We start from the raw sequence: 71426 nt of genomic DNA, 5'->3' as shown, positions 1-71426 counted from the left end.
CAATGAGCGGGAAAATTGGACTTTTCGGTGTGATGGGCCGAAGTTGCAGGCCCATACAGACAGAAATATACACGCACTGCAGGCTGCAGCCCGCGCCCCCGCTGCTATCTGATAATCTGATAACCTTTCTTCCACCACGACCTTTCCATCGGCGCCGCCGCGGCGCTCCCCAAATGTCTCTGCGCTGCCACCACCACCACCACCACCACCTCAAGGTCCGCGCCCTCCTCTGCGGCGGAAGCGGCGTTGGCGGCGACAGCTTCCCCAAGCCGACGCCCCTCCGACGCCCCTTGTCCGGGCCTCCGCCTCTCACGCATTTTCTCAAGCACCTCTTGGGCGGTCCGGCCAAACTCTCAGGCACCGCCGCTGGCGCCGCCGGTGAGCCCTGCTCCCTCACGCTTCACTTCCTCCGCAACTCCTGCGGCCTGTCGGAAGATGCGGCGGCGGCCGCCGCCGCGCGCGTCCGCCTGCGCTCCACCAAGAAGGCCCACGCCGTCCTCGCCCTCTTCCGCGGCATGGGCTTCCAGGGCGCTCACATCGCTCGCGTCGTCTCCACCTTCCCGAACTTGCTCACCTACCGTGCCAACGTCACCCTCGCTCCCAAGCTCGAGTTCTTCCGCCGCGAGCTCGGCCTCACCGACGCCCAGATCCGCCGCGCCGTCCTCGCAAGCCCCTACCGCGTCCTCTCCTACAGCCTCGAGGGCTGCCTCCGACGGAACCACCTCCTCCTCAGAGAACTCCTCGGCAGCGACAAGAACGTGACCGCCGCCGTCCTGCAGTCCACGGAGCTCATCCACGGGGACATTCGTGGCATCCTCCTCCCCAAGGTCAAGGCCCTCCGCGACCACGGCGCCACGGACGATGTCATCGTCAAGCTGGTCATGACGCACCCCAAGGCGCTCATGCACAGGCTGTCCCCCTTCGAGGAGAGCCTGGTCGCCATGGAGGAGCTCGGCATCAGGCCTTGCTCTCGAATGTTCCCCTATTCCTTCGGGCTGTTCGCCAGGTTGCACCCCAGGAGATGGAAGCGTCGGATGGACAACTACTTGAGCCTGGGATGGACAAAGGAGCAGGTGACGGAGGCGTTCGTCAGGCACCCCTACTGCATGTCCGTGTCCAACGACAAGGTGAGGCGTATCTGGCAGTTCGTCACCAAGAGGCTCGGGTGGAGCCTGGAGTACGTGGTAGCCAGCCCGGTGCTTCTCTCCCTCAGCTACGAGAAGCGGATCGTGCCGAGGTGCATGGTGCTCAACTTGCTGGCATCGAGGGGCTTGTTCCATGGGAAAATCAAGATGGCCCATATGTGTATGGGGAAGATGAAGTTCGTGGACAGGTATGTCACACGTTACCAGGAGGAAATCCCTGAGGTACTGGAAGCTTATTCTGCCGGGAGAGCAAGTGCTGCGGCTGTGTAAATGGAGCTGGAGAGGATTGTTCTTCTCTTTACCCTGCAACAAAGGCACTGTCTTCCCCCTGACTTTAATTTTTTGTTTAATTCCATTGATGGCTTTCTTTTCTTTCTGAAATCACATGAAATGTGCCTGAAAGGAAAGTGCTGTAGTAGTTTAGAAACATGAATGATTGAAACCTCTTTGGAGAGCATCCTGGTTTCGTTAACTAGTCCATAACGCTATTCCTATCTAACATGCGAAATGCATTACTCATGGCAAAACTAGTCCATAACGCTATTCTGCGAAATGCATTACTCATGGCAAACAAGAATGTGAACTTGTATGGTTAAACTATTCGTGGGCATACATGGTTTAGGTTCATGAGAAGATGCCATGCAACTTAGGTGTAGCTTGTTATAGCTGAATACTCTGTCTTGAACACATGCTATAGTATTGTTATTCTAGGATGAAAAAAAATCCCCATCCTTACTACTGATCTTTGTGGTGTCAAATAGTTATTGCCATGACAGGGTGATGTTAGCTCCATGAGTATCCTATCTCTTGGTTTATAATGGAATGTTCTTTTGGTGTGCAGTTGTTTCGAATGAAAAATGACTGTACTATCAAAGTCTTTATTTGTGTAACATAACTTGGACCTGTTCAAAAATAAATCTATGGTATGGGGATAGCTGACGCAAGTGTTCTGTCTTTATTAATTTCTGCCAGACCATTTGATTTGTTCCCAAAACTGCTTTGATAACTGACGCAAGTGTTTCAAGGGCATATAAGCAGGACGATACAGATCAATATGTGATGCTGCATTTGTTACATCATTATTTCAGCTCCTTTTTTTTTTCCAAAAGGTTATGAATCTTAAAGAAAAGGTTAAAATGTATGCTCTCCGCCCCCGCAAGTAGTTTTTCTTTACCGTTATCAATAGTTCAATCTGGTTACCCTTTGTTTATATACTGATTTGCACAGATCTAATGCCAATTACTTGCTTTAAGATTTACATTTTTTTTCCAAAAGAGGTGGGACGAAAGCAAGGTTCAGGAAGGGATAACTATAGGAGCAGGTGTAGAAAAACTCAAGTGCATACCACAAATGGTATTTCCCAATATAATGTGGTTGGATTGTTATTATTTGTTACAGATGGTTGGATTGTTATCCATGTGGAGCGGATGTATTGCAAGAATAACTTCGTGTGGTTATGTAGTAAGAAAGGACATTGTGTGAAGAATCAAATACGGCAATATTGGTTGTACCTTATGAAACTGCAAGTACGGTGTTTGAAATCAGCCACCCTCTTCTTTTTGCTTTTGTTTATGCTTATAACCCAAAATTTGAATCTTTAACATTAAATTTAGAGTTGATTTTGCAGATTTTTTTAATCAAAATTTATTTTTTAGCTTTTACTTTTAGATCGTGAAAAACATGAATGTAAATTTTTTATTCATAGATTATTTCTTGTTTGCAAATGTTTTTTCAAAGAAAAAACAAACAATGAGGACCAGTATTATTATGGTAGTTACATGGTTGCAATGCCCACAGTAGTCCGTATACTACTTGGAAAGTTCTAACTACGTAAGATTCCACTGCTTATTATATGGGTTAATTTGATCCGTGTTATCACAACTATGTGTATTTAGATAAATATCATTATAATTCGTCTATTTGTAACTGTGTCACTCAAATTTTACAAAATTAGAATCATGCCATTGTCGCTACGTTTTCCATTTTTTTCCCATCTACACGTGGGACCCACCTATCATATTGGTCTTCTTTCTCTAATCTCACTATCCCCACCTGTCTTTCTTTACCGGTGTCCATCTCCACCGCCGTCGCGGTCGCGAAGCAGCGCGTGCGTCGGGTGTGAGAGAGCGCTATAGCTCGATGGGTGGCCGCGGTCGACGCAGCCTCGGTGAGTAGCCGCAGAGGTCCTTGGCATTGAAGGTAACTGCGGTCCTCGGCCTGGACAAGCAGTTGCCACCGGCGGTGGTCCTCGGCATCTCGGTTACAGAGGCCCTCGACATCTCAACGAGCAGCTAGGTATGGTCGGCCTCGGCGAGTGTGAGCGCGAGCGCGAGCAACTGCAGCGGCGGCGGTCCACAGCATTTTTAGTGAATAACGACGGCGGTCTTCGATCGCCATTTTTAGTGAACAGCTACGGCGGGCCTCTTTTGTATCCGATCTTGATTTGTTCATTCTGTGCATGTATTTGATTTGTTCATTATGTGCAAGCATGTTCCTTTTGCTTTATCTGTATTGGATCTATCCTCCCGAACAGTCAATGAATTAGCCTCCTTACCGTCGATGGTGCTGGTGAAGGTCACAGTCTACGTATGGGTGGAGGGTTGGAACAAGACTGACATGCACCACAGCAGCAGCTGCACGAGGGCACGGCTGGCCATGGCGCTGCGGCGGAGAGACAGGTAGGGAAAGTGAAATTGGAGGAAGAAACAGTAGCACGAGAGCACGGCTGGCCATGGCACAGCGGCGGAGAGAGACAGGTGGAGAAAGTGAAATCGGAAGAAGAAGATGAATCTGATAGATGGGTCCCAAGTGTAGATGGGGAAGAAGACAAAAAACGTGACGGCAATGGCATGATTCTAATTTTATATAATTTGAGTGGCACGGTTACGAATAAACGAATTGTAATGGTATTTTTATGAATAACAATAGTTGCAATGGCACGGATCAAATTAATCCTTATTATATTGTCTATTTACGTTGGTGTAAAATTAATCATGCTCTCTGGACTTGCAGCATGTCTCTTGGATCTACGTAAGAAAATTAAATATAAATCCGTTGCCTGATCTTGAAGAGATGTACAAAGCACAGCCCAATTTCGGGCATTGGTTTTTCAGTAGAGTTAATCTTGCCCATGAAGAGGAAAGAGACGAGATGTCTGTTTATATATTCGTAATATTTAAAGGTTGGGGAGATGATGCATTATATATTCGTAATATTTATGCAAAACATTGTAGCTGTAAATAACTTGATGTGTTTATTGCACTGAAAGTTACCTCCTTCCACTGTAAGCGATAAGGGATAATATTTGTTTTTGCACTTGCTGGAACAACAAATCTTAAATTATTTGGTATAGTTTATATTGCCAATTATTCTAGGAGGCTAAGTACCAGCCCACTAGAGGCCTGAAGTAGACTGGCTTAGGAAGCGGCCCAGTGGACCTCTAACCGTGAGGGATTTTGCCTAATCCAACCTTCACCGTAGAGGACTTTCGACCAGCGGAAACAAGTTGACTCAGTAGCCTGATATGCAAGGACTCTATGAGGGCCTTATAGCCTGTTTGGAGAGGTTTAGATTCTGAGAAGCTACTGTTTAATAGCTAGGTTCTGAGAATCTAGAAAAACTTTTAAACTCAGCTTCTCTGGCATCTGGATTCTAAGTTTATTTTTCAGAATCTTTAACTACAGATTCTCAGAAGATGTAGACTGTTTGTGGCAGCTTCTGGCAAAAGCAGTTTTTAGGAAAAGCTGCAGTTGGAAGAAGCTCCCCTAAACAGGCACAAACCGTGTAGGGTTTTGGGTGAAGAGGAAGAAATAACCCATCAGGTGCCATCAAACATATTGCAAGTGCGTTTGGCCTATCTAAACATAGACTTGTATAAATTTTCTGTTGTACCCAAAAACATCCTTTGTCAAGGGGAGATTCTTCTAATGAAGTATGTAACCTTAGCACCTTCACTTGTTTTGACTTCCACTAGATCCCAAGGGACTTGTAATAGAGCATATAACTACTGTAATACTTTCAAAGTTGGAAATGCCACATATTCTAATTGTCCATTTAACCAACAATAATGCTAATAACTTTTGTTTGTCACTTGCTGGAAAAACCAATCCTATAAAATAACTGTACATTTTATACTGGCAAAGCTATACCGTTACAGTAGTTGGCAGGGCAGAAATGGCCGAGATTGAGAACTGAAATGCAAAAAATAGCGAGCAGCAGGCAGTAGCTAGGCAACAGACCTGAGAAACTGCCCAAAATAAATTTCCACTAGCTTATGTATGTACAATTTAATCCAAGCAACAACACTATAACAGTGACCACATGTTCACAGTAACCACACTAATCTTCTTATCTGCAGTGAGATGGTAAATCAAGCACACGTGACATACTCTGTCCGTCTCAAAATAACTCAGCCCGTCCTCTCCTAATACAACGAATCTGGACAGAGAGGTATGCACAAGTTATATCGCTGCTGCTACTTCCCACCGGTGGGCTTGTGATCCCTCGGCGGCAGCTTGAGCAGCGCCTTCATGTGGTCGTACGCCACCAGCGAGACGGCCACCGACGGCGCCCTCTTCACGTACGTGATCCCGAGGCCGGAGTACAGCCGCCGCGCGCCCTGCGCCTGTACGATGGCGCGGAAGGTCTGCAGCGTCCCGCCGCCGCCGCCGCGAAGCTGTATCTGCCGCCGCACCACGTCCAGCGGGTACGTCGCCGTGCTCGCGACCAGCCCCGCCGCGATGCCGCACGCCACCTTCGCCGCCTCCCGCCGCCCCGGCTCCTCGTGGGGGAGCCGCGCCGTCAGCGCCTCGTACGCGCACAGGTTGAGCCCCGACGCCGGGAGCACGCGCGCCAGCGACGGGCACACGCCGCGGTACAGCCCGCGCACGCTGCCGCCTTCCGCGTAGGCGCTCCGGAGCACGCCGGACATGCCACCGGCCGCCCCTTGGCAGGCGAGCCTGGTGCGCGCGAGGTCGAGCGGGTAGGTGACGAGCATCGCGGTGCCGCCGGCGGCCGACCCGGCGAGGAGGTCGACCACCGGCCCTCCGCCGAGCGACGGGCCGGCGGCGCCGAGGAGGAATCGCCTGTACCGCTCGTACAACATGAAGTAGAGCGCCTTGTTCTGGAACCCGCGCAGCGCGTTGGTGCCATTGCCGCGGTAGAGCCCCGCCAGGCCCTCGCGGCGGCCGATGTCGCGCAGCATCTGCACGGCGCCGGCGTCCCCTGGCGCCACGCCGACCTGCCTCATGAGCATCACCCGGTCGAGAGGGGCCACGGCCGTCTTGGCCACCACGCCCGCGACGCCGCCGGCGACCATCTCCCTGGCGAACGCCGGCGTCGAGCAGAGCGCCGCCGCGGCCGTCTTGGACACGGGCTCCGGCGCCGCCATTGCTAATTGGTCTGGAGCTCGAAGCAAAGTGCACGCGCCATGGCATTGCAATATATATAGGCATGGCGCGAAGCGCGACTTCGGAATCGCACATGTTCTCCGTTTCGGAGTAACAACGAGCCATGCAGCACAAGCCCTTCTCTGAATCGGATTCGTCGACCAAAACCGGTAGGACGGACGCTGTGAATTACGGACTCATTTTCTGTTTTTTTTTCTTTTGAGGTGCCCTACAGTGCTCCATCTTACCTCTCTATAGGCAAGAGCTCAAATGCATCTCAGCCATTGATAATTATCTATTTTTTCAAATAAAAATATTTTATTTATCTCAATCAAAAGATCACCGTGAAAGAAGGAAAATAAAATGACACTGCTAATTATTCTTTCCAAAACTTAATGCTAATTAGTCGTGCATGCCAATAATTAGGGATACAAATTTGGCAGTAGCTGATCGCAATTTTTAATAATTTTACATGTAATTAAGTTTAAATGTCAACATTGTCATATTTGAGATCACGCTAAAATATAAACTGGATACAATAAAATTAAATTGAATTTCATAAGCACCTTTGTAGACAGTATTATTTTTTTTACAGCGGTTTACAACTAAATTCTGCGTGTAATATTCTATCTAATTTCACATGTTTGAAGTATTATTGGTGCCTTTGATTTTACCCATGTCAAATTGAAACATGATATTTCAAGTTAACAAATTATAGCTGCGTGTTCAATTTATAAATATTTACTTACCTTATTAACCTGCTTGTCCTTAATGGTACATGCAACATAAATACTTTATTTCTTTCTAATGAAGTATTACCTCTAGCAAGGTAAGAGACTGTATCATCGGTTGGATCAAACACCAATGAACGGTTCAAATATACTTGGAGCACCTTAAAATTTTCCTTTTTTTTCAGTTAGTTTCTCTCTCGCTAATTAGATGCATAAATTTTAAAATTCAATAAAAGAATTTATAATGCGTCTATAAATTTGTTGTTTAAGACTTACACAAAAGGTGACTTAAAGATTTTTGACAAGTTAAATATACATATGAGTTTATAATTTGCACTCCATTATAATCCTTTATCCAATGCAGTCGTGAAAGGAATAAGAAAGAACGACACACTGACCGGTTAAATATAAATTAGAACCAATCTTTCGTCGAGCATATCGCTAAGAAAAAAGAAACAAATAAATAAAGAAACGGTGCTATCGGATTTCTCGCCGTGTCCTCCATGATGTGTCTGTCGAACATATCGCTAAGAAAAAAGAAAAAAATAAATAAAGAAACGGTGCTATCGGATTTCTCGCCATGTCCTCCATCGATGTGTCTGGCTGTCCAGGATAGAGCCTCTCACCACTAGGGTTGGTAGTTTTGTATGTAGGACTGGACCGCAATTTTATCCTACAAGTTCAACCAGGTGAACTTCATGGGTCCACTTTCTTTTCTTCTCTTTTTTTTCTATATCCTTCCTTTTCTCTCTTTTTTCTTCTCTTTTTTTCTCCTTCTCTCCTCTTCTCCCGTTATTCCTCTCTCTTTACTCTTTCGGCCGCGTTCGTTTGGCCCCGTTTGTTTGGGGTTGAGAGGTGTGTTAAGTTATCCGGCACAAAAAAAAGTATTAATAGATTAGTACATGATTAATTAGTTATTAATTATTAAAAATTATAAAATAGATTAATATGATTTTTAGAAACAACTTTTCTATAGAATATTTTTATAAAATATACCGTTTAGCAGTTTGAGAAACGTGTGCGTGAAAAACGAGGAAACTAAGATGCTTAGCCCCCGGCCGAACACGACCTTCCCCTCTTTCTATTCTCTCTTTTTTCTTAGGGAAGGTGACGGCTGACGATGGAAGGAGAGGAGGCGGGGTGACGACGGAGTGCGGCGCCAGCCCGGGGCGTGGCTAGGATGGCTGGGGGTGCATAGGGCGGTGGCGGCACCGGTAGAAGGGGATGGGGGTGCTGGCAGCAGTGGCTGGGCCAGGGAGCAGCAGGGGTCCTGGGGCGCGACGACACTGGTTGGATGGGTATCTTAGAGGAGGTGCCGGTAGGGGAAGGCGATGATGACAGGAGTGGACGCATCCATGGTTTTGAATTCCGGAATGAAATTTCCGAAATTTCAGCTGTTTCGGTGGGTCCCGATAGTCAGCGTCTCCGGTCAAAAATTTCGGATAAAAAAAATTTTCGCGCATTTTTTTGGGTGGAAACCCTAAGGAGCCCCCAAAAAATCCCCAATTCGTCTCCCTCCTACGGTCCTACCAGACGCGCGGCGGCGGTCAGCGAAAATCGAATCCACATCGCAAAAAAATTTGCTCGCCCGCTGCCGGCCTCCGCTCCATCCCCCGGAAGCCACGCGCCGCCGTCGCTCCTCCCCCAGCCGCCGCGCGTGCTGCTGGTTCCTGAACATGGGCGGCACGCTGTCCACCTCCTTTGCCGCCGCTGCCGCGGCAGCTGTGGCGCCCGTCAGTTCGCCTCGCCGGCCGATGCGTGCGGCAAGTTCGACGGTGCAGCTATGTTTGGCGCAAGCCAACATAATGCAAACCTCGGCAGGGCAATGAGCGAGCTCACGGCGGCGGTGCGCCATGCCGGCCTGAAGGACGCCGGCGTCGGGAGGGAGGAGACTAGGGATTTCCTGGGCGTTGGCGTGCAAGCACTGTGCTCATCGTCGATACATGGTAACATCGTTAGATTTAACTGTTTAAGCCTTAATTTGCATGTCATTTCGATCTGTAGCCATGGAGAGATTAGTTAGTGCTAATTTTGGGTTATATACTACTGGAATTTGATGTGTGCATGGGCTACTTGATGTTTTTTTTGCCATATTTCTTTTTTCTGTGAAATTTCGTTTGAACTTTTTTAATTTGAATTTAAATATTGTTTGAACAATTTTTATCCGAAATATTTCTGCCCCGATACAAAACGTCATTCCGATACTTCAAACCCTGGACGCATCACGCATGGCGACGACCCAGTGCAGCATCGGCAGGAGGCGGGGTCGGCGGCGCCGGACCGGGGCACGACACGACTGGGACGACAGAGGGGCGCGGGGCAACGACGGTGCCGGTAGAAGGAGATGGGGCCGGTAGCAGCGGCGGCGGCTGGGTTGAGGAGCCGCAGGTGTGTGTCGGAGAGCAGCGGCGCTAGCTGGAGGGGGAGTGTCCGGGCAGCTGGACAAGGGCGTGCGCCGGGGGATGCTGACGTCCATGGTCACTGCCACTAGCCACCGTCAGCAGTAGCAATTTATAGGAGTGAAGATTAACCCAGTGACATTGATCAATGATCATCGCGATTCTACCGGTCACAGTTCCAACTTTTATCGCTAATAAGTTTTAAATGATTGGACTAGCTTGGAGCAAGAAAAATCTATATTATAGGATACAATACAATATGTGTTTAAATGTTTATTATTTTGTGAGTATTCAATGTTAAAATGTCAATATATATATATATACACACACTCCCTCAGTTCCATTCCATAATATAAGTTGCTTTATGTTTGTTCTGAATCAAACGTGTCCTCGAGTTCATATGAAAATATATAAGTAACGAACTAACACGAAATAAATGTTTGTCTTGTATTATGCTCCGCTATGAAAAATATTGGATATATATGAGTGAAATCTATATGATCTGGTGTATATTGCACTTATCCTCATGGGTGTATTTATAGCATGGGAAATAGAAACTTGTAGCACAAGATAAATATTTTGTCGTATATCTCTAGGATTTTATCTTTATCTCTAGAGTTTCTATTGGACTCTATTATATGTAACCGTATGTATCTATATCTCTAACATACCCCCTCAGTCATAACGAGAGCGAAGCGAACTTTTACAACTAGATTTGAAATCTTGTGTTTCACCATCTTCTCTTCTTTGTTTCTCCATCATCAATTACATCTCTGATGGATAATCCTCTACTTTGGTGACTGCGTCCGCTTACGTATCGTCTCGACCCTCTACCTTGGTGACTGCGTCCCCTTCTGTGTCGTGCCTTGTCTCTCTCCTCTGTTCCGTCCCGCAGTCATAGTGGGAGTGTCATGGATGATAGCGACAATACAGATGCTTTTGACTTGAGTAGTCGAGGATTTCTCTATTCCGTCTGGCAGTCATAGCGGGAGTATTATGAACGATAGTGGTGACACAGATGTTTTTGACTGGAGTAGTTGAGGATGACTTGTTGTAATGTCCGTTGAGGTAGCCGATCATGTGGTAGCTGTGGTCGTCATAGACATGGTAGTTAAGGCAGCTGCATATTGCCAAAGGTGAAAAAATTGGAGACGGAGCTACGATCATAAATAAGGTACCTTGCAGATGTCAGATGATATCATTGAAAGCGTCTTTGCATATGTCAGAGGATGTCTTTGAGTCATCTTGTAGATGTCAGAGAGAACTTGTTAACATAAGGTCACCAATTTTTAATATATATCTCTGACATCGGCAGATCGCACCGGCCTAGTCGTGTCGTGTCCTCTTCGCATGATCACGTCGTGACTCGTGAATCACGACTTCGCCTGTTGGCCAGTTTTCGGTGCGACGGGCGACGGCTTCTTCGCGACGCCGCGTCTTCGCTAAGACACCAGTTCGGCAGTTCGGCAGTACCCAGTCTTCGGCCGCTCGGCATCCCGGGTGCATCCGCTGATCCGCATCTCCTCTAGGCAGATCAGGCTCTAGCGGCAGGGGCAGGCGGGCAACCTGCAGATAGCTAGCCTCCAGTGATCCAGACTAGTCCTCCTCGGCTAGGTAAGTACTAGTACTAACTGCTGAATAGTTTGATAGTTTCATATATTCTGATATTCATCTACCATTTATTCATGAATCAGAACAGAAAAGAAGACTTTGCATCTCTATGTATCGAGAAGAAACTATTGGATGAATTTGATATTGCTATCATTATCAATAATTTCGCATCTGAAAATATGGTATACCCAATGATACCACACTAGCATATATTTGGGAATACACCCACTTCTCCCAAAAAAGATATGATTAAGGAGAGAAGTTATACTTCAATAGGATAATATTCCTAGTCTGATCTAGGTACAAACACATATGCCCAGTCACACTCTGTAATATTTTATTTAAGGGCATTTAACTTTTTGCCACTCCTAAAAATTGACATTAATATATTTGCCACCCGCTGTACATGACATGTAGGTTCTCATGTGTCTATGACATGCGAGCCCAGTTACAAATATGTTAGCATCATTTCTAAGAGTGGTAAAAAGTTAAATATTCCTTTTATTATTTTAGTCATATTTAAAGCAGCAGAATTTTAAGATATAAATACCATAAACTCTTAAAAGGGGAAGAACAAATTACGAACCAGCTAGACAAGACGAAGACTCTAGCAGTGCCCTTGTCAGGATCAGTCCCATACAATCTCGTTGATTATCCTCGACATACATATAGCTTTAGGGCAGGCTGACTGAGTACATGTTCCAAGTTTTGTATAAATCTCGATAATATCATACAAGAGAAAAACCAGATTTAACTTACTAGAGTAGGGCTATTAGACATCATCTGAGAGCTTGAAACCAGTATAAAAGTCTTTGTCTTCTTATTTCTTCGCACTCGTGCATATCTTGGTACCGAAAAAACCCTATAGTCACGTATACCGTAGTTGGATTCCAGTCCAATGAAAAATATAAAAATATATTTAACGATGGATATAATAAAACTAGTTTGTTGTTGCAAGTATTAGTACATCTTTTATAAATTTGGTTAAATTTAAAAGATTTAATTTAGGACAATCCGAAAATAACCTGTAAATATAAAATAGAGGGAGCATCAAATTGGATGGATTTTTTTAAGGCACCCTTCTATAATTATGAGCCGTCAGTTACTTTAGATCCAACGGATCTGATTTTCTTATATTATGATGATAGTAGTGTAGTAGAAATTTTATATAGATAAAATTTAAACTAAAATATATAACATTGCAATAAATTTGCGTATAATATTTTATATTAAAATAGATGAATTGCTAAATATATCTTATCGAAGTTTCAAATAAAATTTTTAATATGTACTTATAAAAATATATGATTAGAATTAAATTTTACTATAGTATTACCCTTCCTCCTTAAGATACCGTAACAGTGTCCAATTGGATAGATGTCCTAATCTTCATGTAAAATTATGGACGAATTTCTTATGTCGTACCTACTTAAAATTTTAGTCGTATGTCCTCCCTCTCCTTCCTCAGGTGCAACGCGTCCCCTCTACGAGAAAAACAACAAAACTGCCTGCCCCTTGGATGCACCGCATCTCCTCTCTGAGAAAACCATAAGAAAGAACAATCACGGTTTTCTACTAATCCTAACACCTGTCTCATTAGGCCATTTCTAATGAACCTATAAAACAGTCAATGGCCTATATGAAAACCCAATATCCTATTGTAAAGCACATGGAATATTTTTTTTCTTTGTTCAGTTTCCTTTCTATAAATGGAAAAGGTGTTTTACTCGTCCAGTTTCTACAACTTGGCACAAATGAAAAAATTGGATCAAATATGTTCCTGCCGCAGTTACAAGGATACAAACAAGTGAAAAACTGTTCCTTACAAAGCCGGTAGCTAATACTCTCTCTGTCCTTAAATGTTTGACGCCGTTGACTTTTTTATACACGTTTGACCAATCGTCTTATTTAAATTCTTTTGTAAAATATGTAAAGTTATATATATGCATAAAAGTATACTTAACAATAAATAGAATGATATAAAAATTATTAGTAATTATGTAATTTTTTTAAATAAAACGAATGATCAAACGTGTATTAAAAAGTCAACAGCATCAAATATTTAGTGAATATGTATCTTTTTCTCAAGAAAGAGTTTCATGCACGTTGACCAAATGGGGTGTCCCGGTGGGCGGGAGAGGTGAAAGTTTCCTTTGCAAGCGACGACTCACGCTAGCGTTGCAACAAGCATCCCTGGTAAGCTAGTGTTGTGATCAACTCTTCTCATCAGAGGGGTGTATTACTCAAGATGCTTCCTCACCTTCTCTCTGCCTACTCCTGCTTCAAAGGGTCGTAGCTTTGTCTCGGCAACACCGAATGAGATCAACCACTCTCATCTTTTCATTTCGTTTATCTTTATAAGCCAAAATTTAATTTTTTAATTTTAAATTTAGATTTGATTTTAGGGTTTTTCACTATAGTTTATTTGCAGTCTTAGGTTTTATATAAAATAAAAAAATTATTTTATGTTTGCAAATATACCGTTTGGTATAAACAAGTCAAACAACCACCCCAGCGTCTTCACGAGTGCTACGGTAGACGAGCAGCTTGTAGACGATGGGAATATAAAAAATACAACTGATTTTATCCAACAATTCTAGACGGCAGTAGGTTTTTCCATCTTCAGCCTCACATAAATAGTCGAAGTATTATACCATTCCTGTAGTTCATTACTACCTCCGTCCCTCCGGCCCTAAATATTTGACACCATTGACTTTTTGATACATGTTTGACCGTTCGTTTTATTTATTTTTTAAAAAAACATATAAAGCTACATATATGCATAAAAGTATATTTAACAATAAATACAATGATATAAAAATAATTAATAATTACGTAAATTTTTTGAATAAAACGAATAGTCAAATTAACTTGTATAAAAAAGTCAATGGCGTCAAACATTTAGAGACGGAGGGAGTATATTCTAAGAGGTTCACATAATTAAATATAACATTAGTTACAACAATTGTTATAACTTTGGCCATAATGAAGTTCATATTAACCTAATTTAGGTACCCAACTCTCATTGCAAATGACTTGTGTTACTCCTAGCCGCACCTGCTCCATGTACTAAACCAATTAAACCCTGTTTAATTCTTTTTCTTCAGCTCTGAATCTAGGCTGCCAAGCTAGTTTGTCAAACACATGACCAGAGTATCTGGTTGGGAGTGAGAGTTGAAATCATTAATTTACATTTTATTTAGTTTTGGGAGAAGAACAATGTGATCTATCAGCCAATACAACCGCTTGGCCCACCATAGGAAAAATAGCAGCGATCCTTTACTTCACAATCGATGTAACTAACATTGTAGCAGTCTGGCTTGTCAAGGACCCGGAGTAGCAGCTCAGTATTAGGTTCATGGCCATGGCCATGGGAGTCAAAGAACTTGATGTTCTTGATGTACGCCGCTCTTCTGTCCCCTTCTTCAGGAAAATGGCCGCTTCCCATTTCAGGCCCTGGATCGTTGTTTGGGTAGCTCACAAACCCATTCCATGCCATTTGAGGTGCCCCGCCATTCAGCTTGGGGCAGAGCTCCTGCGGAAAATGGCCTAAAAATAATGGCTTGTCCAGATCATCCCTGAACAACACCCAGTCTCCCGTGGCTGGATCCTGTAAATTTCGTTCAAATGGTGAGCAAACATTATAGTTAGAATTTTATTAGCAGTCAGTTGTGTCTATTTATAATTTGTTAGTCAAAAATCTCTTTCAAATGGTGAGCAAACATTCCTGTAGTTCATTACATGTTGTAACTAAGAGGATCATCCCATATTTTGCTATCTCTTATTTGAAAGACATCTTCTTGCACTGAAAATTTTAAACTGTGATGATCCTTGTCAGGATTCATGGCTATGTCTGAAACGAGTGTAAATACCACTCTACCAGCCTACCAGGGTAGACGGGTACTGTTGCTTCCCCACAGAGTTCTTCCTGGTCTAATAGTTTTGTAATGGTATGCCATTAGTTCATATTTGAAAAAAAAACTTAAAAAAATACAAAATTTCCATAAAATCAATTGCTTTGTTTCAAAAATAAAAAAGAAGACAAGCTTCTTGCCCATACTGGTTAAGTGGGACGCACCGTATGTAGGCTAATGGAGATGTAATGATCTTCAACACCGTATATTGATGGAGGACTAACAGCTTGGCCTGGGACAAGTTCAGCTCCTGTTGCTGGCACAAACCCTCCGCATTTTAGATTGTAGCACCCAGTGGATTTGTAGTTATCTTTCTGATAATAATGGTAAAAAAAAAGTAAATTGATTAGTACTATCAGATTTCTAACGACAGATTTTCTGAAGATTCTCAACATGATCAACTGAAAACTCCAAATATACAGATAATAGCTAAGGCGGCTCAACTTACTGTCCAATAGGTAAAGAAATGGACATCATTGTCATTATACAAATCAGGATAGACCTGCATAGCCAAAACATGTATGCAAAATGATTATTCTTGCTAGCCATTGAATTTTTGCAGGTATATATGGATGTCATGCTTTGGTTTTTTACGTGAAATCCAGCTTCAAGTGCATTGAAGCCCTCTACTTCATTGCTGGCCACTAATATGGATGCACCAGACTCTTGATACCGTCCATGATAGGGCTGTCTCCATATACTTATTTTAGCTCGAGTTCCAAAGTACCAGCCCTTGTCTGTGTGATACATAGCCACCTGTTGATAGAATAATATATTAATAAACATAATGTGATTCAAGACTCTTTGTTCGTAGGGTATAAGTGGTTCGGCTCGTCAATCCGCTTATAAGCCGGCCTATCTAGGTCTCTATCTTTTTTACAAGAACAAGTACAATTAATCAGAGGATAAGATGAATAAAGGATGATTGTGAGATAAATAACTAGGTCGAGAAGTTAAATGGGAGATATAATTGGTTGAGAGGTGTCAGAGGTAACTATATTTTAAGATAATTTTTAAATGCATAAGGTAAGCATATTTTGTAACACGAATGTTAGTAAAATGGGAAACTATTGCAGCTTTCTAGTCAAACGGCATGTACCTTCTTTGGTTAGTATCTGAATTAAATATTTAGCCGCAAATAACTGTTTGTATTGTGTGAATGAGAGAGAGAGAGAGCAAGGCAGAGAACTTACATGATAAGCATAGCTACCTTCTTGATTAGTTTGTATGTGCCTCCTAGAATAGAAGAGCGGTGTTGGTCTTCGAGTCTTCTCATACATCCAAAAAAGTATCATAAACATTATCATGAAATGTTCTTTGAACATGTAGCATTAATTAATTTAATATGATGAATCCAAAAATTCGTTGAGAATTTTAACGACAGCGTTTGTGCGGTACTACCCCGCCCATGTTGTCATCAACAATTAAGTAAGAGACTTACGCCTGCTAGCTAATAGCATTCTCTGGGTAAATTGGCAAGGGCAGTCCCAATAATACATTAATGGTGGTTTTTATCCTCATTAAATAGCTTTTCATATAAGCAAAATATTGACATGCATGGCAACATAACTAATAAGAAAGAGAGAAAATAATTTAGAAATGGTTTTCTCGTGAAGAAACAACTCTTCTTTTCACTCATTGCACCAAGAAACCATTCACCATTGAAAAGAAATCACTAGTTTCTAGGAGATATATGTCCATTGGTAGAATAATATTGAGTTAGGAGATACAAAGAGAAAACAATTATTACTCAAAGACACTTCTATTGTGAAAAATGGTTTCTATTAATGATTTATTATATATGGCAACCATGTCAGTTTCTTCCATTGGGACTACTCTAATAGTTGTACTAACAATTACACTGAAAATTTTGGAACCTCAGATACGTAGTATCAAATGTATGAAATTTTATAATAGAAAAGCATGGTATCTCATGGTATTTTTTAACAATGATAAAATCGCCCAAATTAGTATAGTCAAACAAATATTTATGTGTTTATATCTTTCACATGCATCACATCTAATATCACTTCCTTCTTGTTCTTTTTTTTTCCAAAATACAGGGAATGATTAAAAAATTATTCATGATGATAATGAAGGATAGGAAAAAGTGCAGAAAATTGTAAAATACAATATTAATTAAGTGACACAAGGTAGTATGGTTACCTTCCCGTTGATTTCTGGTTTGACACGGGCATCTACTGATCCTACCTACAGATTTAGATAACCAGATGCATATGAAAAACATGCTAAGATGGCTACAGCGAGAAAACCCATTGTGTATGTAGAATATTGCTTTTAACTGACTTTGGTGACCTTCATGTCAGCCATCCTGAAACGTACAATATATATAGCGAAGCCCACATTGCTTAGAATTTCCCAACATTTATTGTACAGTATGTCATGGAAGCCTTCCAATTAATTTTTAGCATGTCCATTATATCTCATTTATTGTAATTATAATATGTCAATTATAGTCATATGTATCTTTCACTCCATTAATTGCTCAATGAACTAATGCAGAAAATTTAGCCATTTTTGTTGCTAAACTATAATTGATACACCATTCAATTAACTTCCCTATCAGATAACTTTCGAGGCACCACAAACAGCGGCAAGAGCTGCAGCGATGGCGATGGCGAGGTCGAGTGGCGGAGCAGAAAATGTCTATAGAGGCACGCATTAACTGGCATGAGGTCAGTGTGAGCTTGGGATTGAGCAATCCATGCTCAGATAGTTTAGTCAGAGGAAAAGAGGAAAAAAAAATATGTGACGGTGCCGCACAAAACTTCTGAGGCCAGTCATAATACAGACTCTACATAGTTTCTAACCCTATGTAATTAATACTCTTATATTTATTGTATTTTGTTGATCTAGCAGTATAGTTATTAAAGAGAGAAGGAGAAAAAACAAGAAATCATTTCTTGATAAGAAGCGGAGTCTACGTATCGTTTGCGGACCGAAGAAACCATCACAACCATGTTGGAGAAGGACAGGGCCGTTTCTATGGATCCCGTACACCCGTGCCACCTACTGCCGCCGCAGCTGCGACTCCTTCCACACGCCCAAGTGGCCTTCTCCTGCCCGCGCTTGCTTCTCCCACGCGCTCGACCGAGCGAGCCATCTCTCGGGCGCGCTCTCCGAGGTGACACCACCGCCGTCGCAAAATTTTCGAGTACGCGCCCCTTCCACCTCCCGCCCTCCTAGTAATCTCCCTCCCACCCTCCTAGTAGTCTCCCTCCCTCTGTCACCCATCTCTCATCGAGGTTCAGATTTGTACCAAGGTCCATCCATAGCTCCCTTCGATTTCATCTCCTTCCGCATCCACTATAACCCGTAAAACATCTCCAAACACTACTATAAAAGTGATTTTCAGTACGAGACCCCATGATTTTTTGCAAACGGACCATAACTATTGGCATCTGCAAAAATCGTGGTCATTTTCTCATACGCCTCCTTAGGTGGCCCGTATGGAAAATTTGTTTTTCCTATACAGGCCTTTTAAGAGGGCACTAAAGTGCCCGCATGGAAAAATCGATTTTTTTCATACGGGCTCTTAAGGAGCCATACGTAAAAATAAATTTTGAAAATTTTAAAACTAGTTATTTCACTTGTATGAACTTTAAATTATATGATTCTTTTCCTAAATGTTTCTAAAATCATGCTCTGTTATTGTGTTCTTACTGCTATTATTTTGGCCATTTTTTCAAGTGACTTTGTTTTATCAATTAAAAATTTGAATTTCAAAACTTCAATATTTTGAAGCAGTAAATGATTTCAGCTGAAAAAAGTCATCAACAACAAAATTATATAACCTATCGAGATCTATAACTTCTATCTTTGTCATTTCTTCATCCGACAATGTAATAGTAACAATTTCACAAAATCACAATAGGCCTAGCAAACATGAGGTATATATATCTCTAAGCCCTAACTATTATGTCATCTTCCTCTCCCCGTTAGCACTTGTGAGCCGCCGCCTCCCATCGCTCTCGCCGCACGGCCACGACGGCCGGCCATCGCTCGCTGACCTCGGCCTCCCCACACCGGCCGACCGTCGACGCCGATGCCCGTGACTCGTACGTTGCCATCCATCGCCCTCGCCGCACGCAGCGCACTCGAGGACTTTGGCCTCCCCACGCATGCTGGTTGTCGCCGCCCGTGACTCGATCGTCGTCGCCCGCGACTCGGTCGCCGCCACCCTCGACTTCGCGCCCACGGGCCTCGCCTTGGCCCTCGTCGACCAACCTGGCCTCGCCGTCGTGGCCGCCGCCTCCACCAGTTTGCCGGGCTCTGCGTGGATGCGCGTCCTCGCTGGCATCGCCATCTTCGAACGGGCCCCGATTAGTGTTGGGGACCCGCCGGGGTCAGGGATGGGGTGTGTTTTAGCCCCGGTTGCTGCGACGACGACCGTCCCGCAGTGACGACGACCTCAGGGGCGGCGATGATGACCTCCCCGGCGATAACGATGACGGCGAACGGCAGTAGCGAGCTCGGGCACGATGACGACGACCTCGGGCACGACGAATTTGGCTCGGGCGCGGCAACGATGACCTCCCCACGGCGACGATGACACTAGGCGGCGGATCTGGCACGAAGGACGGCGGCGGTCTCGGGTGGCCGTAGCGTTGTACCGGCGACTAGCGATGGCGACGGCGATGACGGGAGCGGTGCGGCCATGATGGCAGAGGGCGTTGTATCGACGGCTAGCGATGGCGATGACAATGGCGGTCGTCGAATTTTTTTCATGATTTTTCTCTTTGCATGTAGTCGGCTTAAGCAACCGCATGCGAAAAATCAGATTTTCATGCGGTTGCGCTAGCTAGCCCCATCCATCTTTGCAGACGATTTCACGTATGCGGCTAGCCCAACTGCATGCGAAAATCTAAAATTCATGCTAATATGAAGATTTAAACTCAGGATCTAAAATTTATGCTAATATGAAGATTTAAACTCAGGATGTTCGGTACTACTGGGTTCAAATCTTCATAGTAGTAGAATGAATGTTAGATTAAGTTATCTGAGAGTCCAAGAGTGCGTTCGGACGGACTTAGTCGTCCGGCGCGAAAATCGTAGTAATAGATTAGTACATGATTAATTAACTATTAATTATTAAAAAAATATAAAATAGACTTATATGATTTTTTTAAAACAACTTTCTTATATAAAATTTTCTTAAAAAATATACCGTTACCGGTTCGAGAAACATACACGCGCAAAACAAAAGGAACAAGATAACTTATGCCCTCGCCGAACACTGCCTGAGTTCTCTACTAGGCTAAGCCTGAATTTAAATACTAGTGTATCTCGGTGCATCGTGGATGCATGTACCACCACACGCGAAGCATGCAAGTCACCCTTTGTTTTTAAATCATTAGTAGCTCATTGAGTCATTGTGGTTATGTTTACAAAAGCAAACAAGAAAAATGCTCAATTCACCAGATCGCGACTCGGATAATGTCCGAGATGGATTATTGACCACCAACAAACCAAGGGTCAACGGCTCATGACTAACGAGTAGCTTAAAGAAGTATTGCACGTACGCCTGCAAGGTTACTTCCAAACGCCATGTACGCGTGCTGCTTTCGATATAATGCACGTAGATACATACTGCCTAGCGTCCTCCGTCCGTCACAAAATATATCAGTCTCTAGCATGAGGAATATTTTCGGCTATAAAGGTAGTCTCTGTCCATGATAAACTACTTTTTGGTTTTCGTATCCAGCATTTGACTATCCGTTTTATTTAAAATTTTTTAAGCAATTAAAAAAATTAGTCACATGTTTAATATTATTTATAATTTATCGTCTAATAAAAATAAAAATATTAATTCGTAAATTTTTTTTATAAAAGGATTAAAAATATTAATTCGTAAATTTTTTTTAATAAAAGGAGAAAAGGAGAGTCTATAAATTGTTTTGGAACGGAAAAAATAAAAATATTAATTCGTAAATTTTTTTAATAAAAGGAGAAAAGAAGAGTATAAATTGTTTAATTGTTTTGGAACAATTTATAACGGAAAAAATAAAAATATTAATTCGTAAATTTTTTTAATAAAAGGAGAAAAGAAGAGTCTATAAATTGTTTAATTGTTTTGGAACGGAGGAAGTAGTAGCCAAAATTCTACACCCGTATAATCCCTCCGGTTCTTTAGTTTTCTTAGTTGACACCGGACAGTTAAATTTTGAATCTAAATACATTTTTTAACTTTTGAATCTAAATACATTTGACTCCGGTTCTCATTTTACTTTTCAATATTATACAATCGTCTATCGCCGTCCTGTTAGCCACCGTTAATACCGTTCATTTTTATCTTAACGACCGAAATACTCGAATAAAAACTTTCAAAAAATTTTCAAATATTCTGAAATTTTATATTATAAACATTATATTATATATTGTCTAAAATTTGTATGAAAAGTTAGAATCTGATATTTCACATTTTTCTCCAAATTTTAGATGTTTTGATCAGGGTATTTCGGACATTATAATGAAAACAAATAGGGTCATTATAATAAAAATAGATGGTATAACGATGGTTTAATGTAAAAGTCAGCGGCAAAAAGTATATTTTCTCTTTATTTAAAGAAATTGGCTTCTAAATCTACAGTGGGTCGATTTGACATTTTGTCTTACTCTAAATATATTTAAATATATATAATTATAAATCAGGCTTAAAATTCATTAAGTAATAAATCAAATTATAACAAAATAATTAGTAATTATAATAAATGATCGAAATGAAAAAAAACGTAAATCCGAGTCGATGACGAAAAAAACAGAGTACATCCTTTGGGACGGATGCTAACAAACAAATTAAATAAACATTATAGCTAGCTAATACGCCATGATTGACCAAGGACGGCACTTCGATGCAAGCAAAATACAGGCCATGAGGTGCACACCTAGCTACGGAGTACGCGTACCAGGTACGTACGTACGGTCACACATGCATATACAAAGTTACAGATTCTTGTTGACACACTGAAGAGAGCTAAACTACACCATGCTGTCACAGCTACGACACTATTGCACTAGTGCTGCACATACACACACTGAAACATTTATGTATGCATTGCGTTTATTGTTTCCTAAGGCGATGTACGGTAGAGCGTGTGTCGAGAGATCAGACCCTCGCCGTCCCCTTGGGCTCGCCGGTGGCGGCGGCGGCGCCGGCACCGACGCCGTAGTCGTGGTCCCGGTAGCCGCCGCTGCCGCTGCCACCGAAGAGGCCGGCGTGGAGCATGAGCACGTAGAGGAGCTGGGTGAAGGCGAGGATGATGACGAAGGCCTCGAGCACGCGGAGGCGCCAGCCGCGGTGGCCGCCGACGTGGATCTCCTTGCAGGCGAGGCCGAAGGCGAGCGCGGTGATGGCCCAGGCGATGAGCGACGAGGCGGCGTTGGTGGCGAGGCTGTCGCGGCGCCACGCGCGCACGTGGTGGACGCCGGCGAGCTTCGACGCCGCGCCCACCACCCCGGCCAGGACGGCGAACACCAGGAAGTAGAACGTCGCGCCGTTCCCGGCCACGCCTGCACGCACGCACGTATTCAGTCAGTCACACACGCACGCACGCGTTCTAATTATATTGTACTAAGAGTAAGAGAGAAGAGAACGTATGTATTGTATACCGGGATAGTTGGTCTGGCCATTGATGAAGTGGTTGAGGTTCCAGCTGGCGAAGCCGATGACGATCAGGTACATGATGAGGTTGAGCACCAACAGCGGCGCCAGCATGTTCCTCCCGACTCCGGCCATGGCTGCTCTGCTCACCGACGATCGTATGTACGCAAAAGCAGGGCAATAAGCTAGGAAGCAAGCAGCACAGTAGCACGGTACGATCGAGTAGGCACGGAACGATATGATTTTAAAGAGGCGGGTGGGTATAGATGAGCGAGAACCGAAGCGGCGGGGCGGGGCAAGGGGGAGAACGAGGTGCGGACGTGCGAGGAGAGGAAGCTGGGATCGAGCTGATCCCCGCATGCATGCGACGCGTGGCGGCCGCCAGCGCTGGCTGCTAGGCACGTGGCGTGCCGCGCGGGCGCCAGGTTTTTCTGGCCTCTCGGCTCTCGCGGCTTCAGCTCAGCTCGGCGTGTGGATTGATGTGCATGGCCGTGGACGTGGTGGCACCGGCGCACCGCTCGATGTACTCACTGCAAGACGCTTCTAGCGGGTTAGCCTAGCTTGTGCTCGTGTCCGTGGGTGTGTGCGGTCGAAGGTATCAGAATAAATATATTTTAAAAACATAAAAAAGAAGAGAAGAACAGTGAGCTAGCTAACTGTATATGTACTCTATGTGTAGGACATATAGAGTATGATAGGATATGTTGTATATGGACTCCAAAATACAATATGTGTATGACATATGAAATATGGTAGTATATGTTTTGTAGGTAGCTATAGTATCAATTGATTATTAGATTGATTATCCATGAATTTGAGCTATTAATTAACTATACTCTCATCGGTTGGGCTCACTGGATTGATCGATCTGTTGACGTTTGACCTGTCAAAATTACCGTTAAGTAACCTTGGTTGAGTGATTGTTTTTTTTTTCCAAAATAACTTTACTTATTGTTTTGCGAGACATTGTTTAGATACTGATATATTATTCCCTTCGTTACATTATTTTTTTTAGCATTTGTCTTATTTAAAAAAATTATGAAAACATCATTTATTTTGCTTGTGACTTACTTTGTTATAAAAAATAACTTTAAGTATGACTTGTATTTTTTATATTTGTTCTAAATTTTTTAATAAGACGAATGATCAAACGTTGCAACCAAAAAAGTCAAACATTTTATATTATAAAACAGAGGTACTATTTAATTTATTCCATTCTAATGCAATCCATCATATCACTTATTTAGTTACAATATATTTGTTTTGTACTTTTATAAACACTAAATATAGATGATCTTATTTTAGAATAACCAAGAAAGGGTAAAGGTAACTTTATTTTAGAGAGAGGAAATAGTTATGTGTTTTTTCTGGAAACAAGTTCAACATAGATCTAACAGCCAGAAAATCAACGGAAAAACATAATTATATATTTTATGACAGTTAGTGTTTCTGTTGCGCGGTACGGTAAAAGAAAAAATGGAAGCCGATGCGTTTAAAGAAAAGTTTTGTAGCAAGGATAATAATTTCCTGATATGTTTCACAAAAGTTTGGAAAGCTGATCGTATACAATAAGGAGATTGCGAAGATTGGTTTTCGAATCAGGCATAGAGTAGGTTTCTTAATAGTGTTATTTTCCTTTTCCTTATGGACAACATTCTGATCGGTTGCCTGTAAACAAGTCAGACTATAGCTCTACAGCGGGTATAAATATGCTATTCCATGGTCTCGTAAAATTAGTCAATCTCAATATATTTTTGCACATCACCACCTTAGCTATGGTTTTGTCAGAGCGAGCTCTTAGCTGGGATACATCGGTTAAGTATGATCTCTACTACTTGAGTAAGTTCTCAAAATATAATAGTAGTATCGGCTAGATAAGACTTTCTTATTTTAGTCCAATATTTTGGTTAATCTTGGATAATTGCTGGTTAAAAGATTGGTTTCAATCTAAGTTATCCTTTATCTTTTTATCTTTCTAGTTAATCGATGTGTGATTCTATAGGTTGGATTAAGACTTTTTTTAGTTCAGTCCAATATTATCAAAACCTATGTTGTTATTGTCAATCTTACCAGTTTGATAGAAGTCATATTTATTCCTTGGATTATACTGATCAATCACTTTAAATAAATGCTTTAACTTACTCTCAATTTCATCTATTTCATAGGAATTATAGCCAATGAGTTATCTTGTTATCGTATAAACGCTAGTCATCGGCTCACGATAGATTGATGGATAAGTATGAAACTCCAAAGATTATTTCAGTTTTGGTTAAGTATGATATTATGTTGTCTCGGATTAACCCAATCTATCAAGATTATATTCAATTGAACAGTTAATCGCTGGAAATAAATATATATATTTATAATAGGCCATAGACTATGATTATCGGTGCAACTTTATTATTTAATATCGTTTTATTGCCAATAAATTATCTTTATTAGTTGTAATCTTATATTATCTCGGTTTAGTCTGATCGATCAAGATTATTAATAAAGCATATCAGATGTTTAATAGGTTGAAATTAATTATTAACTAGTTGTATTTAGCTAATTTCCTTATTTTATTTATTATCATTCTTGCAACCAAGCCGACCAATCTATTACCGTGTTTCTAGATTAAATTGGCTCATTATCATATCAACCATCGGCCCGATCGAATGCCAATCGGCTTATTGAAGTTAACTTTGGTTTCCACTTATCAATTCCAGGGTTAAATTGAATTTAGGACATGGTGACCTACATGGATGTTAACTAGAACTCTAGGCCTGTACCATAATTTTTGCATCATAATAGTGCGAATTTTGTGTCAACAATACGCTTATCCATAGGAGAGAGAAATTTAAGTTAGAAGCAAAGCCAGTCAATATGAGTGTCGGAGCGTGAACCCCTCAAGTGGAAGATCAATGACCCCCCTTTTGTATTTGGGCCAGGAAGTATGGGAGAAATCGCTAAGCCAAAGCAGATATGCATGTTCAGGCCGCATGAACGCATAATATCCTATGCATGTGAGTGTTCAATCACAACCGATGTCTTTTGGAATACAACTTGGTTGAGTTTAAGCTGAAGTGTTCAATCAGTTTGATTCAGGATTATATCAGATTAATCGCACTCTCGTCGGGCTAGGCCATCCATTTATAATGTTAAGGGGAGTTTGGAACCACTGAAGCCTTTTAAACGTGTCCTGTGTCTTATACAGAAACCATTTATACAGAAACCATAACGAACATACTTTGTTCCTGCTAATATGACAAATGGTGTGACTGGCGAGAGCCCGTGGGCCCTCCAAACGCCACATACCTGAGTTTGGGATGAAAGTGGTGTTTGGGCAGGGACTTATTTTTAAGTCTCTGTCATATCGAATGTTTGAACACTAATTTAAAGTATTAAATATAGACTAATTATAAAACACATTCTATAACCTTGAACTAATTCACGAGACAAATCTATTTAGCCTAATTAATCCATGAATAGCCTATGTGATGCTACAGTAAACATTTACTAATTATGGATTAATTAGGCTTAAAAAATCTGTCTTACAGATTAGCTCTCATTTATAAAATTAGTTTTTTTATTAATCTATGTTTAATACTTTAAATTAGTATCAAACATCCGATATGACATGAACTAAAATATTTTAAGCCGCATCACACCTCCGAAGTAAGTGGTCTTCCAATAACATCTTCGAATCCTTGATCGGTGGTCTCACCAGTTAATAACATAGGGAGGCAGGTAGCCATCAAACAGACTGGTTAATCTGTAAGCTAGTCAGAATCTGTAAGCTATTGCTTATATTTAGTAACTGACCAAGGTATATATGTTATCTCGCCGATATCAGGTGAAGATGAATAACTTAAACATAAAAAGTAAATATACCACCTTGTGAGAAAAAAATCACATCGAGCACAAGCAGTTTCACAGCATGGCAATTATTATTGTTCTCTTAAAAAGAATAACGTTAACTTCTCACAAAAACCACGAGATATAATTGCTGGATGCAGGGCAGCCAACAAAAAAAAAACTAAGTGGTAAGTTTCACACGCCCAAAATTTAGCCCAAAAAATCTAAGAAAATATTCCTTTTAGTCTAACAAAATTGAACAAAAAATCAGTTTGTCAAGTATTGTCGCTAACACTTCAATATCCTCTATCTGTTCTGGCGCTTACAAAAACTCTGCAAGTCTTCTGGATTCTACACAGAATTGCCTACACCTGTGTCCAATTTACATAGAGAGAGTAGTCAGCTTAATAGAATGCATGGAGAAATCATTAAAATAAAAGGTAGTATGGAGATGAACGAATGAAACCAGGAAAAGATTCTATGATGTGCACTCTGGTAAATTTGAACAGTCAAAGATGTAGCCTGACGCTTGTATAGTTTAATACATTAGGGCAAGTAGAATTACAAATGTGGAACTCTGTACAGGAAATATGAAGATTTTTTTAGCCATATGAATTGTCATGGTCTATTCCATTGATTTAGCATAATAATTGCCTTATCAATAGAACATGAAGAAATTAGTCCTTGCACTATATGCTTAATTTTAATATATATCCTCAGAAGAACTAGTGTTCCGTTAATATTATATTTTGGTTTTGCATTCTAGCCTCAGTTTCAGTTATTTCTACGTCTCTACACCTATATTTCTGGGAGGGACTTGTGTACTGAGGGAATAAAGTCAATAAACTCTGTTTTAACTTGAAAAGCAGTATCAGTATACAAATCAAATTAAAAGGTTCTATCATTATCAATTCCAACAACGTACTCCCTCTAGTTCAATATTCTTGCCGGTTTGAACAAGAGTGTGATCAAACTTTTTACTATTAAAAACTTTTAACATATTAGTTTGAAAACACTGGGACAACATGCATAGTAAGCCTTAAAAAATACTTTATTAAAAGTAAACATTTAGTTATTTTTTAAATATTTTAATAGAAAAATATAGGCAAACATAGATTTTGTTGACATGTCGCTACACAAAACAACAGGAATTATCAAATTGAAGAAAGTAATTTCCTAGAGCTATACTCAGAGAATTAATATATGTTTTAGCCATATCTTTTCTCTTCTGCTTATGCTTATAAGCCAAAATTTAAATTTTTAATCTTAAATTTGAAGTTAAATTTGGAAATTTTTTTATCTTAGTTTATTTTTCACCCTTGGCTTTTTAGATCACTAGGAACACGTATATAAAATATTTATTCATAAATTATTTTTTATTTGTAAATATATTGTTTGGTTTCTTCAAGTTTTTTCCCTAAAAAAACCAAACAATCACTCATTTTGTCTATTCATGGGAATGTAGATGCACAAAATAAATCAACAGCAGACAATATTTTATACCACGTGCATTAACTTGAGAGATTCATTCAGTATGTGCAGTTAATGCAATATAATCTAATGAAAACTTACATAGGCATAAGGGCCAGTTTGCATATGCAACATGAGGTTAGGTTACACGTGCAGCAGAAACTACGAAGTACAAAAAAAAAAAAAAACAACAGTGTTCATATGTTGAACATAGGTATTGATAGCAAAAGCTAGAGGTAGAAATGATTCAGCCACGACGTTCAACATGACAACATGCAAAAGATCGTATTTAGGTAACCATACCTTATTGAACTGAAAACATATCCATTTGACCTTTTAGAATCTTGTGGAGGAATTTCATATCTGCGAAACACCAAAACCTATAAATCACTTAGCGGAAATATACCATGAAGCCAAAATAAATTATATGATAACATGATATTAGAAAAGATGTTACCTGAAACATGGAAGACATAAAGTTCTGCCTTCCAAAATCTCGACAAATAATTTTCTATCATGTTTCAGTTGGAGATCCCCAGAAATTTTCTTTTGGATAATGATGGAAAAGATATTGTGCTTTTGGCTAAATTTTGCAAAACTTAGTTGCCAGATGAAACAACTTCAGCAAAGGAGGCAGTCGATGGCCTGAATATGTCATTTTCTCTGACTACCCTGTTGTAGACAAACTTGAAAGAGCGTGACCCATATGTCTTATTAAGCAAGCTTATTGGGATTCTGAGAGTTTGCTTCCGCCGGCTTTTCCCCTTCACATATATCCTAAAGCTACCTTCATCTTCATTCTTCATGTTGCCCCTCGAATGGTCTGTTGCAGTAATACCATGTGCCTTTTCTCCTGGCATATCAGGACTCAGCTCAATTCTAACTGCGTCTTTTAATTGTTTATCTTGATCATCTCCAGGATGTTTGTTGCTTACCAAATTGCCACTTCCTACCATTGTAGCCTCCATTTCCTCCTTCACTGCCATCGCACTGCTGTCCAGCGAAGGTCCTATACTAACAACAGCTGCATCAGATTGAATGTGGGTATCTGCTAAAGATTGGGATATAGGGTCAACAACATGTCGAGTTGGGGTGAAATCGACTGGATGGCTGCTCGACCATGCTGATCCTGGCACAAATTCTGTTGAAGGTGCGTTCATATAGGGTTGCCATCCATAATGATTAGGACGAAAAATATTAGTGTTCATGGGAAATGTGGAGCTTGGAATGACCTGCGGCTGACTGTATGGTGGATAAATAAATGGCACTGGGTGCAAGAGATTAGGTGACCGAGGAGCCGGAGGGTACAAGTGGTGAGGGGAGGTGCACAACGGAGGACCACTTGGAACCATAGTTGAATGTCCAGGGTGCATAGGTACATTCACAGGCCAAGGAGCGACACCTGGGATAGCACCAGGTGGCGGGAGACCCACACTTACAGCAAGAGGGCTAAGGATAGCTGGTGGAGAGGGATTAAATGGCGGTGCAGCAGCAGACAGTTTTTTATTAGGCATCTCTCTCAAATCAATACTATTTAGCAGCAAGTTGGGCTTTGACTTCTCACTTCCAGCACCTCCATGGGCGTCTGCATTTACTGCAGAAGCAGAAACTGTAATAGGTTCAATGCTGGTGGGTAGAGTTTCTTCGAAAATCACCATATCTGGTTTCCTGTTCCGTTCATCTTTTGCAGAATTAGAAGACTCCGTGAACTCAATGGCGACATTTTCATTGCTACAACTTACCGGTTCTTGACTCGTGTGACCATTCGCAGGTTCACTGCCATCTAAGGATTTCTCATCATTAGGTAATCGACCTTTGTCAATATTCCCAGTGTCTAGTTCTCTGTCAGACACTTTCATGTCTCCTGAATGCTGAATTTCTTCTGGAATGTTGCTTACTTCATTGGGATTATTGATATCTACAGATACAGATCCTTGTTCCACTTGGTGAGTATCTACCAAAGAATCCTTCATTTCTTGTGCAATAATTTGACCAAGTGATGGCTGATTCTGGAGTACATCATCTCTTAATTTTTGTATTTGAGCTTTAGCAATGGTACCTGGACGTGCTAATGCAACATCTTTGTATGATGGTGCATTTCCACTACTCGCCACCAAAGTTCCATGTGGCTCATTTTCTTTATGATCTATTGTAGTATTGTGTACTTGTGAGTAAGCCATCTGGGATTCTGCTTTACCACTCATCTGGTCGGCAGAAGCATCTTGTGCCTCTGTGGATGTACTTCCTGGCTTAATCCGATAAGTTACAGCCTTGTATATCTTACGCCCAAACCTGGCACTGGATGTCTGGACTTTCACGTGCTGGTGAGGGTCTGTGTAAGTTGCAGGTACAACAGTCCTCTTCTTTAAGAAGTAGTAACGGTTATTTGAATAGGAATTCCGTGCCTTGTATTGAGACGTATATTGTGAAGCATGATTATCAGGGTCATACATCTTTCTGGTGGTGGGATTGAAATGCTTCATTTGTTTCCCTGAACCTCCAGCTGATTTAGGCCTTTGAACAGGCTGCCAACCATCTTCAGGTTCTACTATTTCCTCCTGAACAACATCTTCCGGTAAATCAGTAATCACCTCAGCTCTCTCTACTGGTTGCTCAGATGACGCTGGGTACTCTACAGATCTAAGGTTTAGCTTAATTTCAGCTTCAGTAACAATGTTAACAGTATCATCTTGTGATGGCTCTATGATTTGCTTTTCTTCGTCTACATTTGCAGCAGCAGAATCTCTTGGAGAAACCTCAGGACTTGGTACATTGGAACCTCCAATCGTATTAGACAGGACCTAAAAGATAAGTATATGATGAATAAGTTTGAAAGTGCCATGTGCCATATTGATCAAATACTAAAGAACACATTTTTGGTGCACAGCAGAACCAGCATCCCAATTCGCAAATATGGCGTGAATATCTTAGTTTTTTGGATGAAGTTTTCTTATTTCAAGATGCATACTAAAAGCATAGAACTAATAAGGTAGCCACTGGGCTCAGTTATACAAAAATATTAATTTGCTATTGGAGCAGGTGGCCAGGGAATTTTTTACCCTGGAGCGTGGGTGGCAGTCTAGTCTATGGATAGATGGCCGTTGATTTCACTGGTTTTCTTAGCTATGCACGCGTCTGTGTTTGCGTGTTTGGCTGTGTGCACTTTTGTGGTGCAGAGGCCAGGAGTATTCTCGGAACAGCTGTATCATTGTAACTGGCCAGGTTTAATAAAGCTTCTAGTATGTAAAAAGACATCTTGCAAATGTGAATGAACTGCACTCCAGTCAAACTTTGTCCTTAACAAGAGTGTATATTATAGTGGTGGTGGTGGGAGGTGGTGAGTCTGCCACCTATTCCACCACCAACTCCCTCCTATTTTTTAAAAGGAAAAATAACTAAGACATATATATCAACCACTTTTAATAATTATACTTTAATAATATTCTAATGATATTTTTAATAAAATCCTGTTACAACGCATCGGCAATATGCTAGTTATCTTCAAAAGAAAGCAATAAAGCAAGAACATTTGGCAACCAACCTTTATGCTTGAGTACCTCCTTTTGATTGATTCAGAATCTCTTCCTTTGTTTTCTTCATTGGGATTTATGTAGTCAAGAAGATCCGATACACTGAGAATGCAAAGTACCACGGTCATACAACACAAAGACGCTATAAAAGGTATACTGTACATAGGTATCTAATTATCTATAAATGCAAAAAAGAAATCCCTAAGAAGTTATGATAATTTAGGTTGAGGAATTAAACTATAGTTGCACCTTAGATGTCCTTTACTAGCAATTGATGCATCAGGTTTCCGAGTTCCATTGCGTGCAGCTTCCTGTTGCTCAATAACTTTTGATTCAAAGTATTCAAGCCAGGCGGCAGCATCCTGCATTCCGAAAAGGCCACAAGATCAAGGATGTTATTGGAATTAACAAACAAGTTCTTTTGTAAAATAAAGAAACTGTTGAAAGCCAGCAAAAGTAGGTAATCTCTCAGTTACTTGAAAGTATATCACATTCAAAATCAACAAACTTTCAGATGTACATATTTGCCCTAGTATGATACAAGTTAACTCTAGGAAAATACTTTTCATGGCAATTTTACTATTAGCATTTTGTGTCCAAATATTTTTTTAATTGACAAAGATTAAAATGTTGCCTGCACACATTTAAGTAACAGGAGAGTAATTTTCTGCCATAGAAATAAACCTGGGTCCGCAAGTCATCTGGCCCAAGTTTTGCACGAAGAATTTGCAAGGTTGTTTGCTCATGCTGAACACTCAAGGAATAAGCTTCCATCAATGAGAGAGCAATGGCTATGGCATGGTAGCTCGCAGCAGTCTAAAATAACAGATAAGTATGTTAGTTGAAATAGATAACCAAGGAATATCATTAAATGATGAAGGCATTAAGTGAAGTGGTCAATAATGACACCTGTAGTACAAATTATAAACTTGAAAATCAATTTACTCTAGGCATCTACATGCTTCCAGATTTTGGACCAGATAATGTAAATTCTTCAATCATGCATGGATCACAATCAATCAAACAAAGGACCCAACTACCAGGTTATTATGGATTGACACTAACTCACTAGGCTATAAAATAAAAAATTTCTCAATATTTCTTCTATAAGTAATTTTTTTGTGCATACAGGTGATATTTCAGAACTATCACCGAGCAATAGCATACTTACACCATTTCTAGAAAGAAAACAACCAAGCACATTACCCATGGAAGATTATTACCTGGATATGGTCAGGCCCAAGTAATCTCTGGTTGCACTTTAAGGCTTTGTGCAAGTATCTAAGTGCTACATGCACGTTACCCAAGCCTTCCTCCATCATGGCTACGTTGATATATGTTGCGGCTGTGTTTGGATGAGATGGCCCGCAGGTAAGATGCAGTAGATATAGCGCACGCTTGACATACCTAATTTACAAAAAAAGGTAAGTGCTTTATAGATGTGTCTCAGTTATTTCCAAACCAGAACTGCATAATTGTACATTCTACAAGAAGTCAACAACTATCAAGCAAACAACAGGAAAAGTTAACTATTTGATTCATATTCTTAGATCCTTTCAGACAAATTTAGGCTTTGAGAAGATCTTATGAGAGAACCCTTCAAGAGTCAAGATACAAGATACATGTTTATGATTAAGGGGAGAAACAGGTATTAACATCCTTAGTCAACAAAACAAATACATGTTTATGATTATGGTTCATCCTCACAAAGGAGCCTATGAAACGTTAACAACTAATTGCATGTGAAACTGACAGTCCTTCCCATTTTCAATTATTTCTAGATTATAAATACCAACATATATCTCTGAAGTTTTGGGCTGGCCAAGAATTTCGACAACTGAATCACAACACCACTGAAGGTATTCATAGTTCAGATATTATATCCATGCTTATAAAATGCACTAATGGTATGTAAATCCATGTTCAAAACCAGATTTGCTTTGAATGAAAGCAGACTTATAGTTATGTTTATTCTTATGGAAACATAGATGATCATCAGAAAAGAAAAACACAAAGTAGGCATACTTTAGAGCCAGTTCTGTATGTTGTAGACGGTAGTAGAAAACAGCAAGATCTCCATAACTCTTCATTGTGTCAGGGTGATCTAGCCCAAGTTCCCTCTCATTGATGTCTAGGGCCTTTTGCTGATAGATAGTAGCCTGCATTTTCTTATGATAAGCATATCCACTTGGTATTTTTCAAAACATCAATTCATCACATTCTAGTTTCTTCTTTCAATATTCAATACTTTTGTCACAGTCAACTCTGCTTGCTTGTTATAACATATTCTTTTGATGTTACTACAATTGTAACCAGTACTATACTGCGTAGAGCATTATTTTTACACGTGCAAGTCGTGTAAGGCATATTATCCTCATAGTATACTGAAACCATGTTGAGTGTACCTAGACCTTTGTGGGAAGGTTTAAACATGAGCATATATATGAAATATAGTGCATGTTCTTTTTTTGTTGTTGAGAGTAATGTTCACTATTCATCATAAAACTAGACTAAAATATGGATATTTATTGGACTTCCCTATGTTAACCAGTTATATGAATTATTTGACACACAACTGAATAACCATATTACCTGATTAAAATCACCAGTGTGATACAATACAACAGCTAGCAGACTATAAGCTCCAGCTGTCATTCGATGATAGGGACCACAAACTGTTATGAGCTTAGCAAGAGCCTGCATTCATGCATCAGAAACAGTGATTAAACAAGAAATGACATCCAAAAATGTTTAAAAAGACAAATGGTTTTGTGAAAGAGGATACCTTGGTCCCATAATTGACAGCATCTTCAAGTTTCCCCTTGTCAAGGGCGGTTTTAGAGGATTCCAGTAGTTGCCTTCCATCAGCAGATGAGCATGCAACTTGCTGCATATTATGCAAAAGCATGTTAGTTGTGCAGCTATATTTGTAAATTATGGTATGTTATGTCTTAACAAAATTTCAATCAATAACAGAAAAATAGTGATATCCTTCTTGTAGTGATCTGACAAACAACTGAACAAACAGTGCAAAAAAACTGTGTAGTGATTTTGTAATGAAGCAGATAAATTTGGGAAAATACAAGAAATGTATCATTTAAACTTACCTTGTGTACAGGTACCAAGCTAATAATGTCTTGTTTTTGAAATGGGAAAGCAGAATCCATAACAAAATCTCGGGGTGCCAATTCAATGCCAACCTAAAGGTAAGAATCTAACAATTAATTCAAGTCAAATACAACGAATTGTAATGATGTATGAGAAAAACCACTTATACCTTATGGCATAGTCCTCTCAGGAGAGCGTATTTCCTAACATCATGGTAATGTTGCTCAGTGAGCTCAAATTCATATCTCTTTTTCAAGAAGGCCACTAGCCATTTCCATACTAGCGGACGCACATCATGGGAACTTGTAGAGGCCTCAGGCTCAGGAACACCAAGCAGCAAATTCAGTGCTGAAGCTATTGCAAGTGCTAACTGTCGCAAGTCTGAAGTAGCAGCGATTGCAGAGCGAACGATATGCTTGAATGCCCTCACTATCATCTCATGTACACAGAGGGACTGTACATGTGAAAGCTTCTCCGAAAGCTTGACCTAAACAGATACTGAGAAGTTCAGCATACACCAACTGGAAATCTAGGGCATTGATATCCACTCTATCAGAAACTTACAACTCGTCCAAGGGAACGCATCTGTAGGCCTCTGGTGTGCATGAAATCTGTCAAGGTCCTACCATCAACAGGTGAAAGTTCCAGAGAACCAAAATCTGCAACCTGAACATCTTATGGATTAATTAATATGCTTTTTAACTAAGATGAATGCACATGGGAAATTATTCATCTTTCATGTACCAGCTTAGGAAGAGCAACTTCATCATAGTACTTCAAAGCCATCTCAATCAACTCAGGCGGTGACTGTGGAGCAGAAAGGAATAGTTTTCTTTTAAGTTAACACAGGAAATATTCAAGATTGAAGATTGCTAAAGTCCTGATCGAACAAGCACAGGAACCAATGAGAGAGAAAAACATAACGTAGGCTAGACTGCTAGAGTCCAACACAAACCAAAAAAAAAGTTTGTCACAAAACGAACAGAATATAGACATGTATATGCATGCTGGCCAAGTTCCAAGTGAATATAAATGAATCAGTATATGAGATTCTAAATATAATTTCTTGCCACTTACTTTCTAAATATTAAGAAATTTTTCTTTCTTATGTACCTCTAAATAATTAGAATGTCAAATAGTTACAACAAGAACCATCTAAATATGCATGAATATTAGTCGGAAAGATATTTAACACATAAACTATAAGGGTGGCTTGGTTGGAGTTAGCACATTAGTCAAATCTAGAAGTACTTTTCAAACATTGATAATCTAAATCTAGAGTTAACTGATCTTAAAGCATCAGTGTGTTACAATAAACTGGCATGTATGGGTGTAGTTTATGTTTGTTAAATACTTGAGTTTGTGTTACGAAGAACTAAAATAATAAACAAAAACAATAAACACATCAAAATTAAAGCATGTGAAAAAGTGGATGATCCAATGGATTTATCATGTGTACTGTAACAGGAAATATCCACAAATCATCCTACTTGAACTATGTGAAGAATTATTTAAAAAATAGTCTATGTGAATGCACTGGTTGAAAATTCTAGAAATTCCCACGATAGCCCAGAGATAAAAGAAAAGATCCTGTCCATCCAATCAGAATAGTAAAAACACTAACAGTGTAGATTTACTTAAACTATGCAATATAAAAGGATTTAAGATTAGAATCGGAACTTCATGAAGAGATGCATGTCTACCTTCTGGTGGAGCCCTGTTTCTGAATCTTTCAACCGTGTAAAGGCAGAATCAGATAATAAATCCTTCAGAAAGCTTTCATTCTCTGAGGCATTAGATTCACCCTGAGGCAATTCAACAGCTGATGGCTTGATTTTTTGGCTTTCTGCAGAACTTGTTCCATCAGACATAGCTTTTTCTCCCAATGAGGATCCCTTCTCAGCGGCATCAACATTATTTTTTGAGTTCTTAAGAGCTTTCAAAGGTTTCCCAAGCCCTTCAATCTTTGCCTCCTTCGCAGCTTTATCGACCACCTTTTTCTTTTCCTTCTCACCACCTTGCTTTTTATCCTTGTCAGAATTTTTCTGATCCTGTAAATGCTGAACCCAGCAGGCACCAAGTTCCCACCTCATAAATGGCTGTTTTCCACTTTCCTCTTCTTCGAGCTTCTGAAGACTCTCCTTTAACAGGTTCTCCACAAAAGTATGTGCTGCAGTTAGTTCTTCCTGCTTATGAATTTGTGGAAGGTTTAACATCTTTTTCTCTCCAGTTGAATTGGCTTCATTTAGCAGCATCCTCAAACTAAAATAATAAATAGGATCTCATCACCCAAAAATAAATACTGGAAGCAGCTGTATAAATTTCAAAGATACTAGAAGAACAACAGACAGGAAGTGCTATTGACCTGTTAATGTTCAATGCATGTGCCCCCCCTTCTGGTTGATCTGTAATATCAATTGGCTTAATCGAAGAGTTCACCTTGGCTTTCTCAATATTGTTAACCTTAACGACTGCAACATACCCACAGTATCTAAGATTGACAATGCCCAAACTCTCCACATCCTGCAAATAAAAGGCAAAATTATGAAAAATAACTTCCTTACCATTATATGAACATCACGTTAATTTAGAATTCATACATGGGCAGCTGTATTTTCGTCTGCAGTTATTCCTTTCAACAGGTTCCTCTCCGCAAGATGCTTGAAGTCCATTCCTGTGGCTCGGCTACCATCTATCTTAGTGTCCAACTTACAGCTTGCGTCTGAAGAATCTCTCGTGACAGTGATGCTAAAATTTCCCACTGTCTCTGAATGCAAAACTTCATCTATATTCCCTGATGCTGATACATCCTTAATCTCCATTGCATGCCTTACAGCTGCAATAGCTCTAAAGATGGCAACATCTACAAATAAGCTGTGAAGTAGGAATGCTCTCCTGTCACGAATTTCCCTCTCCTCAGGAGTTTTGCAAGGCATGGATGTGAGATACAAGAACTCATCTGCCCATGGCAACATGTCACTCTTGCCATCCCTTCCCCAACCGCCACCATTGCCACCCCAGGTTTCATCCTCAGAAGGGAGGGGAGGAAATGTTGATGGAGACTGAGCAGCAATTGGGGGAACGAGCCATGTGTTTGCACGAAACCCATAAGGGAAATTTCCAAACTGCAGTATACAAACAATTGCATGTTACACTGCAATTAGTATGGCACTAGGGAAGCCAGGTCTGTGGTGAAAAGGTTGTGAGGAACAAAGAAACCAAGTGACACATAATTAGTTGGAAAAACACAACAATTTAAGAAGATTATGCTCCCCACATTCATAGATGTTGTTTTAGCACAAATCACAGATACCAAGGTGGAAAAGCTGTGACCTGATTACCCCTACTAAATATGTTTTGTGTCTTAGTAATAGCCCCCAACTACCTCAGTCAATTGGGTGTTTTGGAACGGTGAGTAGCATGACAAGGCGATCAAAACAAGGGTATCCATATCAATTACTACATTCGTTTCACAATGTAAAACTTTCTAGCATTTGCTAGATTTGAATCTAGACACATATATACTAATATACAAATAATATACATGCATCAATAGATGAATCTAGGCATACCAAAACGTCTTATAATATGAAACAAAGGGAGTAGGCATTTAATATGGGTACTTTCAGGCCAAGAAAACCAAAAATGATATGTCTGTAACAACAACAACAACAACCCCCCCCCCTCCAGACTTTGCATATGCCCCCCTAAAGTGATTTTACAAAATGGTTTCATGAAAAAAAAATAGTTCAAACATCCAGGCTACAGTAAAATATTTTTCAGCGCCTGCCAAGAATTAATAGCCAACCTTGTTTCGTTCCAAAAATGCCTTCATAAGATCTTCATATGCCTGAAACAAGTGAAGCGAACAAAAAAGTAAATAAAGCTGTAAGTAAATCCACAGTTTGGATCACATAAATTTTAATGACACCTATGCAGCAGTATGAGAACATTACACAGATATTTTCATGAATTTATTATAATAGCATTAGTCCAATATTTTCTGGTACTGCACAGAGGTGTACTTGCAAGATACATGAATTTGCACAAGCTTGCATACACAAAGTGAAATGGCTAAGAGAATCAACTAAGATCAGCATTTAAGTATCCTACTAAGTATATATCAGTTCATCAGTTCCAGAAGTAGCAGTGTTTATAACTAAGGTACTAAGCACCAAGGACAAATAGTATAGAGACACTAAATTATGGCATAGTACTTGCTAGTATTACTCTCAACACAGATGATAATTAACCAATAATTCTGATAACTTAGTGAGAGACAAACATTGTCAAATGCTCTACTAAGATGCCTTAGCAGATCGACTAGGTTATGGCACAAGACGCGCTGCTTCCCCAGACTGAAGAATCCCTTTTTCCGGGCTTCAACAACAACAAATTTCCCATTGCAAAGCTTTGCCTGCAAGCACACAGCATACGCCTCTAATTAGGATGAATCATGCACCGAAACTCAAAGCTCGAAATTCGTTCTAGGCCAAACCACCCGCTGGCGAGTACCAAATTTACCTCGAGAAAGAAGAGATGATCGTCGGAAGGCTGCTCCTCCTGCCGAGGCTGAGCCACTCGCCTTATAACTGGGATCAAACACGAGCGGTTTGGACAATTTAACACAGGAACAGTGCATTCGCTGGGTTGTAGAGAGAGAGAGAGAGAGAGGGAGGGTTTGTCACTAACAGTGGAGGGGCGGCGTGAGGTTGGCGAGGGAGAAGAACTCGTAGAACGCGCCGAGGCGGGGGCACGCGCCGCTCATCTCGGCCTCCAGCTCCGCGGAGGCCGAGGAGGCGGCCGCGGCAGCGTCCTTGGTGGCCGCATCCTTCTGCCCCGCGGCAGGGGGCGGCGGGGAGCCCGTGCGGCGCCCGGGCGTGGACGCCTTGGATGAGCCGGAGGTGGGATCCTTGGCGGAATCGGCGGGCGCATCCTTGGGCGAGGGCGGCGGCGGCGGCGGGGGCGGCGGGCCGAAGGAGGTGGTGCAGGCGACGATGTCCAGTAGCCGCCGTATGTGCGCCACCGCGCTCTCCTCGTCGTACTCCTCTGCATTTTATTTTATTTTTATTTTATTTTAGAAAACAAAATATGTGTGAATTCCTAATGTTAAGTCACTCCGCAACAGAATTTTATTTAAAAATATTATTAGCATGTTATTAAAATATTGATATATAAATCTCAGTTACTTTTTTAAAAAAATAAAAGAGAGTTGATGATATAGGTGGCACATTCATCCCCAACATCACCACTCTTTTCTATTCTATAGGAGTATACTTCATTCCCTTCGTCCTAAAAAAACTCAACTCGTCCCATCAGAAACTCAACCTAGTATTGAATGTGATATATTCTAGTACTGTAATTTAGATGTTCTTTGTTCAAATTTATTGTACTTGGTTATATCACATCTAATACTAGATTTACTTTCTATGATAGAGGGAGTAGATATTTAGGACAAATGGATATCTATACCTATATTTTGGTAATTATATTAGAAATGATCTCCGAGAACTATTTGTCATGCTATCTAAATGGCTAAAACTTGTTTCGCAATAGTCAAATATAGTAAGTCTCTCTCACAATCTGCTAGATGAATATTTATGATACATAGATGGATCCATACTTGATAGAGAGTGAATACATATAGTGGACGTAGAGAGTGTATTGAAGGCGTTAGATGGTGAGTTTGTTAAAGTGTCTCAATTAAAATTTAGAGAAATAAATTTAGCCATGCTCGAGATACCCTTAGAAGTAGACCGCGTTCAGCATTGCCCATAAGATAACTAAGTCTCATCTTTTTCCGCGCGCACCCTTTCCAACCTGCTAAACGGCGTATTTTTTGGGAAAATTTTCTATAGGAAAGTTGTTTTAAAAAATCATATTAGTCTATGTCATATCTTTTAATAATTACTAATTAATTAATCATGTACTAATCTATTACTACGTTTTTCGCGCCGGATAACTAACACCGAACGCGGCTATAATAGTGTAGAAACCATATGTAAGAAGTTAGCTTATTATAATCTATAAATTTTTATTTTTCTAAAATTTATAATTATCGATTTACAAAAGTAGAACAATGTAGCTTAAGGAGTGTATTTACCATAAGCTTCTCTAACCAGGCCTTAAGACTCTGGTTGGATGTCTGGAAATATACGCTTAAGTTACTCAAAAATTTATGGATTTTGATAGAAAACATTTTTAAATAGTTAGATGTTATCTAAATAGTTACCAATTTTTTTAAAAAAAGATAAAGAGAATACTAAATATACAACTCTGCAAACATGCAAGTTCAAATATGACTTTTACAATTTATTAAAAAATAGCAAATTAAAATTTAAATAGTATATACTCACAGTCATATTTATTATTTTTGTTACGGATTGTAGACGTCATATTTGAACTTTCATGTTTGTGAAGTAATATATCTCATATTAATCTATCTTCATAGTTTTTTTTATTTTTTTTATAATTATTTGAATAGCATGCAATAGATAAGGAGATGCTCCTCAAGAGTTTAAAATCCACTCCTGATTTTGATACGTGACATATAAACTATATGTTGGGATTATAATGTTTCACACTACCACATCAATGTCTAATTTCTTTTTATGTGTTGTATATATGAATTATGTAATCACATCATAAATTTATGAGTTCAGTGAATTTCACTTGGGACCACTTTTTATTATTATGTGTGTTTTGTTTGGACTACCTTTTAACAAGTATTTTCACTTTAAACCGACTTAAGTTTAACTTATAGTACTCAACTCTGTTATTCATCTATATCCAACTCTTATCATACATCGAAGAAATGACCTGCGTATGGCTCTGGGAGTTCATTAATGAGTAGAAGCCAGCATCAAAATCGTTCATATACTTAAAAGGAGAGTCGAGGTGATCCAATGTGTAACAAAAAAGTAAATAATATTTTTCCAATCCTTGAGTAGCTACCATGAGCTATCACTGTTTTTTATATAAAATTGTTCTATATAAATTGGGATCTTCTAGTATCTAATGTACCTAGAGGTATCAAATTTTATATAGTAAACAGTGGTATCTTTGGGTACCTTCTTAAAAATGGTAAAATTGCTCAAAAGTAAAACATTCGTTAAAAGATGGTTCATAACGAAATATTGGTAATAAAAGATGGCATGAAGTGAAATTTACTTATAAATTTAGTTTTATCCGCCACATAAGAGCCCCATCCATCTATGTTATGTATTTTAAATTCGTTATTATAATAGCAAACTAGATTACTCGATGTCTGCTGACTGCATTATTTTTGTGAAACACTAGGACTATGATACCTAGAAACATGTCACGTACCAGAACCCCTGTATAAGTTGGACCATACTTGTCCGTATCAAAATAAGTGACCATTTATTCAAAAATTGTGCCAAAATAATTGACCACGTTATAATACTATTATTTGTGTCATAAATAACCTCCTATTCGATTTTTTTTCTACCTTACCCTCAACCACAGTCCCAATCATAATAATATCATTTAATAAGGGGTATCTAGGTTGATTTCTCCATCATAATTTAGCCTATAAATGATAAAGTGATCAATTATTTTGGGATAAAGGCAGTGGTATATAAAACATATGCTCTATTCAAATTTCTTAGGAAAGTTGACAAAAATTTGCATCGAAATAATTGGATTGCCGGTGATTATCTTGCAATTGATGGTGTCATGGTTCTACCTTCTACCAAGGTGAGTGTACATGGCTTCAACGTTGCAATATCAGCACCATCCTTCAAGCGACCATCACGTAGCTGGTAAACAAATAAAATCAAATGTTAAGCAAATATGTTCACTTTATAAATAAGTTATCATTTGTAGCTTATATTTGGATATATCATAACAATTTCACCAAGCATTAAAAATATGGCCAAAATGCAACATCTTCCGAGTGAGTTTCGACATGAGGACAGTTGAACTTGATATCAAAGAATGCCAAGAGTCCAACTTTATGATTATGAACCATGAAAAATGGAATTTCTTGCAGAAATATAGATTGCATGACAGCTTAGGCCCCTAGGTTTTTTTTTTACCTTTTTAACGTTTGCATGAGGAAATTACAGGAACTTATCTTTGAATGCTCTAATATATTATCAAGAACTAATTAAACCAAACTATAGGGGCCCTGTTAATTAACTTGATGAACAGTAATACCTCATGCGATAGGGAGTAGTTTGTGATCGCACACGTCGCGGTGTTTACACATAGCAGCCGCCTCACATCAATGATCCTGTCTGTTGAAATCCCCTGCACAAAACGAAATCAGGTCAGGAAACCAAATTACAGTTACAGCTCTGGAGTTTCCATCGCATTAGCAAAAAGTGAACTGAAGTTTTGAATTTGTTTGTGTTCTACATCGAATGTCAGTCCCAAAAGTGAAAGAAAATTGAACTGCATGTACCAAAATCCACATTTCTGTCAGTAGGAATGTGTATTTTTCTATTGGACAAATGAGGAAAAAAATTTTGTCATGAAGAGTACAACTGCCAACCTTGAGAATGACAAGAGATTGATCAGGGAGGTTAACAGTGATGTCAATGGCCACAGGGAGAACTGCAAAGCACCAAGAAAATTGGAACTCATGAGCTTAAACAGCTGCATCTAGCTGGGTGCTTCAGGCAAGCACAGATGGAGATAATAACTATGCATCTAACAATCACCTTTCTCATCTTTCTTCTTCTTCTCACCCTTGGCCTTCCCTCGCTTGCTCTTGGGCGCCATGCCCGCGCCAAATGGCGAGCAAGCTCAGCACCGACGACCCACCTGCATTATGCATGCAAAACCGAAAAATTCAGTTAGTTTTTGGCACCAATTCCTTAGAATCACAATGGCCACTCCCAACTCTTGATGATGGACAATCCGGGTATATTTGATTAGGCTACTCAACTAAGGATAAGTTTCTTAAACCAAAAACACTCTGAAACCTTTCCATCTTCAGAGTTTCAGAAAGGATCAAAAACACAACCTTTCTATCCTCAGTATTCGGAAAGGATTAAAAATTCAACCTTTCTATATATCTTCCAATTTGCACACTTAACTAACATCCAACATGGTTGACTAACAACACAAAAGGCAGAACCAGTTATTCCTACAATCGTTTTTCCTGCTTTCATCGATGATACAGCGATGTAGTTAATTAACAAAAGGCAGTACTAACAACCAGTACAATCCATGACCACAGCACATACAAAAGTGTCAAGAAACTTGTGGCACACACTAAGAACTGAGAAGAACGAAGCGACAGAGAGAGGGTGGAGAAATAGTGTACTTGCAAGACCATTTCAAGAACAGTGCAGTGAGGACAAATTAGGGAGCTGTCCTTCACGTGCCATACGCACATCAGTTGCACAAGGAAGATAAATCATCAACGTATCTTTCTTTTTTTTTCAATGTATTTTCTCGCCGCACGGCACAATCTTGACCAGAAAAAAAACATGTTGTAAGTTGTAAACAAGGTGAGAATGATTTGCAAGCAACGTACGACCGTAGGGTGATTTCAATTTTCAAGTATTTTTACCCTTTTTTTCCTGTCATGCTAACTAGTTAGTACCTCTTTTTCCCAAAACAGGAAAATTGACATGGTTGTAAAGAATTCAGCAAGTGGTTAAGTTGTAGCTAAACAGTAGGAAGGGATAAGGTGCAGCAGGGAACCAATGGACCAAGAGAAATCTAGCCCTTTTCGGCACTGAATTTAAGAGAGAAAACAATTATGTGCAAGCACGGAGAGCTGAAACAGCACATACAAATTCATTGAGAAAAAGGGTTTATCTTGTGGTAAAGCTGACAGAAGTGCTCAAAATTCAGCATTCAGAAAGAAGTAGCTAACGCAGCAAAATTACAGTACAGAATAAGTACAATATAATATTCGATTATAAACGTGGACAAGAAGCTGCAAACAAATTCACGGAGAGATGAACAGCAGTTGCCACTATTCCATTTTAGGACCGAAGAAAACCTCCCATACGTATACATATATATAATCAGTTCATATAAAAGAGAAAAACCGCAGATAGGAAACAGCAGGAAGAGGGCAACAGAGGCCAGAACAAAGCCAGCACTGAACCTCAAAATTCTCCAAGCATGCATCTGCCTGAGAATAACATCACACAACCGAAAACCAAGCAGACACAACACACAGTCAGTCACACACTCACAGACGCACATGACGTACGCCCACGACGCCGCAAAGAACTCTACCAAATGACAAAGGAAAAAAAAGGTGACCTGGCTGCAGTAGTATCCCTGCCCTCGAGGAAGCTGAATTCCCCAACGGAGGGAGGGACACTAGCTTGAACCTGAAGCTGAACAGACAGATGGCTAGGTAGCAGCAGCAGCAGACATTGGTTGGGATAAGAGGCGAGGCGAGAAGGGAGCAGAAGAGGAAGAAGGAGCAGCAGGAGAGAAAGAAGAGGAAATGAGAGAGCGGCGTGGGGGGGTCGGGGCCGAGAGAGCGCGAGGGAGGGCGGAGCGAGGGAAAGATAACGAGAGGAGTGAGGGAGAGGCTGATAAGGGTGGAATGGTGGAGATTTCAGATAGGGTCCTGCTTTGGCTGCTTCTGCTTCTGCTTCTGCGCTGCCTTACTACGGGCCTTGTCTGCGTGGGCTGGGCCCCCAGAGCCTCCTGCGGGCGAGCCGGGGGGTCCTGGCGCGGCTGGAGGGTCGAGGCACACGGCAAGCCCCGCCCCCCATAAAGTTTAAGCGATTTTCCTTTTTGTTTTGTTGTATATCCTATTCCATTTCTATAATATGATTTTTTTTTGTCTTGGTTATATTTATATGTGTGCTAATAAATTTATATATATATATATTGATACATGGATGAATATAGGCAAATCAAGAAAGTCTTATTATAATATGAAACATATAGAGTACTTAATTTTGTGTAATTTGCTTATGGATATCGCAAAAACGTGCCACTACCGAAGGACATCTTAAAAACTGGTAATTTTCTAAGAGCCAAAACGTACATTGCAAAAAAAAAAAAAGACATGAAGAGAAATTCTTAGTAAAGATTAGAATGTCAATCGGGTCACAACCTTCGATCATGCACGCACTGGAGTGAATATGGAATATGATGTATCATTGCAATGCATTTGGTGTGATGACAGACCGAAAAGTTGTATATATGGAATTTAGAATTTTGGGAATAAATTAAAATTTTGAAAAATTGTACTCGGGGATGCCATTCTAAGGTTTTGGAGGCGACCAGGGAAGATGTGGGCTAATTTAACTAAACCAAACCAAGTAACATGTGCTGACCTGATGGTCAAATTTGTCATTTTAAAATTGTTTCTCTTCAATTGGGTTCGAAATAATAAAAGAATAGTACATTATCCTTACTTAAATTATTAGTTTATGGAGGTGCCCTTCAGCATGGCATACTTTTATAATGTCCCCTAGAAAATTACATAAATTTTGAGTGTACTGTAGCAAAATTTGCCTAAAGCTAATGATACTAACATGTCACTTTTTAACTCTTAGGATTGTTCAATATTTGTGCAATCTTCTATAATTTATTCACTCTTTTCTCTCTTACTAGTGTCATTATTTGATGTCATTGCTTTCCCCATGGTACTGTTGTTGAGGCCCACCAACCGCTCCTTCTATACTATTTCCCTTCCTCACCCATACCATATTAGTCCTTTTGTAGCCATCGCCTCCAACCCATGGAGAAATCGCTTAGTAACTCATATCACCATATCAGCCCTCCACTCTTACATTCTTCTCCTTACAATATGACATGTCTTGCCTTTGCACTAACCTCATGCTATGCTGGTCTCCATCCCTAGATCTTAGAAGGCATCATCACTGCCTTGCCTTCTACATGTTGGTGCTTCATCAACCTAGTCTTCCTTCTAAATTGACACTCACCACCTACCTATCCTCCTCCTCCCAAACCACTAATCCACAAAACTTAATATCCAGCTAACCCCACTAGAGATTAGCATGTTGCTAGTGCTATGCACTCACCATGAAAATTCTACCACTGTCCCAATTAAGTGAATCATCCTCACCATCTCTCTTTGTAACACACCATTATAGGTAGAAGATGATCATCATGCCATGTATCTTGATTAAACGCTACTCAATATCGACTAAATAAAGTATATGTGTGATTTTATACATGAAGCCTTTATGGGTCCCACCTATCAATTAGAAATTTATTTTTTGCCACTCTTATAAGCAAGTGACATCAAATTTGCCACTTCCCTCTCACAAGTGTTGTGAAATGGGATTTGGTGGATAGATGGGTGGACATGGGTAGAGTTTGTCCCCATAACAGTCTCACAAGTGCAAAGCGTACGTCATACTTTGTATTAATAGGATTTTTACCTATAGGTAAACTAGGTAACATGGAATCATTATCATCTTGAGTGCCATGCATTTGCATGTGGGTGATGGAGGTATGATCCTAGAAGTGGTGTGGAACAGTGGCGGAACACATGTGGAACCATTTGCCATGCTAGAAGACTTGGCGCTGCATGCCAGCTTGCCTACTGCAGCACCAAATACTTGTTAGTTTGTTTCCCTCTTTTGTTCTACTTGTATATGCAAGAATACATCGAATCCCCCCTCTATCGCTTCATGTGCAATTACTTCACCAAATTCAAAGGTTGGAGGCTTGATTTGAAGTGTGCATTCACCAAGGTGTCTATTCTATAGAAGTGTTGCCCTACCTGTGTAATCCTCTTGCCTCGTACCAAACATTGCCATGCCTTTGCTTCTTGTTTTACTACGGTAATGCTGGGGCAGTGGCATATCTAGTGGGTGGTCATGGTGGGTTTGGGACCACTCAAAAAATCCTAATATAAGGTACATATGTTTATAAAAAAGAAAAAAATAACTCCTATGAAGAGAAAAAAATAAAAAAAACACCCTTAATAATATGTGATGCTGAATTTTTTTTATCAATTTCATACTTGTATTATATATGTTCGGTAAGGTACGATTCGTTTACTATATTAAAAATTATATAAATTGAACTACCCAAGTTAGAATCCTAAATATGTCACTGTGTGGGGGACGACGCAGGTGGCATGGCACGTGCGACGAGTAGGCTCGGGGCGTCACTAGGGATGAAGAGTGGTGATGCGCCGGCGTGGCCTAGCTCGCATTACACCGAGTAGGTGTTGGGCATGTGCGTGGGGTGAGCGGAGGGAGATGGGCCTGTCGTTGTAGGGGTGAGAGAGAACTGCAGCCCCATGAGAGGGAGAGGGGAGGAGGCCCAGTGAGGAGAGAGAGGGAGAAGGGTGACTAGCTTGGAGTCGGATAGCCAGGAGGGGGAGGAAATTTCAAATTTGGCACATATGAATAGTAATATTTTCTTTTCTTGAATCTTTAGTAATTGTATATTTGGGAGATTTGAAGGAATTCAAAAAAATTGAATTGGATTTTATTGCAATCGCTGGTTTTTTTTTAAAAAAAATAGGGACTCCAAGGGGGTGCAATCGGAAGCGGGTGGTTGGATATTTGGATTTAGGTTTTGTATCGGACTCTTGAACATAGGGAATGTACTCCGCAATTGGTAGATTATTTGGGATATTTCAGGACCTGAATTTGAGTTCTTTGGCATATAAACCTAATTACACTTCAAAATAGTTTTTGGAATACAATTTTTTAGCAAAATATTTTTTGGAATACAAATTTTTAAAATGTTGCACTGTGAGTAGTTGTTTCATGCATTATTTCATTAAGGTAAATGTTTTGGAAGTTGTGTAGTGAAACTGGGCATTTAAACTGACCTAAGAAGGAATGAAGAAGAACTCTCCTGCAACTTAGTTGTGCCGTCATAATGACCAAACACATTCTTTTTCACAAGGGAAATCACAAATTATAGACCTCTACACACACTCACAAAACTGTTGCGCTCACTCACCACGTGAATTCAAGGAAAATGGTGCTGAGCTTCCTATTTGGTTGCTTCTTAATTAACATTGCCACAACTCAACTTGGCGTAGGTGTGGTATGAAAAACAAAAGGGGATAATTTGATCCGTGCCACTGCAAATTTGATATATTAGAAAACTACAATTATTATTCATGATATATATCGGCTGTGTGCCATTGCAATTTTATAAAATTAGATCCATGCCATCGCCGTCGCGTTTTCCATCTTCATATAGACCAAAATGCCCCTGGACGTGGGACCCACCTGTCAGTTCCATCTTCTTGCTAGCTTCATCTTCGTGGGCGCCGGTGAGAAGCTCGAACAAGTGCACACAGTAGATGTAGATGTTGCTCTTCTTGGTGACCATGCTAGAGAAGACGTTGGGGCCACGGACAAAAGTCGAGGACGGCCGGCGGGCCTTTTGCCGCGGATCAATCAGTCTTGGGCGGCGGGACGGCCAGCGGGATCTCGCCGCGGATCGATCTATCTCGCCGCCGAAGTCGAGCCGTTCGATGGGCAGCATCGTCGATGAGCTTGCAAAGAAACGGCGGCGGGACGACCGACGGGATCTCGCTGCGGATGGATCTATCTCGCCGCGGTTGGGCTCAACGTCGAAGTTGAGCCGTGTGACGGCAGAGTCAACGACGAGCTTGCCAAGAAACCAATCGAGTCCTGACCGTAGTGGTGGTGATGAGATAGATCGATCGAGCCGTGAGATGGCTGCTTCTTCTTCATGCGCTTCCACCTCAAGCAACTCTAAGTCTCTCTCGATTTGGATTCCGACGCTGGTGGCCGACAGAGAAGAATAAATAGAGGAGAAGCTCACAGAGGCCGCGTCGCCAGCGGGCTTGGGTTCCGCCGCTGGCGGCCGACGGAGGACTAGAGAAAAGCTCGCCAAGGTTGCGTCGCCGACGGGCTTGTACTCGAGCCCCAGCCATGGCGCGTGACACAAGGGTCAGGGCTCTCGGAACACCAGCCCCGGTCAGACGAGATCGCCGACGGAGAAGAAGTAGAGGAGAACGGAGAAAGGAGAGCACGACGGAAAATGTGACGGTGATGGTATGGATATTATTTTTATAAAATTACAATGGTACAGAGCTGATATTATGAATAGTAATGATAGTTTTGTAATATGTTAAATTTACAGTGGTATGGATCAAATTAACCAAAAAAAATATGGTTAACACTCTATAGTGTCTACTACTATAAAATTACCATGTTGCTACTATTCAGGCCTTATTCTAATCTCTGTTGTTCGTTAGTGTCTACGTTTCTACTTTACTCGCTAAGATGTTGGCCGATAACTCTATACTATCTACTACTGCTTACCTGCAAGACTAGGATAATTCCCAGCGTCAAAATTTCTTCCCTAAAGTACAATTACAATTGACCACACCTATTCTGATCTCATTTGAAATTGACAGCTATGACTAGACATTTATTCTTCTATTTTATGACATACTTATATTTGGTATATATATTTGGATCAAATTATATGTTATATTTTTTCAAATCAAATTTACATTAAATGCATGTGTATTCTATATCAATAATATTATAGCTATCATTTACTACTGTTTTTTTTCCTTATTTCTTGCTGTGTCTTAACTGAAAATGTTAGAAACTAATTGAACATCTAATTTCTTATATTGTGGACGTGTCATAAAAACAAGACTAAACAAATTGAACGTCTAATTTATTATATTGTGACGTGTCATAAAAACATGAGTCTTGCAACATCATTCCTACATCAATACCAGACTATATAAAGCACATAAGAAATTAGATGGATTCTGCATATACAAGTTGTGATATCATTTTAGTCCTTTTTTGTGTGAATTTAAACTAGTCTTATTATATATTTCGTCATCATATCATGTATCGTCTTATGATTATTTGTTTGAATTTACTAAATGACACCTTAGCCGATGGTGCAAAGAGGAGTTTGATATGTTAAATACGTTTAACCAAAAGTTTTGATAAATTATTTTTTACTTATTTGTTAGGTCTAGACTATTATATTTTTCTTCGAAATCAAAATCAACCCATTTTAGACGTAGTTATCATACTTAGAAATTTTAAAATTATAGTATAAACATATAAAATAGGGTTAATTAGATACATGCCATTACAAATATGCGAGTTTAGAAAAATATCATTATAATTCCACTAATTAGAAATATGCCATTATAATTCTTTCTTTCACAGATACATGCAATTTTATACGTATTGAAGGCTATTGGACCCACATACAGGATATTGTATTTTTATATCATCCAAAATACCCTTCCTTATCTCTTAGCTCTTCTCTTAGCACAAGGCGTCGCCACGGCCGGCGTGCTCCTCCTCGGACGTCGGCAGGATGACTGTTGCTGCTGGCTTTGCCGCTGCTGGCTACTGCTGCCCGTTGCCACTGCTGGCTGCTGCTAGCTGCTGCTGCGCGTGGCGTGCATGCGGCTCGTCGCCGCACTGGCTGCCACAGTCGACTTCACTCAGCCATACCCGTCATCTCCTCCTGTCGCCACGCCAGCCGCTCGTCACCGTCGACTTCGCCCGTCGCCATGCTGGTCGTCTGTCCGTCGCCGTCGATTCCAACCATCACCACGCCGGCGTAGCAGTCGACTCCGCCTGTCGCCGCATCGGTCGGCCGCCGCCATCGATTTCGCCCGTAGCCACGCCAGCACCGCCGTCGACTCCGCTCGTCGCCGCGTCGGTCGGCCGCTGCGTCGACTTTGCCCGCGCCACGTCGGCCAGTCGCCGCCGTCCACTTCGCCCGTTGCCATGTCGGTCGTCCGCCCGCCGCCGTCGATTCCACCCATCACATCGCCGGCGTCGCGTTGTCGCCGTCGACTCCGCCTGTCACCGCCTCAGTCGGTCGCCGCCGTCGATTCCGCCCGTCGACATGCTGGCACCGCCGTCGACTCCGCTCTTCGCCCCGTCGACTTCGGCTGTCGCCATGCCGGTCGTCCGCCCGCTACCGTCGATTCCACCCATCACCACGCCGGCGTCGCCGTCGACTCCGCCTGTCGCCACGTCGGTTGGCCGCCGCCGTCGATTCCACTCGTCACCACGCCGGCATCGCCATCGACTCCGCTCGTCGCCGCATCGACCCCGCCCGTCGCTACATCGGCCGCTCGCCGCCGTCAACTTCGCCCGTCGCCCTGCTGCCCGCCCGCCGCCATCGGCTCGACCGGCGCATCCGGTCACCAACCGCCGTCAACTCCGCCCGAGATTGCCGTGAGCTGGTGGGAAAGGGGGCCCACGTGTCAGTGAGGTGTAGAAAAGGGTATTTTGGGTGATATGAAAATACATTAGCATGTATGTGGGTCCAACAGACTTAAATACGTAGAAAATGACATGCCTATGAAAGTAAAAGAATTGTAATGGCATATTTTCAATAAGTGAAATTGTAATGGCATTTTTCTAAACTGACATATTTGTAATGACACGTATCTAATTAACCCTATAAAATATAGGGTAACATAAAAGTGATAATATAATGTTTGACTATTTTCTTAAATAATAAAGTAAATATGAGAAAACCATATGTATTATGACTTGTGTCACTCACATAATCTATGTTATTATGGTCACAAGACTTCACAAAACCATGCTCCTATGTATATTGAGCATACATTTATGTTAAGAAATTTCATCCTATATAATGCCAATGAAAATTTTAATTATTAATTTCTTAATACAAGTTGTTGCCTTAATTCTTTCTTATGCATAATATTATTTTAAATATTAAATTTACTTGATATTGAGAAAATGTGGAGTCATGCGAAATATGTGGTCACTTTTGTTACATTTGTTATAAATCTAATGATTATACTATATTATAAATAATTCTGGCATATCGTCATATATTGTTTAGTGGCAAATAAGACCATTACTATCATTTTTTATTATCACTTCTAGATAGTTATTCGTGTTACTCTTGGTAATAATTTTTTATGTACTGCTTCGCAAGTTACTTATGTTAAATTATATTTTATAATTAAGCACTTTATATTTAAAATTATATCTTAAATGTTATTATTTTATAATATATTATCAAACATATTATGGCACTATAACGTTAGCACGGGCACATTACTGGTGTTAATTAGTACTTGTGCTATTCTCGTTGATATGGCTGGCTGCTAGTTCAATCCATACTCGAAAAAAGCAGCATGTAAAACCGAATTTGTTAAGATTCGAAACAAAGAGTTGGGACTAAATCCCGACATTCTTAAGCGCACTCTTAGGCTTATATTAGTCGACATTCTTAAGCGCACCCTAAGTTCGCATTAGTCTCCACGGTATTATTCAACAAAGCAGTAACTATGAGAAGAACTTGGAGAAGCTAAAATGGAAAAAATAAACCCCAAAGTGCTGGTTTCGGGTGCAAACCAAACACAGGTGTATGACTTGAATAACAAGGAGCACAAAACAATTTCCTAAATTGTACGCTTATATTATTTACATGATGCTCAAACAACATGCGGGTGAGTTCTCAGTACTGCTGATAGAGGTACGTATCTTTCTCCGTTTTGTTCTTGCCACTAAGATACCCCACAAGGCTTCTAGAAACATTAAAGACCCAGCAAACATTACGTGCTAGCCAACCCGAAGGAGTGATGGGCGCTTGAGAGCTCTCTGCTACTGCAATGCTCTTCCGTTCTTCCTCGAGCAAAATATCAAGCCACCTCTTCAGCATGTATTCTATCACCGCATCCACACCTTTGCTCACGATGTCCATTGGAGGCATAGTAAGAGGATTCTGTTCCAGATTAAGCTTCTTTAGCTTATTCAACCGACCAAAACTATCAGGAAGAGCATGGATCTGGTTGTTGCTGAGATCAAGTTCACGTAGATTCAGTAGGTCACCGAAGGAAGCGGGAAGATCCTTCAGGTCACTAAAGTTGCTGCTTAGGTTTATAATTTCAAGACTTGAAAGTTTCCCTATGGCAGATGGCAGTCCACATAGTTCATTCAAATGTGCATCCAGGAGATACAATGATCTCATCTCACAGATAGATGATGGAAGTGACTGTAACTTGTTCATATGGACCCAGAGTTTTCGCATATTTAACAGCTCATACCCAATATTGGTTGGCAGATAAGCAAGCCCATTGTAGCTCACGTCAAGCTCAATTAGTGACCTGGGGTTGCACTAATCAGTCTCTTGAACAATAACACTTATTGAGTCCAAAAGTGAAGTTAAGGAGGGTTTATCTACCTGCACTTTGAGATGCTATCTGGTAACGACCTTAGATTGTTGCTTCCCACATTCAGAATCTTCAAATTGGATAGCAGTCCAATGGAATCAGGAAGAGAAATCAAGGCATTAGAAGCGAGACGAAGTTCTTCAAGATGATCAAGTCCTCCTATAGCATCTGGAATAACCTACAATCACATTGATTTATTGATCAACGAAGGGACACAATAATACCATACTTAACAAAATATGTACAATATTTTGCTAAGGAAATACAACCAGACAAACCACTAAGCATAAAAGGGTTATGAAAAAAATAATTATAGTTAGTATGTGATTAAATATTTCTTTAACTATTTTTAAACTTAAACGAGTACATGCCAATATCTCCAAAATACTATGAAAATTCTAAACATCACATATAAGTGCAGAAATAGAGCAAGTGGCCAAAATTCAAAATAAAGCAAGTCTCCCCTACTCTAATATATGATTTGCCAATGATCCCAACAAACAAAGTGAATCCACTCATGTCAATCTAATCAAGAAGCTACATACACATCAGGCTCCTAACAGTTCTACATTTGTTTAGTCAACACTACTATATAGCCAGATATTCTAATTTTAGGCCGTAGAAATCACACAGCACTCTAAAACAAGACTAGTAGGTCATAACATTCTAACTTAGCACCCATCCACCCATCCACCCATAGCCTATTTTAGAAATCAAGCATAAAGGGTAAAAAAAAAAGACACAGTGCTTCCCTATTTACACACTAAGAAATATTATTTTTATCATTCATACATAGATCATAAAATAACATTCCCCTAGCAAATCCATAAGGAAAATAGTTTATATGTGTCGAGGACTCTAAAATAGAAGTACTTGACCATACCATAATACAGAAAAATCAGAATCTTTACTGAAAATTCAGTGTCCAAACTATCTTCAGCATACAGTTAAATCCACCCATTCACAGGTCTAAATGGTACTGAACGTGTACGACACCCAGATGCTTATAAACCAAAATGTGAATTTTCAACCTTAAATTTTAAAGTTTTGTCAACTTATTTTATTTTCTAATCTTTACTTTTAGATAGCGAAGAACATATATATAAAAGTTGTAGGCACATTTTTTTTCGTTTGCAAATATACTATTTGACCTTTTCCGTAAGAAAAGCAAAAAGATGACTCCATCTACATATTTCCAGCACACCATCACAATTTCACAGCACGGGAAAAATCCCATAAACGTTCACAGGTCAATATGTGTGCAAATTCTAGTGCAGGAATTTTGCGGCTCACGGTACTGCAGAGGTCTAGACAATGAGATGTAAGCATACGGGAGATTACAGATTTCTCACCTCGAGCTGATTGCGCGAGACATCGAGCACGCGGAGCCCCTGGATCCTCCCGAAGGCCTCGGGCAGGTGACGAAGCTGCCGGTCGACGAGGCGGACGCTCTCCACCGACCTGCCCTCCTCAGCCTGCTTCAGCACCGCGATCACTTCCTCCCGCACCATCGCATCCCCGGCCTCAGCGCCGGAATATTCGTCCTTGCCGTCGGACTCCTCCTCCAGGTCCTTCCCCTGCATCGCCGACCGGTACACCGCCTCGAGCCTGCCCTCCGCCTCCTGCAGAAGCGCCTCGTACGCGTCGTGGGTCTCCTCCAGCCGCACCACGGCGCGGCAGGCCTCGAGGTCCCCCTCGGGGACGTCCCGCGAGCCGCCCCCGGCCTCGGCGGCGGCGGCGGCGACGATCGCGCGGGAGGAGTCGACGAGCTCGTGGTCGGGGCGCGGCCCGAGGACCTGGAGCGCGGAGCGTGCGGCCGAGACGTCGGCGACGGCGCGGGCCATGGCCCGGAGAACGGAGGGGTGGCGCAGCCCGGGCATGCGGTCGACGAGCTCGAACTCGCCGGCGGTGGAGGGCGTCCGCGGGGACGGCGTGTGGACGGGCGGCTGCTCGATGTCGAAGTCGCCGCCGCCGGCGGCAGGCCGCGTCTTGGTGAGGGTGGGGAGGCGGGAGAGGACGTAGGAGAGGATGGGGTGGGAGTGCGAGTGCGGCGCCGGATCCATGGCGGGAGCGCGGGGATCGGCGCCGGAGGAGAGGGGACGGGGAAACGCAGGCGCGAGAGTGGAGGCTTGCTTGCTTTAATGTTGTGGGAGATTTCGGTGTGGAGGGCGGCGGCCGACCTGCGCTGCTCTATTTGAGAGAGAAACGAGGCATTTCGTTTCGGAAAAGGGTAATGCCCGCGCGGTCGGACTTCTCCTCTACGGACTACGGAGTACTTACGTACGTACACCTCTCTCTTATATATATATATTAATATATATATATATATAAAACTAATATATGCGGCCCATAGAATAACTTATTTACCCGCCCGCCTGCGTGACCTCCCCTCCCGCGCGCCTGAGCGGCCTGCGCTCCCACCGTTGTTCCAGCGCAGAAGAAATACAATCCGTCTAGCGCACATATTAATACAAGCTAGAGACGATGAGACTGAAGCTCTCTTGCTCAAGCGGTAATCGGCAATGAGTTTGAAAGCAGCTCGCGTAGATTCGATCCTCACCAAGCACATATTTTATTTCTTTTTTAAAAAAAGTACTGTGGTTTTTCATGCTTTTTTTACCATGCTATAGCTTTTTATACTGTTTTTAGGATAATTTTTCACGCTGTTTTTACAGTATCATGCTATAATTTTTCACGCTCATTTTTTGGTTCTTGCATATGTTTTATAAGCGAAAATTCAAATCTTCAACCTTACATTTTGAGTTGATTTTGAGTTTTATTGTGGTTTATTTTCAGCCTTGTTTTTAGATCGCTAAGAACACATATATAAATGTTTTATTTATAAATTATTTTCTTTCTTTTATTTTAAATTTTACAATACCACAATATAGTTTTTAGGTTTCACAGTACAATACTATAGCCAATATGTTCAAACTATTTTGGAAAAATGCTAAAAGAATGTTACAATTTTTTAAAGAAGCGTCTCAACATACCTATGGTATAATACACATCGATACATGGACAATAAAAAGATAATCTATTAAAGTGAACTTAGCTCATCCAGTTACGTTAATTTCAATCGATCCAACCTATCTAGCCCATCTGTCACTCTTTTTGTCGCATGAAGAAGGGTGTGGAATTCTCCGCTTGGTGATGATCACTTTTATTATTCTTGAAATTATGAATTAAGTTTAGATTTCTCCTGTTGCAACGTACGAGCACTTTTCTAGTATATATGTGTGTTTGCTAATTGCTTATCGTGGATGCTTATATTTTCAAGAGGTACTCTGTTAAAATTTTCCATAATATGCAGTAACATACGTGTATGTTTACAGCAAAATATGTGTATATCTGCAGTAACAGTGGTAACATTGTGATTTTTTTTATCATTCATTCTTGTATATTTTTCCACTAATTGCCTATCATGGATGTCTATATCTGTAGGAGGAACTCTGCCAAAATTTTTCATAGTACACAATAACATGCATATTTTTGCGGTAACACACGTGTATATATGCAGTAACAGACATCAATTGCTTCCACAATATGCAGTAACATATGTATATGTTCGCAGCAACACATGTGTATATCTGTAGTAACAGCGGTAACATTGTGATTTTTTTTCCATTCATTCTTGTACATTTTTTCACTAATTGCCTGTCCTGGATGTCCATATCTGCAGGAGGAACTCTGCCAAAATTTTTCATAGTACACAATAACATATTACATTTCTACAGTAACACACATGTATATATGCAGTAACAGACATCAATTGATTTCATAATATGCAATAACATACGTATATGTTTGCAGCAACACATGTGTATATCTACAGTAACAGTGGTAACATTGTGATTCTTTTAATCATACATCCTTGTATATTTTACCACTAATTGTCTGTTTTAGATGTCCATATCTGTAGGAGGAACTCTGCCAAAATTTTCCATAGTACATAATAACATATGTACATTTTTGCAGTAACACATATGTATATATGCAGTAACAGACATCACATTAGTTGTACAATGTTGCAATCAACAAACCAACCAGAGCATAAAATATAGCAGAACTGCATAACATTGTATTATCATTATAGCATCATAAGTGTATGTCTGGAATAACAAGTACAAAAAGTAAATCAAACTAGTTTAAGTACAAAAAATCCTCTTCGTCTTCTTCCTCATTGACCTTATCGTGTGTTCTTTTTCTTTTTCAAACACTTCATCCATGTACTGAATTTTTTTGCATCAACATAAAGCATGAATTTTACAATAAAAACATAATCATTATGCAGTAACACAAAGCCTCAATTGGGAAGGGGTGATCCTGATTTTTTTAGTAACACAAACCATAATTTTTTTTACAGTAACCCGACTATTCATGTAGTATCATAAAACGCTGAAATGCCTCATTTTTTCAGCAATGAAAGCATGAAATTTTACAGTAACATAATTACCATGCAGTAACACAAAACCTCGAAAGGGAGGAAATCCTGGGGTTTTCAGCAAAAACATAAAATAGTAATTTTTCTGGAATCTAACTAATTTATGTAGTAGATCGAAGCCTGAATTTGTGGTAGGGAGGGGGCCAAAATTATTTATGCAGTAAAACAAATCCTGAATTTGCAGTAACAAAAATTTTATGCAGTAACAACATCGACGTAGCAGTTTTTTTTGGGTTCAAGGGACTACGAACCTATGGCATTGATGGTGGGAAGGAGCCCTAGATCGTCGCTGCTGCAGGGATGGATGGATGGGAGGGGAGTGGGGAGGGAGGGAGGGCGGGGGAGGTGGAGGACGGTGTGTGTGGGGGGGGGGTGTTGCTGCTGCGACTGTCGAGGGGAGGAGGAGGATGGGAGGGAGGTTGACGGGGAGAGGAGGTGGAGGTGCTGTCGCCTTGGAGGGGAGGAGGAGGACGGGGGAGGGGGGGAGGCTGCTGGCGCCATGGAGGGGAGGAGGAGGACGAGGACGAGGGGAGGCTGCTGGCGCCGTGGAGGGGAGGAGGAGGACGGGGAGGGGGGGAGAGGGGGGAGGTGCCTGCCTGGAAAAGGAGGAAGGGAGGGAAGGAGGACGGGAGGGGGGGAGGGTGGAGGTGCCTGCGTGGAAAAAGGAGGAAGGGAGGGGAGATGGAGGTGATAGTTAGGAAAAGGGGAGGGGTGCACAAAATAGCTTATATTAACATGGGTGCGCGTATTAGTCTTGTCCTATATATAGGAAAACTAATATATATATATATATATATATATATATATATATATATTAGACATGTAAACTTTAGACATATAAAATTTATATATGTAAATTTTAGACATATAAGTTTGCATTTATAAAGTTTACATGTCTAAAGTTTACGTGTATAAGTTTATATGTCTAACATATGTGTTTATATGTCTAAAATATGTGTGTATATGTATGTGTTTAAAGTTTATATGTCTAAAATTTTTATATATAAATTTTATATGTCTAAAGTTTGCATGTCTAAAGGTTATATGTATAAATTTTATATGTCTAAAGTTTGTATGTATAAAGTTTACATGTCTAAAGTTTATATGTATATGATTTTTTTTACTTTATGGGTATAAAGTTTTTTACTTTATGGTTTCGGCCATGATTTTATGTCCTACACTCTAGCCGTTCAATTATAACATAGTTATGATAAGATTGGGTCTGAGAAAACTAAATCATTAATTAGTTATTTAAAAAGTGTGTTAATATTGTTTTTGAGTTTATCATAATTAATGGTGCCTTTGGTTAACGGCAACATTTGTGTTGAGCCGTTAGAAACAAAATCAAATAGATTTAACCAAATCGGATTGGAACAGAGCAATCAGACTAATCGGTTGAAGGATGAATCGGATAAGCCGATATGAGAACGAGTCGTGTCAGACAACCAGTCCGATTAAGATGCAGAAAATGTGGAGATTGATTCGAGAAGTAATTAGAGTCCACGAAGAAACTACATATATAAATAATAAGTTTATTTTTGGTATTTGTTTTATTATTTAATATAGAATCCGTGTGTAACAAGTTAGGTAATAGATATAAGTCTGTATCCGTTTCTAGTTAGTTTCAGGGGTATAAATACCGCATCGATCCCATAGGTTGTAAGAAAATCAACAATCATTTGATCAATACAACTTTCGGCACATTGCCACATATTTCGACAGGAGCGAGCTCTCGGCGTGAGGTTAGTTTAACTTCGCAATGTGAGTTTGTAATTGTCAACCCGTCGGATCGATTAGATAGGACTAACTCGGTTCAACCTGATCTTCTATCTAGTTTATTCGACGGTTTACCCGAAGTTTGCTATTACTTTGATCTATGTTATAGTTTGAAGTGATGGTTTGTCCTTAATTAGGGCTTGTACCTGTATTTGATTGAGTTTACAGATATAAGTTCGAGTTGCATGGTCCTGTCTTGGTTTAGTCCGATCAATCATGTTTTCGGAATTTATGTTTATATATTAGATTGAATACTTATGTGTTCCTTTTGCTAGAGTTCTAGTCTGCATTATCTTGAGTAATCCATCGGCTTGTTTATTAAGCCTATAAATCAGCATGTCTTCTGTGATTATCTCGACACAGATTGCATACTGTTTCAGTTTGGTCCGATCTATGTTAATTTGCTCTGAACCGGTCCCAGAAGCATATGTTTGTGTTATTAGGTTTAGTAAATAAGTTGAAGGACTACGTTGGTTTAATAGTTTATTATCAATGTTATGCAATATTTCGTCGATTTCATGCCTAAACACGCTTAAACCGGAACTGCCTTGGTTTAGCCCGATCTTCTAGGTTTAGTTTGAACATGCATGTTGTTACTTGATATTGTCGTGTGCTAATGATTAATCTAGATATCCAATTTTATTGTATTTAATTCCCATTGAACCATATCGGCTACTGCCTGCATGTGCGATAACGCATGAATCGGGCCAATCGGCTAGCTGAACTTGAAACTATCTTGGTTAAGTCCGACCGTTCCGGAGCAGCTGGTTAATCAGTCTGTTTTAGTAGTTATCATACCCATAATTTAGCTGATAGGGTATATTAAACTTGTACATCATGAAATTCCTGCAAAGCTGACTGACATCGTCCATTAGCTAGGGTCCTGAAGCGATATCGGTTGTCTGGCCGATAGACTCTTTAGGTTTAACATTTTATCTATGTTTTTATATCTTGTCAGTTGTAGGATTAAACAGACTAGTACGACTGTATTTTCTAAGAATTTAGTTCCTGCACTGAAGCAATCTTAGAAGGACTTCTAGACCTACGTGTGTGACACGTCAGGATCCACTTTTGACGTCAACAACTTCCCATCACATCCGGTACCAGGACATGGGGTAGAGGATGTCGGAGTTCAAGCTTGTCGAGCATTTTGCTATATGCATGCCAGACATTAAATATGGTAGGTGGAGGATCTCTTCTCCTCAAAGTATTCCTTCGATGGACCGCTCCAACGAACCTATCTTGTGTGCCATGGAAACCAATGACAATGGCAAATCTTACCCAATGGAATGCTCAACACATGCTTTACCTAAAATAATATTGCTTTTTGATATATAAGAGCACGCACAAAGAGCTCTAATTGCCATCTCTATCGCTGCATGCTCGCTGACATGGAAGAGAAAGACGATAGGAGAGAGAAAATTGGTTGTTTTACATGGAGTTAGCAAAACATCGACTCTTGACACATAAAATGAGGAGACAACCATAAAATCTGCTTTGTACATGTGCTGAGTCTAATTAGAGACTTTGACCAGATGAAATGCAAATGAGAAATTAATTAGTCTAGAGTCAGCTCGAGAAACTACCCTTCGTACAAGAAGTTTTTTCTGCTGACGTGGCTTGAGATAGAGCCCATAATAAATTCTACCATTTAACATGTCCTAATAACTCTTAATTTTTTACTCGCTAAATACAATAATTTTAAAAGTTAGATTGGATTTCATGTATAACTATGGAGATATATTTCCATGGATCAATTGTATTTTCTATACAATAATTTTTAAAAGTATAATTGGATTACATATACAACTTTTAACTCATGTTTAGAAAATACAATATAAAGTTTTATATATGCAACTGTATCAAGTAATCTATATTGTAATAATATATATTAATTTGTCACGATCAAACAACCAATATTTTCCTCATTTTCTTCAATTAATAATGTGAGATTTTTAGCCTTTAGAGCAAATGTGGTGCACCTTTTCTGATCAGTTTATACAATATGATGGATAAATAGATTACGGTAGATTGTAAACTCAATATCATATAATGTCATGGGATAATTTTATGATTGTTTTCTAGCATGAACCAGACTAGAATTGTATGGCTACTGTTGGACAGTATGTATGCCCTATAGTGTGATAAGAAAATAAGCTAGTCAATCAACATAATTGGTCCTAAAGCTTGTTTTTTTTTAAAAAAAAATTCGTATGTGTTCGACCGATGTTTTTCTCGCGCTTGACAAAAATATCACATGGGCCTAATGTAGCATCTTCCCGTAAGATATTGGTGACAAGCTGAACAATGATATATGCAAAGATCAAAATGGTACATTTTAATATTTCTACAATAAGGATATGCAGTGCCAATGACCATGAAACAAGAAAGCATAAAGAACATTTTAACGTTGGAGGCTAAAACGAGAAACCCCTTAGAAAACTGCACTCCGCCGTCCACACACCGAGGACTACCACGACAATACATATAAGAGGAGAGTAACAAATTCATTGTCTCACTTCGAAAACACTTGTAAGAAAAAAGTAACAAATTTATTGTCTCACTTGTAAGAGTGGCAAAACATGAGGGGCCATCCCCCGCCCGATCATATGTATCCAACGAGCAGCTACTCACTGACTCAGCACCCCATGTTCCTTCCACGGCATCACCCGATCCACCCAAACGAGGCGGCATGGGATATAGGTAGGGTTGAAAATGAATTGAAATTTTCTAGAATCCGGACCTGTTTTTGGAAACGGAAGAAACCGGTCGGAATTTTTTCAAAAATTTTCGGAAACGGTATCGGAATTGAATTTTTTTTAGAAACAGAAACAATTACACGAAATCGGTTGGAAAGTTTCCGAAAAATTTGCCGGGATTCTGACGGGAGACTCAATAGAAATTGGCCCAAACTTGATCTAACTATATGCGTGAGTGACTGCCTGAGTCAAGTGCACCTGTCAGCTGTGCGTGGCTTGGCTAGTTGGCTGCCTGCCGCACAGCCACCTGCGCGTATGTGTGTATGCCACCGTCGTCCAGATCCCACGATGCCAGGTGCCAGCGACGCCGCGTTTGGCCAATGCTAGCCCCCGACGGCCAACGGCAGACGGCGCCACTGGAGTTCCGTGTTCCGGCATCCGTCCCCGCCGTATGCTGTGCCTCAAATGCACATCTGCAAACTTATCAAGGTGATCATCTTTTCGCTTATTTTAAAACAATATACTATTTATAAAGAAAATAATTTATAAATAAAAACTTTTATCTGAAATTAAAGAGCTAAAACCCGGAGAGGTACATCACATGTAGCGGTTGAACTTGTAGCTGGCGCGCCGCTCCAGGACGCCGGGCCAGGCGGGCTGCCACGGGGTGGCGGCGTAGTCGAGGCAACCCACCCTGCACATCGTCTTCGTCTCCAGGGGGCCCATCAGCTAGCAAATCCGCCTACGATGTGCTGACGATCTAGTATAATTAACTGTATATAACGCCAGTGTCAATATATAGTTTTATGATATAGTTAAAAGGTGACCTAAGTCAGATAAGTTTTATGGGGATTAAATTTTTCTCTCATCTCATAAAACTCTCTTATTTAATAACCTTATTATATAAGCAATTTTACTGATGTGATACCTTATTTAATATGTATGACATCCCATAAAACATGAATTGAGACCGAGGAGCGGTAGGAAAATCGGAGTTTCTGCAGGGTAGTGCACGATATGTAGCGTGCTTAACTGCTGACAAGCATAGAGATTCAGAATTATCTTATTCGTGGAACAAAGAAATTTAGGAGGTGGCAAAGAAAAGTCTCAACGATATGGATTTGAAATTTTTATTTAGAAAGCTATTTTGGGAGAAATTTGAATGGAATTCGACCATATTTGAGGAAATTCTGATATAACCGAAAATTCCCGTCAGTAGAGGAAAAAGGTTCCCGGGAAGGGCCAAGGTTCTGACGTACGCTGAAAAAGTGATTGTTAAATGCATGAGCGCCACGAGTAAAAACAAATAATTATCCTGTAATTAACCTAACCAAATATCTAACAATGCAAATGCACGACAACGCGCAAAGCATGAATGAAGTTCCTCTAGACTCTCTGACCACACACAGAGTAAAGTACAAAGTGTGATCATGTAAAACAGTTTTTAACAATTTTCTGAAGGTATAACTTAACTTAGATTTGCAAAGGAGAAGTGCTGACGGGACTGAATACGGTGAGTGAATACTTGAGTAAATCTGGAAAAACACCCAAATCTACTTAATGACTAAATATAGTTTCTTTCACACAAAAAAGAAAAGAAACATTATTTTAGGACTACCACTAAAGAAATATAAAAATACCACTAAAACTACCATTTGAATGATTTAATTGCAAAACAGAAGAAAACAGTGGTAAATTTACCAATGCTCCAGCAACAAATTAAGCAAAAAAACTCACATCGATAGGCAGTAGTACTAAATTATACTCCTTTGATAGAGGCACATCTCCAATGCTCAATAGAGATTGAACATCATTAACATCAACATAACATCAACATAGTTCTCATTATCTTGGTCTTCTTCTAGTTTGGCCCTCTGTTCAATAGCTGATGATTTGGTTTTCCATAGTGCAGTTATTGTTCTAACAATGAAGAACAGAAAGTTCTCAACAAAGAGATCCTCCTTATCTTAATACTGGTGATGAAAGCATGGAAGAGGGACAGCCACCTGTTAGCCTTGCTAAACGATGCAAACGAATGGAACTGAAACTTCAAGCTTCCTTCCTTATCTTGGAACTTTGCACCACTCTTGGCTTCTTCCACTCTTGAAGACAAACAACAGAGATGGAGTGCCTACTGTAGTGAAGGATGGAGGTAACTCTTCTATTTGCTCGAGATCTTCCCACAGAAAGAAGAATTTCGTTCTATGTCCAAATAAATTGGCATAGAAACCAACTTTTTATTCTGCCGGACAGAAAGAGTCTTCCCTGCACCAGCAGGCCAGGCTACAAGTTATAATATGTGAACGAAGTAATGATTTCATATTGTCGTGGTCCAAAACAAGACATAAGGGTAGTATAAGACAATACCGGAGTACGTTCTTTCGTTAGATGAAGATAAAAAAATATTTTATTTTTTGATAGCTATTTCCTAGTATAAATAATAGAATTAAGTACTACAAATTTGAAAAACTACTTTATAAATATAAGATGATCAACTTATATAATTGTACAGGTATGAATGCTCATCGTCAATTTATCTGAGGGTGCCAGTCTACCAGTGACAATTTATATGCAGTGTTGATTCAATGCTCATCGTCATTTTTTTTGACAAAATTTGCTACAGAGCATCGAAAAAAACGCGTAATTAGCCGGTGGATACTGTAAGATCACGAATTTGCTGCAGGGCATCACAAAAGTGCGGTAGTAAGCTATAGGGCACTCCGGCCAATTTTTTATTATTTTTGGAGACAAAAATTCTAAAAATGATAATATTGCCCTCGGCAGCCAACCCGTTATGTCGACTGGGTCCAGTCGAACCAGACCCAGTTGATCTCAGCGCTGCATCACACTTGAACCCTAGCCTACAGGGCAAGTGAGCAGGCGGTGACAGTGCCGACCCAACAGCGATAAGGGCGCATAACAGGTTGGCCCCTAAGGGCAATCTCGTCATTTTTAGAATTTTTGACTCCGAAAATAATAAAAAATTGGCCGGAGTGCCCTATAGCTAATTACCACACTTTTGTGGTGCCCTGCAATAAATTTGTGATCTTACGATATCCACCGGCTAATTACGCGTTTTTTCGATGCTCTGCAGTAAATTTTGCCTTTTTTTCCAGTTATCTGTCATCTTTTGCCATGGGCGCAGCTCGGTTATATATCTAGCTTAGTTACCTGAACTATGCCATATTTTGCCATGCGAATGCAGTTACATGAACTACGCTTACGTATCTAGCTGTTGTAGCCATCTGAATGTGAAAACTTAATGTGAATGCAGTTTATAATTGAGTGAATGGATGCTACCATATATACTGCAGTTCTGAACGTGCTGTAGTATTCGCTTTTGTCACTGGCATGCTAGATGTTTGCAGATATTTGAGAGCAACTACGTAGAAATGGTTACACGATGCATTGGGTGCATATGATCCTAACTTCCGACAGTAATTAAATATTTTATTTAGCTCTGTAAATGGCTCAACGTGAGTTTCAGCGCATTACCGAGGACTTGGCCCAAACGTTTCATGCCATAAAACAAATTTCCTCTCTCCTGCTAGTTTTATGCAAAGATGGTAACGTGTCATTTAATTAATGTGCGTAACACCTGTACGAAATTTCATTGAGTCTGGCCTTAAAAGTAGGGTTTTTTAAGGTTCCCTTCTAGTGGTGTACTGAAAATTCTATAGGGATAAAATTATAACTAAAATGTATAACCCTACAATAAAATTATGTGTCATGTATTATTTTAAAATAAATAAATTGATAAAATATCTCACCAAAGTTTGGAATAAAAATATTTAATATACTTTTAAAAATACATAGTAGATATAAATTTTACTACACTACAAGTAAAATGAAATGCCCTAGAAGTAAAGTTCAACAAATATAAAACTCCATATTTTTCGTGGTGCCCTAGAAGTAAACTAATCTAGATCTGTCGTTTGCAACGTTTTGCTCGAACTGAAAAAGGACAGCAGTGGAGCTATTCAGATGGGCTATTATTGTAATCAACTCCGTACTATTGGACCCGAACACGTACGTGAGAGTGAGAGAGATCGATTCGCCAATTCGTGTACATGTTTTACACATACATGACCATGACCATGGATCATGACTTGATAAGCCGATTCATCGACATGTCTGAAAAAAAAACTTAACACCTAAAAGTTAACTCAAAATTTAAGATTAAAAATTAAACATAAATGTAGGATCATAAAGTATTTTTTCCACCTCAAAAGTTAACCATTGAGGTGAGAGGTTTCCTCACTTATATTTTAGGTCCATTGTCCCTCCACAACCAATGTGAGACTATTTAACAATCTCTCCATTCACACATTGGTGTCCCTCAGCCCTTCACCTTCACCGTATCAGGCTATCACCAGCCCACGGTCCATCAGGTATATAGGTCTCGCATCCCCACAGGCACCATACGGTCCATCAGACCTTCACACACTGTGTCCATCGGGCCAGAGATATTAAACTAGCCAGGCTTTGATACCACTTGTAGGATCGAAACAGAGTATAACAGACCTACCAGAGAGAGGGTGAATGGTAGGTAGAACCAAAATCGGAAAAAAAATTACCTCTGGTTACGTCGCTCCTATGCCGCCAATCTGGTTATGCCGCTCCTGAGATTAACTTGATTGCGCCGCTCTTGTGCCGCTGATCAAATCATCGGAATCCAGAAAATCACCAGTAGATAAAAAGCAGAAGACGTAGATTGAATGCCCTCAACTTTATTTCTTCAACTGGTATTTACAAAGTGCACCAACAACACTCTTATCAAAATCATCGATCTAGAATCAACAACTAAATCTCTCAAAAAACATACCAAAAACATACCACTCGATACGTATTTATAACAAAATAATCTATCTCAAGATAAGAATTTATATCGGACTCCGCAGACGCAGCCGCTGAGGCCGAAGCAAATCCACGTACGTACCGTTCATGGATCCAACTGCTACATACGTCCGAACCGTACAGACCATGAGTTCAACTGCTGCGGTACGCTACAGTACCGACTCGGGTTACTGTAGCAAAACTCTTTTCCACTTTTCCATCCAATTTTCTCCGATTTACTTTGTGATTTTTCCGGCGCTTACATACACAATATATAAAGCCTGTTACATAACCATCCCCATACGGTGTTCCTCCACTATATGCCACCTCGTATTCAACATCGTCACCCGGTATTCTCGATCGTCCGGACCTCAGCTCCTCCCTAAGCCTAGTCACGATCCCACTGCCGTTGACCGATATTGACCTCTGAGAATCACGACTCCATCCAACTATATCACATGGCATCCCGACCATCACCTCGGTTCCTCCCTGAACTTAGTCATAGTCCGCGTCCTGACCATTCATACCTCAGTTTCTCCCTGAATCTAGTTATGGTCCTCGTCATTGACCACAGTTGACCTCAAGTCACCTACACACATAGAGACAAACAAAGCGCTTTCAGGCACAGATACCACAACCTGACCCATATTAGTCACACACACTCACACCAACACCATAACCATTTCCAAACCAAATTCTATTAATTTACAAGCCAATTGTTCATCACAAAATATAGATCATAACTATGATATTACAATCTCCCCCTTATGAATACATTGGCAACAACTTCAAAATGCAACTCCGAAATACAAATTTGTTTTTGAAAAATAAACAAATAATTATATCAAAAAGCATAAAATCGACTATTTAAAAATCGAAGCAAATTTTTTGTTTCTCCCCCTTTCAAGATGCATTTTGTATATTTCTCCCTCTTTGACAATGATTCATCAAGAATTTCACAAGGAAAAATATGGAACATGAAAGTGCCATGCAATATTTAAAAAAACTTGTCAAAATTAAACTTGAATTTTTTTTATCACACCATGCAAGGATTTCACCATGTATGCAAAAACAAAATCAAAAGAAGAAAATAAAAGTAAACACAATAAAGAACCAAAAAACACCCCTCAATTGATGCCAAAATGACGAATAACTCAAAATTCTCCATGGAAATAGGCAATTGAAAAGCCTACTACAAAAGCAGATGTTGAAGCCTAAGTACTTGGGTTAGACAATTAAAACTTAGGAACCCAGTACTGAGACATACGGCCAGAAACAACAGAAGCAAAACCAGTAGCAAATTCAACACGTTTTCGGTTGGAAGAAACTGCCTGAAGCCTGTCTGACCGTGGGTGTACATTCGGTCTAACCAATAGTCGGTCTGACCACTGGTACAATGTCGGTCTGACCGTCCTCCGAGAAGAAAAACTCGATTTTTGCCACTTTGATTTTGCAAAAGCAATTTCTCTTTCCTTTCTCTATTTTCGAGCAAGTCTAAAACAAAAGGCAACCAAGTGTCTATCTTTTCCAAAAAAGAGCATGTATACTTCTCACGATGAGCATGAGGTGAAACAACAGATTTAGCACTAACAACAGATTTAGCACCAAAAACAGGTTTAGCATTCACAACATGTTTAGCACTCGCAACCTTTGATGAAGATGCACTCAAGGAAGACATGATGCCAGCAGATTTAAACACAGTGCTATTAGGTTTAGGTTTAGTCAAAATATCACCACTCTGAGTAACACTTAAAATCGCAGGAGGATGTTGAGAAAAGTAAACATGTGGATCAAAACCTAAACCACGATTGTTTGTGCTAACTTTAGATTGATCTAGAATCATGTTGAGTTTCTTTTTACCATTAGAAAATCTTTCCAAAGAACTTTTTAAGTAAGAAAATTGACTAGTCAATTTAGCACAATTCTCACAATCAATCTTGACACTTTTGCTGTTACGACATTTGGGGCAAGAAAGCACTTCATCATATTTCACAATATTTTCCATGTACTCAACATGACTCAAGGCAATGTTTCACTTCATTTTTTTTTACAGAGCATGTTGAGCAATTTTTAGACTTTAGAACACCATGTTGTTGTTTTTACCTTTTAGCACAAAACGTGTTAAAGATCAAACTAGCATAAAAAGCAATTTAATATTTTTTCAACATCTTTCTAGTTAAAAGGCAAAACCAAGAGCAAGAGAAGATCTATTTTTCAAATCATGTGAAGCATTAACATCTCTAATTTTTGAAATTTCATGCATCAAAACCTCACAATTTTTGCAATCATCATCATTAGGAATAAGAGATTTTAATCTAGCAATTTCAGCATTAAGAGATTCAATTACAAACTCTTGTTTCTTACACATCTTCTCACATTTTTTATTTTTTGCACTTAAAATAAGAATAGCTTGTTCAAGAGAACTTACCTCGTTGTCCTCGCCCTCTGAATCTGATTCATCACGTGACATGAGGCAAACACCGGAGATGTGCCTTCCTTTGTTTTCATCTTCTTCACTCTCTCCTTCTATATCGCTTAGTGGCTCAAAGGCGGCACAAACTTGATCCAACATCTTCTTGAGAGATTCCTTTGACCTCCTTCCTCTGAATGAACTCATCGGCTTATCATCCTTGAACTTGTCTCCATTGTCGTCCTTCTTCGCTCTCCCTAGCTTGGGACAATGAGATCGGATGTGATCTAGCCCTCCTCATGCAAAGCAACGAACTGGACCTCCTATTTTCTTGAGCCTGATATTATTCATAGCTCGAGACAACTTGTTAATAAGCGTAGCCAAGTCCTCCTCCTCGAGTTGCTCGAGTTGATCATCGGACATGGCGTTAAAAGCAGAAAAAACATTAAGTGCCGATGAAGAAGAGTCATTATCAATAGAGGATGTAGGAGACCCCAAAGCTTTAGACTTAGACTCAAACTTACGAGATAGAATATTCATCTCATGGGTTTTGAGTTTAGTGTAAAGCGATTCTAAAGTCAAAGCAGACATGTCCACAGACTCCTGAATAGATGTAACTTTCATCTCCCAAATAGACATATCAAGACCATTCAAAAAGTATCGAGAAACTTCAGATTGAGAATAGTTAGTTTCAAAAGAAGTATCAACAGATCGAAGATTGCTTAAAACTTTATTGAAACGAGCAAGATAGTCATCCAAGGACTCTCCAGATTTAATCTCAAATTTCATGTAATCCTTTTTAAAAACATCTTTGCGAAGTTCTTTGATATTGGAAGTCCCTTGACGAAAATTGTTTACGGCTGTCCAAATCTCATTTGCAGTTTCAAGATAAGAAACACGATCAAAATCAGAATGATATATTCCATTAAGTAAAATATTGCGAGCTCTGCAATTATTTTCAAATTCAGTTTTTCGAGCAACAGTATTAATCTGATCAGGAATTTCATAGGGTTTATCAACTTTTAACCAAATATCATAATCCTCAGCCATAATATAAGCTTTCATCTTTTTACACCATCGAACACATGTGACTTAGTTGAAAATTTATTAGCCATAGCAACTGGAGATCGAATAAAAATCCAAAAAAAAGCAAACGAGGCTCTGATACCACTTGTAGGATCATAAAGGGTCTTTTCCACCTTAAAAGGTAGCCATTGAGGTAAGAGACTTCCTCACTTATATTCTAGGTCCATTACCCTTTCATAAAACTATTCTGTTGAATAAAAATAAGTGAAAAGCAAGCATGGGGTGGGAGCCTTCGTTTTCCTGTGCGTCCAAACCGATCGAAAGACAAAGGTGGCACCGGCTAAAGCGACGGGTGG

At 40.2% G+C, this 71426-nt stretch overlaps 6 protein-coding genes across 9 annotated transcripts; 1 reads left to right on the top strand and 5 right to left on the bottom strand.

The window, feature by feature from the left end:
* The first annotated feature begins 102 nt into the window (after positions 1-102).
* On the top strand, positions 103-2725 carry LOC102709985. Of its 3 annotated transcripts, XR_005812134.1 has the most exons (3): positions 103-1459; positions 2421-2466; positions 2544-2725. XR_005812134.1 is itself a non-coding variant. In XM_040525715.1 (2 exons), exon 1 carries the CDS (start codon positions 174-176, stop codon positions 1413-1415), a length of 1242 nt encoding a protein of 413 aa, XP_040381649.1. In that variant the 5' UTR covers positions 103-173; the 3' UTR covers positions 1416-1459; positions 2544-2725. The 3 variants fall into 3 exon arrangements, 2 of the variants coding, with proteins under 2 accessions (XP_040381649.1, XP_040381648.1); XM_040525715.1 differs by lacking the exon at positions 2421-2466; XM_040525714.1 differs by having other exon boundaries at positions 2421-2725.
* Positions 2726-5619: 2894 nt separating this feature from the next.
* Positions 5620-6534, bottom strand: LOC102710552 (mitochondrial carrier protein CoAc1-like). The gene has a single exon (XM_040526295.1). It carries the CDS (start codon positions 6532-6534, stop codon positions 5620-5622), a length of 915 nt encoding a protein of 304 aa, XP_040382229.1.
* Positions 6535-14502: 7968 nt separating this feature from the next.
* LOC121054984 lies at positions 14503-17518 on the bottom strand. The gene is made up of 3 exons (XM_040526294.1): positions 17495-17518; positions 17354-17398; positions 14503-14883 (listed from the first exon to the last, which is right to left on the bottom strand). Exons 1-3 carry the CDS (start codon positions 17516-17518, stop codon positions 14503-14505), a joined length of 450 nt encoding a protein of 149 aa, XP_040382228.1.
* Positions 17519-22236: 4718 nt separating this feature from the next.
* LOC121055048 (membrane protein PM19L-like) lies at positions 22237-22943 on the bottom strand. Its single transcript, XM_040526463.1, has 2 exons — positions 22817-22943; positions 22237-22717 (listed from the first exon to the last, which is right to left on the bottom strand). The coding sequence occupies exons 1-2, from the start codon at positions 22941-22943 to the stop codon at positions 22314-22316; spliced, it is 531 nt and encodes a 176-aa protein (XP_040382397.1). The 3' UTR covers positions 22237-22313.
* Positions 22944-26707: 3764 nt separating this feature from the next.
* Positions 26708-45156, bottom strand: LOC102720815 (protein TSS). Of its 2 annotated transcripts, none has more exons than XM_040526023.1 (26): positions 45005-45156; positions 43441-43543; positions 43272-43333; positions 42935-43027; positions 42462-42534; positions 39446-39802; positions 39278-39345; positions 39039-39170; positions 38562-38603; positions 37354-37878; positions 37119-37276; positions 36457-37015; positions 35498-35560; positions 35318-35419; positions 34923-35240; positions 34753-34845; positions 34431-34532; positions 34238-34342; positions 33671-33804; positions 32869-33052; positions 32330-32461; positions 31895-32007; positions 31657-31747; positions 28573-30916; positions 28419-28495; positions 26708-27016 (listed from the first exon to the last, which is right to left on the bottom strand). In XM_040526023.1, exons 2-24 carry the CDS (start codon positions 43499-43501, stop codon positions 28715-28717), a joined length of 5769 nt encoding a protein of 1922 aa, XP_040381957.1. In that variant the 5' UTR covers positions 43502-43543; positions 45005-45156; the 3' UTR covers positions 26708-27016; positions 28419-28495; positions 28573-28714. The 2 variants fall into 2 exon arrangements, with proteins under 2 accessions (XP_040381957.1, XP_040381956.1); XM_040526022.1 differs by having other exon boundaries at positions 28419-28478.
* A 7907-nt stretch (positions 45157-53063) lies between these two features.
* On the bottom strand, positions 53064-55942 carry LOC102720538 (plant intracellular Ras-group-related LRR protein 3). Its single transcript, XM_015839124.2, has 3 exons — positions 55232-55942; positions 53891-54057; positions 53064-53813 (listed from the first exon to the last, which is right to left on the bottom strand). The coding sequence occupies exons 1-3, from the start codon at positions 55940-55942 to the stop codon at positions 53165-53167; spliced, it is 1527 nt and encodes a 508-aa protein (XP_015694610.2). The 3' UTR covers positions 53064-53164.
* Positions 55943-71426: the final 15484 nt, after the last annotated feature.

Source organism: Oryza brachyantha, chromosome 7 (assembly GCF_000231095.2).
Source record: "Oryza brachyantha chromosome 7, ObraRS2, whole genome shotgun sequence".
Taxonomy (NCBI): domain Eukaryota; kingdom Viridiplantae; phylum Streptophyta; class Magnoliopsida; order Poales; family Poaceae; genus Oryza; species Oryza brachyantha.
This window is presented reverse-complemented; position numbering and strand designations above follow the sequence as displayed.

What these genes read in the sequence shown, in the direction of transcription:
- LOC102709985 (XM_040525715.1), top strand. Translation starts at nt 174, where the DNA reads ATGTCTCTGCGCTGCCACCACCACCACCACCACCACCTCAAGGTCCGC.
- LOC102710552 (XM_040526295.1), bottom strand. Translation starts at nt 6,534, where the DNA reads ATGGCGGCGCCGGAGCCCGTGTCCAAGACGGCCGCGGCGGCGCTCTGC.
- LOC121054984 (XM_040526294.1), bottom strand. Translation starts at nt 17,518, where the DNA reads ATGGCTGACATGAAGGTCACCAAA. An exon ending in CTGACATGAAGGTCACCAAA is followed by an intron (nt 17,399 to 17,494) that starts GTCAGTTAAAAG and finishes CTAAATCTGTAG; the next exon opens with GTAGGATCAGTAGATGCCCG. An exon ending in AACCAGAAATCAACGGGAAG is followed by an intron (nt 14,884 to 17,353) that starts GTAACCATACTA and finishes CGAAATTTACAG; the next exon opens with GATCCAGCCACGGGAGACTG.
- LOC121055048 (XM_040526463.1), bottom strand. Translation starts at nt 22,943, where the DNA reads ATGGCCGGAGTCGGGAGGAACATGCTGGCGCCGCTGTTGGTGCTCAAC. An exon ending in TGGCCAGACCAACTATCCCG is followed by an intron (nt 22,718 to 22,816) that starts GTATACAATACA and finishes GCGTGCGTGCAG; the next exon opens with GCGTGGCCGGGAACGGCGCG.
- LOC102720815 (XM_040526023.1), bottom strand. Translation starts at nt 43,501, where the DNA reads ATGGCGCCCAAGAGCAAGCGAGGGAAGGCCAAGGGTGAGAAGAAGAAG. An exon ending in AAGTTGCTCTTCCTAAGCTG is followed by an intron (nt 35,420 to 35,497) that starts GTACATGAAAGA and finishes TAAGATGTTCAG; the next exon opens with GTTGCAGATTTTGGTTCTCT. An exon ending in CTGTCAATTATGGGACCAAG is followed by an intron (nt 34,343 to 34,430) that starts GTATCCTCTTTC and finishes GCATGAATGCAG; the next exon opens with GCTCTTGCTAAGCTCATAAC.
- LOC102720538 (XM_015839124.2), bottom strand. Translation starts at nt 55,942, where the DNA reads ATGGATCCGGCGCCGCACTCGCACTCCCACCCCATCCTCTCCTACGTC. An exon ending in TCTCGCGCAATCAGCTCGAG is followed by an intron (nt 54,058 to 55,231) that starts GTGAGAAATCTG and finishes ATGTGATTGTAG; the next exon opens with GTTATTCCAGATGCTATAGG. An exon ending in GATAGCATCTCAAAGTGCAG is followed by an intron (nt 53,814 to 53,890) that starts GTAGATAAACCC and finishes GTGCAACCCCAG; the next exon opens with GTCACTAATTGAGCTTGACG.